Genomic DNA, 72,089 nt, shown 5'->3' on the forward strand with positions numbered 1-72,089 from the left:
AATGCTCGCATTACCAAATATAAAAAAAATAAAGAAGCAGAGATCACTTTCAATCAGTTGGTAGCACATCGGAGTCTTAATTGACGTACAAAGAAGTTTGCTTTAGTCGTTCCTTCCGGAGCACCAGCGTAAACCCTTCCAAATTTTTTTTCAATAATCTAAGATGATTAATATCATCATACTACGCTTCAGAATCATAAAGCAGAATTGACTAAACACAGGCAGAATTTAACTGATATTTGACGCTGTTCGGTAAGCTGTAGGGCACATTTTGTTGGAGATAATTAAAACTTCTCTGAGCTTTCGCTAGCTTGGCTTGTACATGAAAACTCCACTTCAAGATACTTGTGATTTCTACGCCCGAATACCTTGTTTTTTCAACTTTTCCTATCAAATTGGATCCAATACTCAAACCACTATTGTTCTTTTCAGATACTTGAAGATATACACATTTGTCAACATTGAAGCCGGATCATTTACGGCAGCCAAAGTAAAAAGCTTGTCGAAGTCTTTCTGGCGTTTGCTAATCATGTATTCTCACGCACATGCCAACTTTGCGTTGTCTGCAAAACAGAAACAACTTGAGCACTCCGTTAAGGACAGCATGTGGTCAATATACACGAGAAAAAGCAACGGTCCTAGGACACTGCTTGAGGAACTCTACTAGTAACCGTAATTTCATCTGATAAAGTCCCATTGACACATATTTGTTGCGATCTATCACCTACGTAGGAAAAATAAGTTTTTAAAAATTGTTATCGAGGCCCTAAAAAGCTAACTTGTCAAGCAAAATAGAAAAATCAACGGTATCAAAAGCTTTAGCAAAGTCCGGGTAGATTAGGATTTGCTCAAGGTTGTCATCAAATTTGGAATACAGCTGGTCCAAGTAAATAATCATTTGAGTTATTGTTGAAAGCTCATTTTGGAGTACATTTTGACGGCAATTCAATTTGTATCGTATTCGCGAGTAAAGAAAATCAAAAAAAAGATTCTCCAACATCAATGATAAATGGGGTATCAATGATATTGGTCTGTAATTTTCAATATTGTTTTGGGACCCTTTTTTGTGAATCGGCTTTAAAAATGCACATTTCCAGAGGTGACGCCATTAATTGCAGGTAAGAATTTTACGGGAAAGAATGAGTGAACTAGGGGCCCAAGAGAAACAGAGCAGTAACTCAGAAAAAAGAGCGAAATTCCATCCGCTACGGTATTTGAGCTTATAGGCAAAATTTCAATTAGTTTGACGCTCAGAAAAACGGTAAAAACTGAATCACAGTGGTGAATATTGGCATGTTGGGTTTCGATGGGAGCTACAGAAAAAGAGGACTGCTTATACACCGAATGGAAGAAAAGATTGAAAATATTGGCTTTTTCCATATCAGATCCAGCACATCAATGCTGGTAAATCGTTTTTTTGGGAAAAGAGCTGCGTACACTTAGAATTTTTAACATATTAAAAGCTTCTTCTGTGCTGAATGTTTTTGTTGACTGAAGAAAAGACACTTTTTCGAGCTCAACAAAATCCTTCACCACTTTTTTCAATTTTTCTAATTTATGCCTCGAACTCAATTGTTTTTCAGCAGTCTCAAGTTTATTAAAAGAGTGCATTGTCAGTGAACTGTAATGAAAAGGAAACGTTTTGAGCTCTTGCGCTTTCGAAAAAGACAAGAAGAAAATAAATAGACCAATGTTTTCAATAAGAACTCACTGGTATTTTGCAGGCTGGATGCTGCCCCAAAGTCTATTAAATCGATCTTGTTTTCTAATATATTTTAGTTGAAGCCATTCGCTGAGAACTTGGAGTAAAACGGAGCCACATAGCACGGTAAATTAACTAATAGTGAGAGAATAGTGACCTATAGGTCTGTAGTTTTCGATATTGCTTTGGGACCCTTTTTTGTGATTCGGCGTTACAAGTGCACATTTCCAGAGGTGACTCGATTTGCAGGTAAGAACTTTACGGGAAACAATGAGTGAAGTAGTGGCCCTAGAAAAACAGAGCAGTACTTCGGAACAAAGAGCGGAATTCCAACCGCTACGGTACTTAAGCTCATAGGCAAAATTTCAAGTAGTTTGACGCTCAGCGAAACGGTAAAAACTGAATCACTGTGGTGAATGTTGGCATGTTGGGTTTCGATGGGAGCTACAGAGAAAGAGGACTGCTTATACACCGAATGGAAGAAAAGATTGAAAATATTGGCTTTTTCCATATCAGATCCAGCACATCAATGCTGGTAAATCGTTTTTTTGGGAAAAGAGCTGCGTACACTTAGAATTTTTAACATATTAAAAGCTTCTTCTGTGCTGAATGTTTTTGTTGACTGAAGAAAAGACACTTTTTCGAGCTCAACAAAATCCTTCACCACTTTTTTCAATTTTTCTAATTTATGCCTCGAACTCAATTGTTTTTCAGCAGTCTCAAGTTTATTAAAAGAGTGCATTGTCAGTGAACTGTAATGAAAAGGAAACGTTTTGAGCTCTTGCGCTTTCGAAAAAGACATGAAGAAAATAAATAGACCAATGTCTTCAATAAGAACTCACTGGTATTTTGCAGGCTGGATTCTGCCCCAAAGTCTATTAAATCAATCTTGTTTTCTAATATATTTTAGTTGAAGCCATTCGCTGAGAACTTGGAGTAAAACGGAGCCACATAGCACGGTAAATTAACTAATAGTGAGAGAATAGTGACCTATAGGTCTGTAGTTTTCGATATTGCTTTGGGACCCTTTTTTGTGATTCGGCGTTACAAGTGCACATTTCCAGAGGTGACTCGATTTGCAGGTAAGAACTTTACGGGAAACAATGAGTGAAGTAGTGGCCCTAGAAAAACAGAGCAGTACTTCGGAACAAAGAGCTGAATTCCAACCGCTACGGTACTTAAGCTCATAGGCAAAATTTCAAGTAGTTTGACGCTCAACGAAACGGTAAAAACCAAAGCACAGAGGTGAATATTGGCATTTTGGGTTTCAATGGGAGCTACAGAAAAAGAGGACTGCTTATAGACCAAATGGAACAAAAGATTGAACATATTGGCTTATCCATATCAAATTCAGCAAGCCAATACTGGTATATCGTTTCTGCTGAATGTTTTTGTTGACTGAAGGAAAGACACTTCATCCAGCTCAACAAAACCCTTCACCTTTTTTTTTTTAAATTTTCTAATTTATGCTTCAAACTCAATTGTCCTTTAGCAGTCTCTAGTTTATTAAAAGAGTGCATCGTCAGGAAACGTTTTGAATTTTTTGCCCATTCGAAAAAGACATGAAGAGATTAAATCTACTAATGTCTTCAATAAGAACTCACTGGTATTTTGCAGGCTGGATGCTGCCCCAAAGTCTATTAAATCGATCTTGTTTTCTAATATATTTTAGTTGAAGCCATTCGCTGAGAACTTGGAGTAAAACGGGGCCACATAGGACGGAAAATTAACTAATAATGAGAGGATAGTGATCTATAACAGACAGATCAATAGTGAACGCGTTGGCGTTTCTTTCCCATTTTACATAAGGCAGATTAAAGTCACCCAGAATCACAATTATTGACTGTTCAGACGATGCAACTGTCTGAACAAACTTATTGTACAGATCGATAATACAATTTTCTGCAGTTGATGCTGTTGTAAAATACTTTGATCCCCTAGGATTAGGTACACGAGAATAAGGCCAAATTGGAGAAAACCGTTACTAAACACGCCACTATCAACAAAATCACCAACTTTCAATTCGAAATTCTGAACAGTTGCAGAAAAAATCATGTACTGCAAGCTAAAAACGTCAATTGTGTTGTCTGCAAAACAGTAACAACTTGAGCATTCCGGTAAGGACATCATGTCGTCAATGTATACGAGAAAAGCAACGGTCCTAGGACACTGCTTTGAGGAACTCCACTAGTAACCGTGATTTCATCTGATAAAATCCCATTGACACCTACTCATTGCAATCTATCACCTAAGTAGGAGAAATAAGTTTTAAAAAATTGTTATCGAGGCCATAAAAAGCTAACTTGTCAGGCAAAATAGAATAATCAACGTCATCAAAAGCTTTATAAACAAGAGACAGTTTGCAAGAGTGTTTGTTATTTTGAGTCCTGAGTATTCTTTAAATTCAATAATTGGTATTTTTTCCCTGCATGTCTTTGAAGAGTGATTGGAACTACTTAAAAAAGTAATAATTTTTCTCAAAATGTGGATAAAATGTTTCAACTCACAGGAAAAGAAACACTGGCTCTGTTTTTTCCAAACCACTTTGTTCAACAACTGGCAAGAATAACCTGCCATATGTCAAAATCACTTTGTTCATAATTTTTGATTGGTTAAAAGGTACCCAAATAAGCTCAATACAATGAAATCAAAAACAAAAATTCTTTACAACTTCCTGATAAAATAAAGAGCATCATGAAGCAAAGGATAACTATCAGAGCTATGATGCTGACTTGAACAAAAAATGGTAATTTAGACTTGGGTACTGTTGATTCTGAAAAATACCGGCGAGGAGGTCTCTCCTTGTTATTGACATCAAAGACTAAATTGCGGACATCAGCACCAGCCTTGCCTCATCTTTTTTGATTCATTTGAAAAAAGATTTAGTAAAAATTAAATTGAACCAGAATAAAAAAAAAGTGTAATGAGATTTTTCATTGTCTCCAATTGGCAATTGTTTCAGGTACCAAAATTCAAACCAACTGAAACCTTTTATTTTTAATTCTCATCTCTTCTTTATAGCAAACATTTGATGAGTCATTTTCTTTAAATGATATTTGAGTGAACACTTTTTAGACTTCTGGATGTTCCAGAACACAGAGTCGAAACTCATCTGGCCTCTCTATTAGTTTGCGCTCACGTTCAGGTGACATTTAATTGAACCTGAATAGAGAATTTTTTTTGTCTGCCCGTTCGTTTCATCGACGGACTCGCTGCCTTTTGGGGTTGGCACTGGCTTGCGGCTGCTTTGTTCAAACATACAGTTGAAATGATTCTGCTGATCACAAGCTTTCTGCTTTTTCTTCACATACAATTGGAAAAGATAGAAGATATCAATCACTGGAAGAATTTACCTGATGCTGTCACGCTCTTCTGGAAACAGTATTATTGTGGGAAAGTAATGTTTCGCTGCTGTGCTGCACAATGGGTTGTAGCGGGACAACACCCATTGTACAACGCTGGGTCTGGTGTTGAATAAATTTGCTCTCTTCTGTTGATCAACTGAATTATTATTCTGTATTGGTACACCAGGATCCTGAACTCTGTGGATATAAACAAGTAAATATCTTTTAACTGTCTGCAGATAGGTGGTCTGTGTTGCCATCTCTCCTGTGTGCATTGGTTGGTGTCCACTGTGAAAAAATTCTGGCTTTAAGTTCTGCACAATGATTCAATACTTTACCGTTTGCCGTAAAATTATTGGTATGAAGACTTCAAAAAGGATTTGTTTCCTCTGGAAATATCTATGAAGTGAGGTTAGAATTTAAATCTTCAGGATTGTAAATTTTGTTCTGCAATAGCTTGCTGCGGAACTTGAATTTTTTTGATATCTTTGGCAAAAAAATTTATCGGAAAATTGAAAACAAAAACTTACACAAAATGTGTTCACGTCAGTGTATAGATTATCGCCGTCGTCCCAATCAAATCCGTGCAGGTTGTTTGTAAGTCAGTAAACAGTTCCTCGATCACGTGAGGCTAAATCAGCAAAACTAACTGGATGTTTGAAACTTATTGTGTCGTACTAACTGGAACACAAATTTAGTTTTTTAATATTGAATCCAATTGACTCTAGATTGAAACCATAGAGAACGAGAAGAATAATCTTTGCGGCTTTGTCTCCAATTTTTATTAGCTTTCCAATTCGCAAAAAAATTTGAATGAAAGAATTTCACCGTTAGAATAAAAAATAATCCAGTCAGATGACCAAACAGACAGTTTTTTACTGCTGAATAACGGAAGGGGTAAACAAACCCAGGTCCTTTGTTTCTACAGTCTTTTATGAATCGAGCTGCCTTGTGTAATACTGCTTGAAGTCGTAAAATTCTGCACTGTTTCGGTAAAGGATCCAGTCTTGAATTATCGATTTGACATTGGGTTATTTGCGTAATATTTCGGTATCGACTTAGGGATCTAAAATTGCGCACGCTGCAACAAAATATAACTAACAATGAGAAATAAGAGAATAGGTAAAACAATCTCTCAGTAAAATATATTTTTTGTGATTGAGCTTAGTCTTTTGTTGCAATTGTACACAACAAAAATTGTATACTGAATTGGCAGGTCTCAAATATTCACCTAATCATTTGCGAATGGTCTCGGATTGTTTTGATTGAACAACCCTGTGTGTCTAAATAATCAATCTTAGTTCTGAAATGTGTTCCACAGACACTCAAAATGAAAGAATTTGTTCTCAACATTTATGAAAGAGTTTATTCTCTACAAACTCATTCATGCGAAATATCATTATCTTTTTTATACCTTCAAAAACATGTTGGTTACCGAATCTTATATATATATATATATATATATATTTTAATTTTTGCTGTATTGATACGAGTGTATATGGATACGAGTGTGCACTTGCTTACAAAATAACATGTGTTCTTAAATTTCTGCTTGCGTGTGGACGTTTTCATTTCGTTTCTTGCAAGCATACATTTATATTTACGTATATATTTATATATATATATATATATATATATATATATATATATATGTATATATATATAAAAATATATATACATATATATATATATATATATATATATATATATATATACAATATATCCTATATATATATATATATATATATATATGTTTTTAAGTTTGTATGAGTTTATGTATGTATGTATGTATGTATGTATGTATGTATGTATGTATGTATATGTATATATGTATGTATGTATATATGTATGTATGTTTATGTGTCATTATCTGTGTGGAGTGCCGACTACATATATAAAGACAGTGAAAAACTGAGAACACGTATTCAGATTAGTTATAACTGACTACATGTAAAACTCTTAGGTAGAGTCGACTACAAGTAGTCAAGTTAAGCATAGTCGACTAGTCTTTTCTGAATAGATATTGAATTTCGATCAAAACTCTTATGTATGAAGAGATATTGGCGACTAAATATATAAAGCTAAGGTACAGCCGATGACATGTTTTGAGCTTAGTTATAGCTGTTTGTATACTCTAGGAATAGTTATAGCCAACTCAATATCTTAAAGGAATTAGCCGATCATCTTAAACGAATGAGTCATATTGTTGTAAGCGAACGTTTTCAAATCTTTTTGGCTACATTCTCAGCTGGAGAGCTTATCACTAATTTCAGTCGTTAAATTTTTCTCATTTTTATTAATATTAATTACAGAGTTCAAATCATTTCGTTTTATAAAAACATTTCCTGGTTAACCAAACTTTATAGTTTCACTTATTTTCAATTGCTTGTAAAAAAATCACGTTGGGTGCTTTCTCAATGAGCTTAATGATTTTTGTTTCAATTATGTTCATTGTTAATTGTATACTAAGCGTGTGGTCCCTGGTTTTCAGACTATTGTTTAACGAATTGTGATTGGTTGACTATTTCAAAAAGAAATTCTGCGCATTTTTTGATAGACTTTAGTTTTGAAAAGCCCAAGACGTTTCTTACAATGAACAAGTTTGAACATGATCTCTTTATTCTCTAGTTACTACATCAATTAATATTTTTTTTCTCATTCAACGCTTTTGTCAACAGGTTACTCAGAATCCTTCTGTTTTGCCAATTTGTCTACCCATATAAATTTATGTGAGTAACATAAATGTCTGCTTTCCGTGTAAAACTCTGGGCGATTATGAATAAAGAGATGTTTGTTTTTGTTTCGTGCGTGTTTGCTGGCATTAGTTAGGGGTTAGGTTGTTGTGTTTTGATGTTGTGTGTCCTGGCGTTTCAGACAGTTTTTCAAACTCAAAAAACATTGTGTTTTTGCTTTCCACGTTTTCACGTCTTTTTCATTTCAAAAAGTAACTGAAATTTTTTTTGACCATATCGACAACTTAATGTCCCGATACAGGATGAAAAAACGGTTTTCGAAAAATAATGTTTCCGGCAAATTATCACCAAGGAAACATATTCCAGAACTTTTCATGTATTAGAAACAAAAATTTTAAAACAATTTTTTAGACCCAATTTTCAAAAGTTTTTAAATCGCTAAATTCCCCTCGGGGCTGACTCGCCTAAAAAAACGTAGCGGACAACGTTTTCACTCACAAAACACGTTTCACTACATTTCACATCTATTAGAGGCAAAAAGAACAATTTTTTTCTACTACGACTTTCATGGAATGGTTGACACCCCTAAGGGGGATAATCAAAAAAATTGTTTTTGAACATTTTCAAACAAGCACATGCCGCAACAAACAATTGTTTGTTAAACAAACTTTGTCCAGATTGTTAACTAATTGGACAAATTACAGTCAACCGAAAGTTAAAATAGATTTTTTCCGAGAAAAAATTGGGAAATGGAGCTTACCAGAACCACAACAGGGGGAAATTATGAATTAAGGTAGATACTGCACAAACTGTCCCCTAGGGTGGACAAATAGGGGGGAATTTACTGAGAACTTTCAGTAGATGTCCCTGTAAGTGTCCCCAAGAGGGGCAATTTCTGCATTCACTATCTTAATTCAATCTCTTCGCCCAATTCAATCGTGAACTACTTCGTTTTTATATAGCTTCGGTAGCTTCTATTTGATATTGTTCTGATTTTGCATTCTCCATAAAGGGGGCAGATTTCAATTTTTTGTGCTCATTTATCTTTTAAATCTAATCTAATTTTAAATCTAATCGAAACTAAGTAGAGGCTACTTGTTTCTCAAGTGTAATCTCTCATGGAATGCTGATCAAGTGTCATCGGAACTCAATTCGGTCTCTGTTTCGACACGAGAACCCTCCTTTCCTATGGCACAATGATATATGGTTTTTGGCGGTGCAGCGAAGTCGGGTGCACTTTTATTTTTTGTCTTTATTTTTGGTTGAGTTGTTTTGTTTCGATCAGCATAGAAATAATTCCGCTGCTGATTTTTAAATTTGCTGCCAAAATTTGAATTCGTTGTTTGGACGTAAACTGGATCTAGTTGCAGGAGATTTCGTTTCTTCAAGATTGGACCACGTTCTTTGCAAATTTTTTCCAGAGGAAATGGAACATCCACGCCTCTCTTGCACTTTTCAAAATTATTCTTCGAAATCTCAATTTGTAAAGCCTTCGGTAGGACTTTGCGCATGATTACACCACGGTCGCTTGATCCAGAGTTTCGCGTCTCGTCAATTTCATCCTCTTAGAACGCCATTGAGAAACGTAAAATCTATGGTTTAGAAAAGCATTTTTTATATGTTTATCCAATTACCATCACCATTTATAAAAATTGGTATATCAATTATGTGTAATAATGCTCTATTAAAATTCTCAATAAAAACTGCTTATGAAACGTTTTAAATTTAGTATAATTCAGTTTCTGGTTCTCTACGTAAAGAGTTAAATTTTTTACATAAAACTCACTACCTCAACAAACTCCTAACTTTTCTAGTGTTTGACCTTCTAGTAAAATTATTTTAAAACCATTAGTTATAGTTATAATAGTTTTATTCAATAAAGGCATAACCCCAGCACATTTGGTAAAAAATATCTTTGACTGTTAAAAACCATATAATTTTTATTAGATTTACATAAAGATGATTTATCAATTAAATCAGCAGACCATATTTCATCTTTGTGAAACTAAATTATTTTTTCTCTGCAAAACTTCGTCTTTTGTTGACAAAATACTTCTTTAGCTAATGTTGTTGTTTCAACAACGAAATTGTGGCGATAACTGAATGCTTTGCTCATCTACCATAATTAAAAACAATAATATCTAGTTGTTCCTGATCTATATTATGCAATGATAATAGTTGTATAGATATTTTTAACATCTCATCATATAGTTCATCAAGTTTTGCTCTTCTTTCTAGTATAGGTAATCCTAATCTCTCTGCTAAATTGTTGGGGTTAATCCGCGAAGCAGTTTCACTGATCCACGCAGTGGCAGCTTTGCTTATTAGTCCACTAGCACTAACTGCATCTAACTTCATGTCAGAATCCTCATTTTATACTGTTGAAGCAAGCCTTGTTGTTTTTTTCTAATAATTTTTGCTCTACTACTTTTAGTATCTATTGGTTTACAATTGATATCCCTGAAATTTTTTTTGTTAATTAATTTTATTAATTTCATCGCCTTTAATATGTCGTTCGGTTACATTCATAGTAGCAATAAACATAGTGAAACATACTTTTTCTTGCCATGACATAGCTTGTTAGCGATACATCTATATCAGTCATCTTAAATCATCTATTTAAAGATTTCTCATTTGGTTCTAACTCCAATGGTGTATTTGTTTGTCTTCCTTTTTCTAATAAAATATCAGACATATCATTGTCAACTGTAATTGTTTGACCTTTGTAACCAATTTCTGTTAAACGTAATTGGATTTCTAAATCTTGTATCTGCGAAGCATTTCTTTGATGGCTTGCAGTAACTCTTTTTGATTAGATATGACTTCAATCAATTAAAATGAATGTTCGTCTTCCTTTTGATTTTTTAAAATTCTTTTTGTTGTCAATGAATCAAATAATTCTTCTATATTACGTTAATATTCTTCTTTTTTTAACATGTAGTCTAACTATTTTTTCTGTTTGCTTTTCTTATGCTGTTTTGTTCTTTAAGTGTTTCTGTTTTACTCATATATTTTATTAGAGAAACACCACAGATTCATGTCATGTTCGTATCACTTATAAGTAGCTAGGAAAAATGTTTTTGAAAGTTGTTGTATCTTTAGACACAATATAAGCTAAATTTTCATACCTGATAACATATCTGCGAAGCAGTTTCACTGATGATAAAAAATTAATATACTTTTCAAATATTCAAGAAATGCACCAATCTCGAGTCATTTTTAATCCGCAATGACATGATAAATTTTTCTGGATAAATATTTAGTTACTGTTTTTTTTTCAGTAGAAGGAAAAAAACCGAAACTGATTTTTAATATTACATGACCTACAATAAAAAAAATAATTTTTTAACATTATTCGTGAGAAACTGAAAATTGAAATTTTCGTCACTTCATGCATTTATATATCTTTTGTATTTGTTATTTTTTATATCACTAGAAAAAAATGTAGGCTAATTTTTGATACTCATTACCTCGAGTCAATAATAAATATTTTTCGATTTATATTAAAAACCGGAAAAATTGGGTAGCAGTTGAGCTTTTTTATCAATTCAAACGTTTAATAATCCTTCTGGATAAATTTCGATTGAGTGCCATTTAAATCATTAGAAAGAGTTAAACATATGCTGAGTTTTGATACCACATGATCTATATACAAAAATAAATAGTTTTTCTAAATGAAAGAAAACTTCGGTTTTTCTCGGTTCTATAAATTCCACTCTATTCCTAATCTTAATAAGTTACCTCTACACCCCTGTGTATAACCCACGCTTACTTGATTCCACGCTAGAAAAATTGCTTTTTAAAATGAATTAAGAATTTTTAATATGCGTTACGCGTTTAAAAAATATAGTCGGAATAGGAATGTTCTAGAGTAATTCGACTTGAACTGGACCTGTAAACAAAGACTAATTATTTAGCTTGGATTCAACATGTTGGACTGATTAATTTAACATATATTTATGCTTTTTATTCGGTGGAATTACATGGTAAAGGCTTCTTTTTGATATATGGGAAAAATGTTAAAACTGTGATTTTAGAATATTTTGTTATTGATATCGAAATTGTTCAAAAATTGATTTTTTTTATTGTCTCTCCTCTCTTACCGCTGCAATGACAATATATATTTTACTTACTTGTATGATTCGTCATTTTTACGTTGCCGGGACTAACATAAATTCTCAGCAGCCCCTGAGATATTCAAAAATGACATCTCTTATTTGACAAAATGCTGCCAAGATTTCTCGCGGCATGTGCTCAAAATACATTTTTGTTTTCAACTTCTTTTTGATTGGTTGAACGATTATTCGCCCTAAATTGAGACAAACAGAACGATCTCTGTCACGAAATCCGGATCAATTTCTGGACATTGTAGCAACTCTGTTAAAGTGATTTAAAAAAATCATCAATTAGCTCGCGCAATTGAAAATTTTGCTCAAAACAAAACCAATAGAGACTGCTATCCTTTAGCTATAACTCACAATTTTTTTCAATATTGCCAAAAGTAATGAAAAAATTATTGGGAAAACAAATTTAACACGAATGAGGTGAAAAAAAACTTTCTGAAGTTGCTAATAATATATCATATAACATTTATCGTGATATAAAATATCGTATATCAGAAGCAGGAAAAAGTAGATCTTGATTAAAGGTAAGGTTTCAGAAGTTGAGCACACAGATCGAATTGACTCATAATCATGCCCACTCATGAACACCTCTGCATTTCGCGCGCATATTTACAGACTCCGACCTCTCACAGGAACATATGATAATCTGAAAAGCCGCGGGATCACATTTGTCTGATCAGAAACAATTTCATGTGGAAAAACGTCTGATCAAAAAACGGATTTTGTTTTTTTTCTCAGTAACAGATTTAAATACAAATATTATCAGACAACATTTCGATATTAAATGGGTATGGTGTGATCATAGAATTCGAGCGTAATTGTGCTTGCGGTCATAAAAAACATATTGAGTTTATTTTTATTATTGAATGTTTGATTGATAACTGGGCTATTTGAGTATGAAGCAATCAAAGTTATCTTAACGAGCAGATATTTCAGTTGTGTTAAGAAAAGAGCAACGAAATAATTTGAATCGAAAAAATCCTTTAAATTTATCGAACCAAATTGAATGAAAACAACAAATGCATTGAAAAAATTCATTTACATTGATTTACATTAATATGTTTTCAAACCAGACATGTTTGCTGAAGAAACAATCTGTTTGATATATTAATGTTCAACAGTTAGTTTTTACTTTGCCCACTTTCTTTTTTCTTCCTGTTTGTGTGGGTGTGTGTGTGTGTGACTGTGTGTATGTGTGTGTATGTGTGTGTTTGTGTGTGTGTTTGTGTGTGTGTGTTTGTGTTTTTGTGTGTGTGTGTTTGTGTGTGTGTGTGTGTGTGTGTGTGTGTGTGTGTGTGTGTGTGTGTGTGTGCGTGAGCGCGTGCGTGCGTGCGTGTGTATGTCTGTATGTGTGTGTGTGTGTGTGTGTGTGTGTGTGTGTGTGTTTGTGTTTGTGTTTGTGTTTTTGTGTTGTGTGTGTGTGTGTGCATGTGTGTGTGTTTGTGAGGTGTGTGTGTGTGTGTGTGTGTGTGTGTGTGAGCGTGCGTGCATGCGTGTGTATGTGTGTATGTGAGTGTGTGTGTGATTGTGTTGATTGTGTGTATGAGAGAGCGTGAGTGCGTTTGTGAGTGTGGATAAATCTAAATCTACTCAATATACTTCGAATTTGAATTTTGTTTCAGAGTTTTTACAATTTGGAGGGTCATTTAGGTTATTCAATTCGGAAACTCGGTTTTGACCATTGGCTGGTGTAGGTCACACTAAAAATTCAGTTCGCCGTTCTCTTTCCAAAAGAACAGCCAATCGACCCCAAAATTTCTCCTCTTTCCACTTAACATATCTTACAACTCGCCGCTTGATTTCCAGAAATTTGTTCTGTGTCGAACCCAGTTTGTCAAACTTATCTCTCTCGAACTGTTCAATTTTTGCCAGTTTTTGTTTGGTAAAGGGAAGCGATTTGAAGTGTATGTCCACAAGGAAGGCTCTGGCTTGATCTCTGGCCGTTTGATTCCATACCAAATCCCAGTTATCCATAACGTAATTCCACATGAAATCTTCGCCCGCATAGTGACCACAATTTGTGAGTCGTCTAGGGTGCCAAATTAAAGGAGCATTTACAAATGGGGGGTATTGGGTCATATTAAAAACTTGTTTAAACTGACTTAAATCATTTGTGAAATACGAAACTGATAATGAGAACATACTGACATTTTGAGCGTCTATGAATTTTGCGAAGACCGTTTCGTTTATTCCAAAATACTTGGCAGCGTAGCAAAGTGTAAGGACATGTAAACTATTATCTGAAGGGAAACTGCGCTCCACATAAGTATCATAGCGGGTTTTGAGCGTTTGCATGAATGAAGATTCTTTTGTTTCAGCCAGCATTTGTTCGTATACAAGAGCAGTAACATCCTGTTTTGGGTAGAATATTTGCCTCTTCGACTCGGAAGGATAGTGGGCCAGAATTCCCTTGCAGTAACTGGAGAAAGCATCCTAAGCATAAATAAATATATCATGGCACAAGCAAAAAAGAGCAGAATACAAAAGTCTGAAACGAAACATTCATAAAGCAGAAAAAAGCTAGTAATATTTTGACTGCGTGGACCTCATCTCATGATTTTGAGGTCCACGCAGTCACATTTTTTCACTAACATTTTAATTGACTGCAGGTGTTCACTCAAAAACTGGGCTCTTCTCTTCTGATTAAAAAAATTGAAATTAATTCTGTGTAATGAATGCATTGCAGAATTATGGCTTTTGGTTTAGTGGTGAACTGTTGGTTCGCACGAAATTTTCATCCAATTTTTTGTTGAAAAAGATTGAGACCAATTTTTAGTCTGTTTAATTTAAAAAATACTGACAGCTGTTAAATAAGTTTTAGCGTTAAAAGATTATTAATATCTCCATCAACTCTAAGATTACTTTTTTTTGAAATCCAATCTTACTAGGATAATGGGAAGAATCATGGGAAAAATCACTAGCCCATAATGGTTATTGTCTAAGTTCTTTTTTACAACTAACTTTCAGTCAGTGAAAAAAATCAAGTCAACTTGAATAAAGACGATATCAGCCGAAGTATGTAGAGACAATTTTAGACACTAGTGAGGTTCGAATAATAAAAGATTTAACAATAAAGAAACTAAAAACAAGAAAGAACGTGTTTGTTGTCTGCTTTGGAGTTGAAAAACAAAATAACATTTAGAGAGTCAAATCAAAGGAAGTTAAAAATTAAAGTAAAATAAACATAACAAAAACACTATTATTATTGCGGCTGAGCTTAACAACTCAGAAATCAAATTGAATAGCGCTTCAAGGTCAGTTCAAGCAGTTCAATTTAGAATACCGTGACAAGCGAAATTTAATGCTACATTCTATTGAAGTCATACGGATTTGGTCATTTTGTTCAACATTTATATTTAGCAACTATTATTGGTACGCAATCGTCATTCATGAAGTCAAACTATAACTCAAACTCGAACTACCTCAACAACCAGCAAAACAATACTACGACCTAACAGTATTGCATCAGATTCTTTGCGATTGGATTGCGAATCAACCTGTTATTGATACAGAATATTCGACAAAACTTCTACATGGTTAACAAATTTCCCATGACATCAAATTTACACTGAAAAAGGGACGTTATGGAAAAGTGTTCACATTCTGTCGACATTATTATCTACAACCAATCAACAGTTGAATTTGACATGTAAATCCACGTGACTAGCAGCATAAAAGGAGCTTGAAAAACTACCAAAAATCAGAAGAAACTCATAAAATTGGTATTATTAAACTGACATACAGTGCGTATTGAAGCACACTTTTTTGAGCGGTAAATTACTTGTTATCGTGTCTTGTTTCTGTAGATCATATTAGTGATTGTACAGTTTTAACTTTACTTTGACTTGTGAAAAGAGAATTAACTTTGACATTCTCAAAACTTTCTTTCTGAGGAACGAAGTTCCTAAGTAAGAGAAACTTTATGCAAAGCATAAAGTCAGTTTTTCTTACTGGCTTAACGAAGCCTACTCTAGTTCAACATTGGTGTTATTGAAACCAATAGAGAGACTTGCTAATTCTGAATTTTGAAAAATATTATTATTAACAGATTTGCAACTGGTAAGATATCCTGTTTTACAACTGCTTACTGCAGCAGGTTGACACTTTGCATAGTTATAGCCAAGCTATAGGGCTACAATTTGTACGAACGGAAATTCCTATATTCGGTTTATAACTTGAGTTATTAACCAAGAACTCAACAAATATTGATTGTTTCAATTTGAATTATTTTGTTATTCTGAGAGAAACAAGTTTGTCAAACAGCAAAGCTAAGCGATTAGTTATCAGGAATAATTGAGCAACAAGTAATCCAACGGTATTCTACAGTATAGCGGATAATACAGTTCACAAAAGTTAACTGCAAAAACATAATATCCGGACAGATTTGAAACCGCTGAAACGAACTGGGCGGTGTAAAGTTTTCCTTGACTTTGATAGGAGAGCAGCCGTTACATTTGGTCCGCCGACCCGGACAGTGGAAGGCAAACTGCTGTCCAATCTGATGAAGAGAGAGCCGAAGGCACCCCTCAACGAGAATCAAACAAATCAACACCAACAGGCCAGTGAGGCGAACAGAAGAGTGCAATTCACAAAACACATTGAAGAATTGACCTCTTTTAAACGGAACAAGCAAAGCAAACAGCAACCAGGCAATTCGAGCACAACCAGCAGAGAGGAGTTTCAATCAACAGCTCACAGGTACGACAAGAGATTCCGAGACTTAGTAGAAGAAGTCAACACTAAAAGAAGTCTTGGCTACAAAATAATTGAAGATTCAGATCGACCCAACAAATTAAAGGTCCTCTATCAACAGACTGTCCACCTCCTAGAGGAAGAAAAACCCAAGCAACTGCAGCGTCAAAACAAGCTTGTGCCCTACCAAGCAAATTTCGTTGAAGAACATCTGAAAGAAGCAAGGAAGTACAAAGCAAGTTTGGACTATCATTGGCTTTCATATATAAGCAAAGGCACGCAACCAGAAATGAATGCAGAGCAAAACAACGCAACCAAAGCTGTGAATGACAGCGAGAGCCACAACAACTACCCAACGGACAGCCCAGTTGCTCAAACAGTGCAAAATGGAGCAACAGCAAGTGGCCAAGAGACGGAGAATGTTTCGGAAACATCTTAAGCAAAGCAAAGGCGCGAGGAAAGGATGAAGAAGTTTGATATCGAGTTCGAAACCAAGATGCGACTTGAACAGGCACGGTTCGAGCGGAGGAGGCTAGAGCTGGAAATGCAAATGAAAGAACTGGAAACCAAGCATCAACTGCTGGAGGAAGAGCGTGAGCTGGAGCGCAAAGTGAAGAGAACGGCATTAGAAAACGATGATGCTCGTTCCCAATCAACTGGTGCTCGAGACAAATCACCTTTCAACTGGACCCCCAAGAAGAGAGATGTCTCTGACTGGGCCAGCAGAATCGACAACCTTCTAACACCAGATCGATCAACAGCTCGCTTCGAAGTAACCCCTGAAGTGAACAGGCAAAGTCACTTCTCACGATATCGCAGTTCACGAGACCGATCCTCAAGTGTTGAAGACCTAGACGTTTCCCCCAGAGCTGGTCTAATACTATACAAAACTGGCTATTCAGGTAGTAGTAGCCTACCAAAGCTGAAGTTGAACAACTTCGACGGGAACCCTCTCGAATGGCCGGAGTGGTCTAGTATGTTCATTGCTACAGTGGATCAACGACCAATACCAGACTCAGAGAAGATGAGCCATCTGAAGACTCTACTGACAGGCAAGGCAAGGTCAGCAATCTCTGGAATGGGCTATTCTGGACAGTTCTATGGTGCTGCATGGAGAAATCTGTAGAGGAAATTTGGAAGGCCTCATGTGATCATTGATGCACAACTGGAGAGTCTTCGCAAAGCAAGTCAGGTGAAACCACACGACTCGACAGGTCTGATCAGTTTCTCAGTTATTGTTTCGAACTTTGTGAATGTGCTCAAAGAGTACAAGCAGATTGGTGATCTGCAATCAAGCTCGACATTGTATATGGCAGTAGATAAACTACCCCAAGTTCTCAAAGAGAAGTGGTGGTTCTATGTTGATGATAAAGATGAAGATTGGCCTGATCTGATTATGTTTGAAAAGTTGCTATCTAGGATAGCATTCGTGCACGAAGGGTTTTCAGCTTTCAAGGGAGAGCGAAGAGAAGAAGACCGAAGAAGCACAAATAGAGACAAACGGTTCTCGAAAACGTCGAACTTCAGTGCAAGTTCCAACGTGAAAGAAACGAAGCAAACGCAAAGTGATCACTGTCCACTAGCTGATGGCACTCATAAAATATGGAACTGTCCACTATTCAGAAACATGAGTGTGAATGATCGGTACGCAGCAGTGAGGAAGCAACGCTTATGTTACGGATGTCTAGGCAAAGGGCATGCAATCAAAGATTGTAAAGTCAATGCGTGCGGCATCAATGGATGCAACAAGAAGCACAACCGATTGCTGAACTCAGAAAACCAAATGGACGAGGGCAATCACGCAGTCAACGTAAGCGCAGCAACAATAAACCAGAGTAACGAAGTTACTAGCTTTCTTCAGATAGTTCCTGTCTCAATACAGAGCCGTGGCAACAGGCTGAACACATATGCTTTCCTCGATAGTGGATCAATGGTTTCATTCATCGATCAAAGTGTGCAAGAGAAGTTACGAGCCCAAGGCACCGATGTGACGCTCAACATAGCTGGCATACACGGAACGAAGGATCTGAAGACAGAAAAGGTTCCTCTAAAAATAAAAGGAGTACATTCAAAGGTGCATTCAATCGAAGCGTTTGCACACCCGTCAATCTCTTCGGGAAACACAAACTACAACTACAACAATCTGAAGCAAAGCTTCAACCACTTGAATGTTTTACCCAACAAAAGCTTCAACTTGGTGGAAGTTGGCATCATCCTTGGTCAAGATGCTTATGAGCTACAATGACCATTGGACTACAAGATAGGAACACGAAGTGAACCTTTCGCCGTTCTAACAGAGCTAGGATGGGTAGTCAGTGGACCCATGACGGGCAAAAGAAGACAAAATGTTTGTCATTTCGCCATCACGGAAGATGTGAAAGTGGCTGAGAATATCCAATCCTGGTGGGACATAGAAACCTATGCTTCCAAAATCAACGTCGTCAGTCAGTCAAAGAAGGAACTGCAGGCACAGAAGATGCTAGAGAGTACGACGAAGTTCACAGGCGAGCGGTACGAAGTGGGAATGCTGTGGAGTGAACCAGAGCCAAACCTACCGAACAACTACAGCTCAGCCCTGGGTCAGCTTTACTCACTGGAGCGAAGATTCCAAAGGGACCCAAACTTGAAGAGTTTGTATCAACAGTCAATAGATACAGACGTAGAAAAAGGATTCGTAAAGATATTGGACGAGTCCGAAGTGAAAGGCAACTTCGGGAAAGAATGGTATTTGCCACACCATCCAGTGCTAAACCCGAACAAGCTTGGCAAAGTAAGACGTGTTTGCAATGCTGCCTCAAAGTACAAAGAAGTATGCCTAAATGACAAGCTACTAGCAGGACCTGATCTGCTACATGGGTTGATTGGAACAATATTCAGATTCCGTGAAGGACCAATAGCCCTAACAGCCGACATCGAATCGATGTTTCTACAAGTGCAAGTTCCCGAACAGGATAGAAGTTGCTTGAGGTTTTTATGGCGTCCAAGAACTAACGAACCTGTTCAGATATACGAATATCAGCGTCACGTATTTGGAGCTAAGAGTTCTCCAACTTGCGCGAACTATGCTCTCAAGCGAGTGGGACTGGACAACGAAAAAGAGTATCCAATAGCAACCAAGGCAATACAAAACAACTTCTACATGGATGATTTCATCAAATCAGTAGAAACCCCGGAAGAAGCAATTGAAGTCTTCAATCAACTACAACCTTTTCTCTCACAACATGGATTAGAATTGAAGAAGTGGATAAGCAACAGCGATGCAGTCATCGAAGCAATCCCAGAGGACTTGAAGTCAATCAGCAACACGAAGCAAGTCGAAGTGGAACCCAGCACGGAGGGATCTTCAGTGCTAGGACTACAATGGACCGTTACTGATGACAGCCTTCAAGTGTGTAGAGGTACCAACAAGGAAGTGGAAACCCCTATAACCCAGAGGAAGATTCTGTCACCGGTATCTTCAGTATTCGACCCGATCGGATTGTTTGCTCCGTTCAGTGTTAATATGAGACGACTTCTGAAAGGCATCTGGACTAAAAATGGACAACATTGGGACAACGAAGTGGAGCCTAGTGAAGAAGAAGAATTCCTGAGATGGAAAGAACCACTTCCAATAGTGGCTGAAACCAGCATCGATAGAAGATACTTCAACAGAGAGAGGGATAAAACCGAACTTCATGTGTTTGCTGACGCATCTGAAGACACGATGTGTGCAGTGGCCTATCTACGTTCACAACCAAAAGAATACTCAGCTGACTTAGCATTTGTTATTGGAAAATGCAGAGTAGCACCGATGAGGCATCTTTCAATACCGCGATTGGAATTGCAAGCGGCAGTCATGGCAGTGAGGTTGAAAGAACAGATAGTTAAGGAACATGAAATGAAGATAAATAGTTGCAGTTTTTGGTCAGACTCAACTACGGTATTGCAGTGGATACACAGTTCCCATCGTAAACAACAAGTGTTTGTGGCCAATCGAGTGGCTGAGATACTAGATACAACTGATGTTTCACAGTGGAAACATGTGAGCGGTATCAACAACCCAGCGGACATTGGCACCAGAGCAATCAACATTGAGGAACTCAAGAGAAGTGAGTGGCTAACTGGACCGGCCTGGTTGAAACAACCAGAAAGCGAATGGCCACAGCAAGTGAACCTCATGTTTGCCTCAGATGAAGAGAATATACCCTCGTCAGTCTTCATGATACAGGCTGAAGAGAAGAAAGCTGTCATCCAGTGGGAACGATTCAGTAACTTCAACAGACTAGTAAATACAGTGGCATACGTACAGCGAGCATTGAACAAACACAAACCAGCAACACTCGTAGTCAGCATTGAAGAAAGAGAAAAAGCAAAAGCAACAATCTTCAAGTTACTACAGCAAGAACAGTTTGGTGAAGAGATGAAATCTCTCAAAGCTGAAAAGGAAATTCCAAAAGGCAGCAAAATTCTACAATTCTCACCCTTCATAGATAAAGAAGGACTTATTCAATCCAAAGGCAGAATAGGCAAAAGTCAATTGGACTTCAAGGCAAAGCATCCAATTTTGCTACATTGGAAACATCATGTGGTTGAATTATTCTTGCGAAACGAGCACAAGGACAATCACCACGAGGGCACTGAGCATGTAAGAATCATTGTTCAGCAGAAGATGTGGATTCTAGGCATACGGAACGCCTTAAGATCAATCAAGAATAAGTGCGTTACCTGCAGAAAGGGCAGAGCACAAACGATAGCACCAGTAATGGCAGATCTACCGGAAGAGCGGTTAGATGCTTCAACAGCCTTTAAAAACGTTGGAGTTGACTACTTTGGCCCTTTCATTGTGAAGATTGGGCGAAGGAACGAAAAGCGATGGTGTTGTCTCTTTACTTGTCTAACTATGAGAGCGGTGCATATAGAAGTGGTACCCAAGTTGGACACAGATAGTTGTCTCAATGCAATAATGAGATTTATTGCGCGAAGAGGCAAACCGAGTACAATCGTCAGTGACAACGGGACAAACTTTGTTGGAGCTGAAAGAGAGTTTGCAGAGTACGTTGCGGCATGGAACAAAGAAGGGATCGAAGAACATCTAGTTCAACGAGGAATCAGATGGAAGTTCAACCCACCCGCAGCACCTCACTCTGGAGGAGTATGGGAGCGGTTGGTGAGAAGTTGCAAGAAGGCAATGTATGCAGTGTTGGGGAACAGATCAGTCACCGAGGACGTTCTTTCAACAACGATGTGTATTGTTGAACAGACTTTGAACTCAAGACCTTTGACTCCAGTCAGTTCAGATGTTAATGACTTGGAGGCATTGACCCCCAATCACTTCTACTTGGCAACAAGAACGTTTGCTTACCCTACCTACCATGCGCGGAAGAATTTGTTGATCATCGAAAGCTCTTTCGACAAACTCATGCATATGCAAATCTCATATGGGACAGATTTCGTAAAGAATATCTGCCAACTCTGAATAATCGGCAAAAATGGCGATCTACGGCGAATGAAACCCTTAAAGAAGGCGATCTCGTTTGGTTGATCGAAGACAGCGATAAGCGTGGATATTACATCTTAGGTCTAGTTACGGAGACCATCGATGGGTCTGATGGTGTGATTGGATCAGCGATAGTTCGAACGAACGACGGAGTGTACAAGAGACCAGTAGTGAAGCTCGCCCCAGTACTACCTGGAAAAGATGTTTTCGCGATGGAAAACAGGGCCGGCGATATTGCGGCTGAGCTTAACAACTCAGAAATCAAATTGAATAGCGCTTCAAGGTCAGTTCAAGCAGTTCAATTTAGAATAACGTGACAAGCGAAATTTAATTCTACATTCTATTGAAGTCATACGGATTTGGTCATTTTGTTCAACATTTATATTTAGCAACTATTATTAGTACGCAATCGTCATTCATGAAGTCAAACTATAACTCAAACTCGAACTACCTCAACAACCAGCAAAACAATACTACGACTTAACAGTATTGCATCAGATTCTTTGCGATTGGATTGCGAATCAACCTGTTATTGATACAGAATATTCGACAAAACTTCTACATGGTTAACAATTTTCCCATGACATCAAATTTACACTGAAAAAGTGACGTTATGGAAAAGTGTTCACATTCTGTTGACATTATTATCTACAACCAATCAACAGTTGAATTTGACATGTAAATCCACGTGACTAGCAGCATAAAAGGAGCTTGAAAAACTACCAAAAATCAGAATAAACTCATAAAATTGGTCTTATTAAACTGACATACAGTGCGTATTGAAGCACACTTTCTTGAGCGGTAAATTACTTGTCATCGTGTCTTGTTTCTGTAGATCATATTAGTGATTGTACAGTTTTAACTTTACTTTGACTTGTGAAAAGAGAATTAACTTTGATATTCTCAAAACTTTCTTTCTGAGGAACGAAGTTCCTAAGTAAGAGAAACTTTATGCAAAGCATAAAGTCAGTTTCTCTTACTGGCTTAACGAAGCCTACTATAGTTCAACATTGGTGTTATTGAAACCAATAGAGAGAATTGCTAATTCTGAATTTTGAAAAATATTATTATTAACAGATTTGCAACTGGTAAGATATCCTGTTTTACAACTGCTTACTGCAGCAGGTTGACACTTTGCATAGTTATAGCCAAGCTATAGGGCTACAATTTGTACGAACGGAAATTCCTATTTTCGGTTTATAACTTGAGTTATTAACCAAGAACTCAACAAATATTGATTGTTTCAATTTGAATTATTTTGTTATTCTGAGAGAAACAAGTTTGTCATACAGCAAAGCTGAGCGATTAGTTATCAGGAGTAATTGAGCAACAAGTAATGCAACGGTATTCTACAGTATAGCGGATAATACAGTTCACAAAAATTAACTGCAAAAACATAATATCCGGACAGATTTGAAACCGCTGAAACGAACTGGGCGGTGTAAAGTTTTCCTTGACTTTGATAGGAGAGCAGCCGTTACAATTATTCTTTTAAAAAAGATATTTTTGTTTTCGATGTATTTTTCGGATTGATTATTTTGCAACATCTTGTTAATTTTCTGACTCAACTACGTATTTCAAAAACTGGCACTCTTCGCAGCGTTATTTTCATTCATTTTTAGTCATTTTGTGTGTGAAATTTGTGTTTATTTTTTGTTTTTAAAGGGTTCAAAATGTGATGAAGTTTAGCAACAAATAAAAAAAACTATTAAATAATCAAAAATGAGATTATTAATATTGCTTTTTTTGCTTCAAGAAAAATATTTTCGAGTAAAGGAAAAATTTGATGAATCAAATAGTCACAAGTTTGATAGCAAAGTTGAATACTGTACAATATGAATTAATTTTGCTTAAAAGCTATTTGTTTTATAAATTGATTACGGTTGAAAGCTATCTGTTTTAAGTTTTCAGCTCCACAATGATTAACATATTTGTATTGTTTCTCCGTATTTTAAGTAATCAGCTGTTAATTACAAATTAAACGTGTTTTTAGAAAAAAAAATGTTTTTTGAAAACTCAAAAACTGATTACCCGGGTACAGGTGTCAACGCAATTCAACGCAAAACTATGCAAGCTAAGCGTTGAATGCGGAAACTTTTGTAAGATAAGCGGTGAATGCGGTGAAATTACATAAATCAGGCGATGAATGTGGTGAAAACATTACGGTAAAATTACATAATTTCACCAATGAATTCAGCGGTGAAATTACCTAAATTCACAGCTTCGAAAAAAGGTGTCAAAATTATGCAAGATGAGCGGTGAATGCGATGAAATTACATAAATTCACAGCTTAACTTAGTGGTGAACTTATAGAAGTGCACCGCTTAGAAAACACTTCGAATTGTCTTTTGTTCAACGAGGTGAAGTTACATTTATTAAAAGACGCAAGAAAAATTACCCACGAATAATCATACATCTTTTTGAAACTTTTTTTGAGCGGTGGATTTATGTAGTTTCATCACTAGAGTTAGCGGTGAACTTACAAAAAATCTCCACACTTCACCGCATTTCTCCGCTAAAATTTGTAATTTCACCGATAATCTTACAAAAGTTCAACGCGTAAACAAATATGCAGGATTGTAGTGAGAAGTTGCGCAGTGGAAAAAGAAGTGGCTGACATGGAAGAAGGAGGTGAGAGGTTTGAGTCAGTGCAAGGACGGTTACTTGTAGTAGGCGGTGAAATGTGGTGAATTTTTGTAGGTTCACCGCTTACTCTAGCGGTGAACTTACATAGTTTCACTGCATTCACTGCAATATTTATCTTTATTGAATATTGTTTAAAATAAAGTATCGATTCCCACAATCAGATTGACATCGTAAAGTCGCGAAGTTAAAACTGTAATTGCTGTTATTTTTGTAAGGACAAAAATCAAAGCTTTCATTAACAATATTTGTTGTTTTCTGCTTCAAAAAATGAGCACAAAGGTTTTTGATTCCTTTACGGAGGAAGATGTTATAACTAATCACGGAAAAAAATGTATTCTCCAGAAAGTGTGTCAAAATTTCGCATATAGCTGGATAATTTAATCAGTCTCCAAATGCTCAAGATGTAATCTGTATTTAAAAAAAAGTTATAATTTTTTTCTACCTATAAATGATAAGAACCAAAAAACTAATTTTCAAACGTTTTTTGAGTCAAAAATGTCTACGTAGTGTTATAAAGGGCTCGAACCCTCGGTTGCTAAAAAAGATAAATTCTAATAGCCAATGAAAATTTACAGCCTTTATTTCAGGCGGCAGAAAACTACAGCAATAAGGTTGATTTTTGTTTTTTGAAAGGTGATCAATTTGGTACATTTTGGTACATCGCTAACCAGAAAAAAAGACTGAGCAGTTACAAATGACAACTTCTGATGGTTTTCCCAATTCTATTTTCTTCTACCAAAAATATTTGCTTGTTTCGCAACAAATTTTAGTAAAGTTAATTTTTTAACCTTCACCTACTTTATCGAAATATCACTTGAGCAATTTTGATTTTTTTTCAAAGAAATTGAATACGAAGTTTTCTTTGTAGATTATTTGCTCTGTAGATTTTTTCAAAATCAATCAAAATTTTCTCAGAATTACAATAAATTCTGAATCCCAAAAGTTGCAGGAGTGAAGTTGTTAAAACAAATTTTAGCAGCTAAGTAATTTTTGCAAAGCTTGTTAAAATCAAAAAGAAGCCCGGGAACATTTTTAGACCAGGAACGGCGAACTGTTTTAAGACTGAATTTGAGGGAAACTTTGTAGCGGATTTAAATATAGGGGCTAGTGGTAAACAAGCTTGTGGTTTTTCTTTCCGTATAATTTGAAGGAGCTGTGACTGTAGATTTCCTCATGGAGAATTTTAAACCTCATAAAGTTACACGAATTAATAGTTAGCAAATTCTCTCGATTAATGACAATTATCAAGCAAGATTTTTTCTTGCAAAATGATTGCAAGATCATTGTACAATGAAAACGGTGGTCATCTTGTCAGACACTTGCACGTTTCGAACTAAAGAAACGTTTCTCAGCACGTTTCTCAGAAAAAAGTAATATTTTCTGCGCACCAAATCATGTCATAATTTTGGTACGTAGTTTTTTTTAGTTGGAGTAAACTTGAACACATAAATTATGCCTGCTGTTACCTGTATCGGACTGTCGGTCCCATAGATATTGATTCGATCTCTCAAAACTGAAAGAACACTAGTCCAAAAAACAGAATCCGTTTCATTAACAACTGCAAATGGGGTGATCCGCAGGGGAATCTTCATAGAAATGGTGGACGCGAAAGCCAGTGCCCAAGCATCGTCCACCAAATCCGCCTTCTGCATTGCGGAGAAAACGGAAGAATTCCGCTCAATGGCGGAAATCAGATTTCGCCACGTTATATAATCGTAGTTGACCCTGGAAAAAATTAGTATGTTATGATATTATGGAAGCCTTTACAGTCTCTCGGTGGCCGGTGAGTTTTTACTGGCTTTTAATTTTCTTTCAAATTTTCTCTAGTTCACAGGTGTTGTTTATAACCTCTTAATTACAAAAGTTTGTCTTGTTTTATAGCAAGTTTCCATTTAGAAAGATAACGCTTGCGCCCTTGGGGGCGAGGAGGGGGGGGGGGGGGGAAGGGGGGGTGGAGGCGGGGTGAGCGGGAGGTTTACCACTAAGCTGGTGGTCGAGGAATATTACATCTCAACTTAAGGGCGCAAAACGTCGGTTTTCAAAACGACGAAAACGGACGCTTCTTATGTTTAAAAACGTCAAAAACCGGTCGATTCGACGGCAAAAAACGTACAGGGTCTTGATCGGTTTCGGAGTAAAACAGACTGTTTCTTTTGTTTGAAAATCAAAAAAATCTCGGCACGGGTTATTACTGATTGATCATAAACGATGTTGCGTTCTCTAACCTGTAGTAACTCCTTGAGTTTGTCTGGACCATAACCCAATCTCCGAGAGTCTCTTTGTCCAGAGTGATGTTATGTTCCCTTTCGGTGATCCAAACTGGCTTAAGTAGTCGACCTTTGCTGGTCCTGAGATCCAGTTGAAGAATCCACGTAACTGCGTTGGGTGAAAACTGCTCGTATAAATCATTGCCGCTGAAGTCAGTCACGAATTTCTGCTGTTTGAAAGTTATCACACCTAAAAAAGAAATTGTTTCTCATTGTGATCCATTTATTTTGATTTGTCAGTTTGACCAAATGAAAAAAAATCAAAGCTAGTAGTGTTAAATAACTTGAAATTCTGTACAGAACTAGCAAAAATTTCCCGGGCTGCCTAAATCTTTTCAATTTTGGGATCTTTTCCGTTTGCGCTCACTCCCCCCCCCCCCCCCCGTTCCAGAGCACGTGTCATTACACAGTACATCATTATGTAAAAATTTTGCACGTGCGTCGGGGGGGGGGGGGGGTTCAAATAATATGCACCCACTAAACTATATCTCAATTTTGATATATGATCGAGAGGTGTTATTTGTCTAAGGGGGTGTAAAATATTTTAAGAGCGCAGTGCTGCATTTCAACCAATTGCAGACCCATTAAATCTTAAATCGTTTATTGAATAACACTTATTCCGCTTCCGACCCCCGTCCTCAGATGCAAACCTATAAATACGTTTGTCTATCAGACCAACCAGGCGTAAGAGTTGCCCCAGACTAAATTAGAATGACAGGTACGTAATTAAAATAGACAGGTACATGAAGAAGTAGCACACCTGTGTCGTAGTTGACAGACACAGTGACCATAGGATACCCCCACTCCTCAGTCCATGTTCTCATCATGTCCTCAACATGCACATCGTCTTCTTTGCAAGGCTGTTGGCCCCTAATGAATAATTGAACATACGCAAAGTTACATTTTATACGACAAATGATTCCAGGAAATAAAAAAATACATTTTGTGTTTATAATTATTGTAATTGATATATTAAATGTAACTACATGGTTTCTTCCTAAATGGTCATATAATACCCTGCATAAAAAACAAGCGTTTAAATAAACTTTAACTAGGAGCATCATGAAAATACATTTAACGTCTATTTTATTGAACTGAGAGTATTTCAATCACTTCATAGAAGTTAGAAAGATATAAAATCTTAATATTGAACATCATACATTGCTTGGAATCATATATAACGTTGATAGACAGAACACAAATGTAAAAAACTCTCAACAATCTATCCAAATGATCTGATTCTAATAATGTATCAATGCAGTAGAAAAAAAGTAGAATAAATTATGGACTGAAGCCAAGTGTATAGTAAATAATTGTTCGGGTTCAGTTTTTTTAGTATTACCTAGCTAAAACAATGTTGGGGAGCGAGTTATTGTTTTTTCGTTGAAATTGTCAAACATTGTACAAAGAGTTCAATTCAGAAAGAAAGAAAAGCTCTCTTTTAGGTGAAGAGGACTATAAAGTTGTAACAACTTAGAAATTTGTCATTCATTTAGTCGTTGGTCGCTATTTTAAAGGCATCCCGACTAAAAAATGTTTTAGGGACGAAATGTTACTCAATGAACCAAAAATCAAACTGTATAAAAAATGCATACCTGGAATACAACAAATCAAAAGCAGGCTTTAAAACAATTCTTTCGTCAACCTTTTGTAAGATTAAATGTGATTCCGCGTGCTTCAAATATGTTCAGGAACTAAAAATTTGGCAGTTTTCGCTAGCTGAGTTTGATGATTCTTGAAGATTAATCTTTTATTTTTGTTATTTTGTTTGTTAACTGTCAAATTCTATTCTGCTAAATTAAGAGATTTACCTGCTCTCAATGGACGAGCAGCACTAACAAAGCTATTGGTGTCTCAATTGTGGAATATAGCAATGAAAATATTTTTGGAATTGTGCTGGGCTCTCTTTTTTCGCAATTTTTGTTTCTTAAGACAGTAAAGAGTTCAAACTACAACAACAGCAATGAAAATTCCCCTTTACAGGAACAATAAACAAGTATTGTTTTTTCAGTGCAAAATTCAAGACGCTGTGGCTTCCGGACTGAATGTGTTTGGGTAAAATTGATAGTGAAATTTTGAGTTCTACCTGTATTCTACGTAATTTATTTTTTATTTTAGGGCATTTGGCCGTTTTTGAGATTATTTCTTGTTGTAATGTCATTTTATGAGCACAATTACGGCCCTGATATCGCATTGAGGACGTTAAAGGAAGGTGCAAATGAACATATCGTTTGCTTTCTTCGAATAGATTCTGGTTTTAATAAGCCTTGACACAGTGTTCGCGCAATGATCAAACGATTCTTGAGTTTTTTCTGTATATTTCGTTCATTATCATCACCTCATAACATGTTGTGGATAATGTTTGATCTCATTTGCTTCCTGTGGAGGCATGGAAATAAATGATTCCAGTTGATAGTTTCCAGCTCTTTCAAACTAATTGCTTTCAAACAATTTTAACGGTTTTTTAATCTTTGCTCTTTTAATCTTTTTTATTGTCTACTTGTAACCTAGAGTCAATGAAAACAGTTTTGCATTTTTTCCAGTTAATTGCAAGTTAATTTGTTTATATTACTTATGTGTGATGCTACTCTGAATTTGTTATTGAATAATTTTTGTTAAAAACCACGCTGGATTTTGATCGTCATCAACGATTGTTATTATATGTTTTTGAGGTTTGTCTTTTCTTTTAGTTCGGCTAATAACAGCTCTTAGCGGCCCTCTAATGCGTAATTATTGTAATTATTCAATCCGTTTAGTGGGGGTTTGGATTTAAAGCGATTTTTTTATTCATAGAACGATTATTTTCGAACAAAAAGAGAATTTTTGCAAGTTTTCGTCCACTTTTAAAAAAACAAAATAGTTAAAAATGAGGGAGGTTGAGCGGGGTCGGAACACTATTTGCAAATGCATATCGCCAAGCCTTCTTAGTTCCCTTATATCAGCGCCTTTTTAGAGTTATATTTTCCTTATCTAGAGGTCCAGGGTAGCAGAAAGTTTCTCAAAAATTGAAGAGGATGAATTTGAAAGAGACTGCATCAGTATTTGTTGAAGCAATTGGTGAAATTTTGTACTTTATAATCCATTCCCCAGTGAATCGGTCACCTGAGTCAACTTTAACTGTTTTAAATCTTTTAAGACAATTTTTCTTTATAAATAATGACGATTTACACAATTGACATTAGACAATGGACTTTGATATGACGTACGGATTACGGCATGCATTTTCGAAGAGGGTTAAGAGAAACATAAATTTACTTACTCCATGCTTGCAAACGAAGCCCACAAATCGTAATTGGATGCTGTTGAATATGCATACTTGTCCAGGTACGACCTGATACCCTGGATGAAGGGATCAGTTCCTAAATTGTCAGGATGCATCCTGGTTCCAACAGGCAACGAGGAGTGGACAGTTTCCAGATCAGAGAATGTGACTGGGGTGGGGGAGGAGATTGCCTTGGCACTCGTAACCATAGTTTCGTGGATCATCTCTATTAGGAAGCAGGATTTTCCATAAGAGCTGCATCATATGCGTATGTTTGTTTGTTTCCATATCACCGCCCCTCTTAAAACCCTCGTCCATATTTGCTTAATTTCCCATTTTCTTCAAATTAGCCTAGCTGTGAGGTCTGTCTCGTGAAAATACAGTGTTTGACAAAAGCTGAGCATGACAAGATCGTTCCCCGACGATAGTTGGACAAAAAAGACTTTGGATTAACCCATATCCCTTTAATCCTTTAGGTTGACTTGACGTTTATTTTGAGCAAGAATACAAGTCCTCGACTTAGGATTGAACAAAAAAGCACGATGAACAAAAACTTTGAGTAGTGTTTTGATTATTGGCGGTTCTTCAGAATGGTTCAACTATTCTTATTGGATGTCATTTATTTTCAGATGATTGCTTAAGACTTCCAGTTGTGAAGTAGTTTTTTTTGAAGTTTACAGTTCAGCAAAAGATCCTCCAAATATTTTTCAACAATTTCTGAAATTGACAAAGTAACCCGAAAAAGAATTTCAAGACATATAACATCAAACTGCTGTTTGGAGCTCAAAGCGCTAACTTTCCTATTTATTTGCACTGATTGAGAATTCGGCAAACTAAATGAAAGGAAATGCTTTGTTTATTTTGTTCCAGTACTCGGCTAACGCAGCAGAATCAAGTAAGCAAAAACAATTAAATTTCATCAAAAATCCAGTTATCCTCATTTCTTTCCTAATCAGTATTACTTTTTGGATACTCAACTGCAGAGATTCCTAGTTTTAGCAGGAAAAAAAGACTATTGTTAAATTTCGCACAAAGTTTGATTTTTTGCAAACTTTTGAATTAACTTATATTTTGCAGCAAAGTGTGTTCCAAAGTTTATTTAAAATGCTCATCACAAGAAGGAAAATGATATTTAGTGACTATTATTGCTCCTTGTGTTGAGAAATCAATTTGTTTCCCATTGCATTGTTAATAATACACTCAAGTTGTTCAAGCAATTGAAAATGTCTGTCATGAAAATTTTAAAATTATTGATTTAAGTTTGACAAGTTTGAAATAAAAACTTGAATTTCATTTAAGTCAGTGGAACGATAACATACCAAAATTGAGAATCATTTGATTGCCTGTAATAAAATTTTAAAGATTTTGGTTGGTTAAAATTCAATCATTTTCAAATATTAGTTTAGTTAGAGTTAGAGTAATGATTTACTGAAATAATCAGCGATTGAAGGTATCCTTCATAAGAATTTTTCAAATTCTTGACTTCAATTTAAAATTTAACATCAGTAAGATACAGAACATGATTCCTTAAGTATTTTTGAATGTGACTGAAAACTGCAAATTGCTGATTTCAATTTTGAAAAAACAAGGCGGCTCGGTAATGTGCGATCGCACATAAGGTTCCGACCCCGCTCATCCACAATTTTGGCATAATTGTCTACCAAATGAGGAACAGATAGAAAAACACAAAAAGTTCAAGTATTTTTCAAAAAAAAAATTGGTGTATGAACGAAAAGATAGCCTCCAAAGCAAAAAAGTCAGTGAGGTAAAAAGTGATGCATTAGATTCATGAGATATGCCGATATTAAGAAAGCGAGCGAACACGAACGGCAAAATCAAACAACAACAACAAACATTAATCACATCAAAAAATTTATGTCCGTTTTAAAAAATAAAACTTAATAAAAAAGTCAAAACAGCGTCAGATAACACTGAAAATAAACGAAATAAATTGTAATTCACCAGAAAAAAAATGGTTATTCACCAGTTCATAATAAAGCTTGGTAACAATTTGACAATAAAGAACAGAAACTTTAAAGTTAGAAAATTCGCTGAATTTTTAGAAAAAACAACTAATTTCAAAGTAATGAAAACCATCAGGAATCAACTAAAATTTCCCATAGGTTTAGAGTTACCAATACTTCTATAGAAGGGAATTAAGTACTCTTGGTATTCAATTTTTTATGCAATTACAAAAAAAAACAGCAAATAGACAACAAAATAAAAATCAATTAAAACTTGTCAGAAAATGCTTTGGAAGCCATAAAGCCATACTTTTGCCCCCAAAGTATGTTCGATTGCACCTTCGTCAAACACCGATAATGTATTATGTGGCCGCTCATTAATTAAAATAAGCAACAATTAGACAAAAAGGAAAAAAAGAATGCAAACTTATGTAATACTTGTTTTTTTTTTTACTTTTTTTTGTGAAAAACCCGTGTCGAAGCCAGTAAAATCATTACGAATTCTTTAGAAACATTAGATTTTGTGACAACAATCGCTTTGACACCTTCCCCTGACGAAAATAATGTCATCTTTGACCTTTAATTAACGAGACCAGGTAACAAACAGACAATAAAAGGAACAAAATTGCGAAGTTGAAATAATTTTTTTTTTTCATTTTGGAAAACAATTGTTTTCAAAGTCATGAAAGCCATTATCTATCTTCTAATATCAGAACATCGGCTCATCTACTCTTTCAGGAAAAGCCAATCAAATCGGTCATTGTACAGGAAAATAAATACGACTAAAAAACAAAGTAAAACGACAGTTAAAGACAAATTTAAAAATTTCAATTAAATTCTTCGAGAAAGTATTGTCGAAGCGGTAAAGAACCACAATCTATATCTTTAAGAATTTAAATAGTATCAATTTTGAGTTATTTTGAACAAGAAAAATGTGATATATGGATAAACAAAAACGTGATAATTTGACAAAATTTGAAAACTTGAAAAATGGCCAAATGCCCTAAGAAAATAAAAAAATTGTTAAATCTAGTAGTATTAAAGCCAGAACACAATACCTTAAGGCGTAAAACCGGAATAAAGACTAAATTTTATTTCAGCAGAAAGAAAAAGCACTCTTTGATTGCTGACCATAAGCTACAAGTTGACCAAAATAAGAGAAAAATGGAGGCAAAGTTTAATAAGCTATTTTATATTTAAAAATCAAATATTTTAAAAAGTCAAAACGACCATAAGCTTTTAAGCAATCAACTAGATAAACTAATTGCAAGCTATTTAGGAAGCCAATAAGACCAATCACTAGTGAGCTTTGATTTGAAATGTTCTGCTATTTAATTAGTATAAAATGATCGAATTTTTTTAAATAAAAAACCGACTGATGACAATCCGAATTATTTTTGGATAGTAACGGTCCAAGATTGGTACAGAATCAGCTAATGTTGATTGTGCATCAAGAGTGTTTAATTGTTGGAATGTCATTGATAAAGATATTTTGTTTGTTAAAAATCATAAGTAAATGCTGCGTTTTTGATAATCAACGAATAAAGTTAGCAAAAAACGGCAAAGTTTTATTTACAGAGCACCCTCAACGGAAGTTAAAGTGGAAATAGCCCCCTTTTAATTCTACAAAGATTGTGTTTGTGGTGTTTGGATGTGCTCTTCCTGCAAATTTAATCAGAAGGGACTAAAGAAACTTATTTCGTGCTGTTTTTGATGAAAAAGTCTGAATTTTGTGAAATTTTTAGCCGGAATTTGTGACAAAAAATTCAATGAAAATAGCCGACAATGTATTTTGTCTTTAAACATAAAATCAACAACATTTTCTTGAAAAATTTTATTAAATTTTATCAAAATTGGCGAAATTTTAGTCAAAAATGCCGAAAAAAGGTGAATGAAATCAACGGAATTCACTCTATTTTCTCGAAAGTTTAAACCCCGATATCTCCCTGTCAAAAACGAAAATCAAAAAAATCTTTTTAATTCCACATTCTACGCTGGACAAGCTTTCTAATGATACCAGTCTCATTTCTCTACGATGAATATATCGATCGGCCAAAATTGACTGAACAAAAAAAAAAAAAACCCAGTTGAGTATATAGTTCCTCCCCCCCCCTCAAGAGGGGTCGGAACAATAATGAGAAAATTCGCTTTCTATAAACATATATAAAATTAAAAACAACTATCAAGCATTATCAAGAAATCATCTCAATAAGAAAAAGAACTGATTGAATTTAATAGATCGATAATGTCTGTTATGACAACTAGTCTCCATTGCGCTAGCAATGAATTCAGTAGGAAATGTTCTGTATTGTCAAAGTAATAAGAACTGTCATTGCAGGTTCTTAAAACGTTGATATCATTTTAATCAAAAGTTAAACTGCAATTAGTAATTAAAAAAAAACAAAGCAAAAGAAGATGACAAGCTGAGAAACGATTGCGGATGAATTTGTAATCAAAGAAAAAAACCTCAGAATGAAAAATTCTCCTAATTAAAGAAACGTTTTTGTTTTCTAATTGAAATGGTTTTGAGGAATCACAATTAAGAATAACTAACTCAGTATTTTCATTAGGTTGTATCAATTTTTCAAGAATTGATATAATAAATAATATAAGTAAGGTAGGAGACATGAGATTTTCTGTAATTTTGCTTGTTTAGTTTCTGTTTGTCGATTTGTCTAACCATAACCAAAAAAAACCAAAACAAGCAAATGAATAACAAATATTCTATTCCTACAAAGGTATTAGCCTGGTTCTCTGTAAAAATCAGATACTGTCAAATTTTTATAAAACAAATTATAGATCGATCAAAAATGACTGTTTTCATCAGACGTATCGTGTGCTGATCCATATGACGTCGCAAGCCACAACGGTGATTGGACAAAAGATCAAAAGAGCAAACAGAAAATCGAAAACGGAAAAATTGGAGCACAAGATCCAAAATTAATCTCTTTTCTCAATGCCTGATTTTGAGCTTTTTTTGCGAGCTGGAATAAAAATTATCACACCTCGCCATGCCTTAGCGGCCCGTTGGACTTGATATCACTCTATTGCAACCGAAAAAAGTATCAGTCCCGAACGTTTGTGCTGTAACATAAGTGAGCGCTTATATCTGTTTGGCCAATTCGCAACTTTGATTAATTTCATCTTTGATCTTTTGTCCCAATTTTTGCTTTTGATCTTTTGTCCTTTCGATCTATTTTCCGATCACCGGCCGAAACAGTCTCTGATCAGAGCATAAATTAAATACTTAAAATATCTTAAAGATACAAAATTTTGTCCCGAGCAGAGACATGGTTGCTAGTTGGCATTAATTATTCTTTTAAACCTATAATTCAAAATTCAAAGGATTTTGATGCAATTAATTACTACTTAGGTTTTATTTGATTTCTTCCCGTTTAGCATGCTGTTAAAATGTATCGCAGAAAACATTGAAAGCATCCTCCAAGCCACCATTAATCAGAGCCTAAGCCTCCGGAAAAAATTAATATATATTTATACACCAAAAAGGAATATTAATAGAAAAAATGCAACTGGCGGAATTCCAGGTGGGGGTATATATTGAATTAAATTAAACCGTCAGGACACTAGATATAGTCGAAGCTAATCGTTTTCATAAGTCCAGTCGAACTCTTTCCATAAAAAAAGTGAGTCAAACTAAATATTGTTCCGCAAACATCAAAGTTCGATCTCGTGACCTTCGCCGCTGCAATTTTTGGAATACGTGCGACAGTGCGGGAAAGGTACTCATGACCGTGAACACCGATCCCCGATTCCCTATTACATTCCGCTTGATTTTAGATTATCTGACGCTACGCATATTGTTGACCGTGATAGCATTCATGTTTATTATTGCTCAGATGGGGAGGCCATTCCCTACTAGGTATGTACGGGGGAGGCCGTTGATGGAAAAGATCCAAAACCTACACATAGCGTTCGATCATTTCAAGATAATTTGATCATAATATCCTGATAATCCTTCACACCCAAAAACTGTGATCTATAATTATCTTTACTTTGAAACAGAATTAGTAGCTATTAAGTTGAGTTATTATCTGACCGTTTATAAGGTCATTTGGTTAGATCAATGGGAGCACACACCCGTTTACTTGTTCACATTATGAAATCGTAAAAGCAAAATTCTCTCATCTTTTTGTTCACTATTGAAATTGCGACAAATCCACAAATCATTTCTTAAAACCAATATAAGTGTCTGGTCTTTAATAACTAATAATTCAGTAGTAAAATATGGTACAGTTTCGCAAGACATGAAATTAGTTGGAGTAAATAATTTGAATTTCATTCAAGTCAATGGAACATGAAAATATCAAAATTATGAATCCTAGAATGTGATTGGCTAAATTAAAATAGTAATTTTTGATTGGCTAAAATCCAAACAGTATCAATTTTTGGTTATCGAATAGGCCTTGTTTAGAATATGCTAAAACATTAATGTTAATCTTGACAAGATTTTGCCATGTTACATGGCTATAAAACGCCAAGATATGAACCAACCTGAAAATCTTTGAATAGGTATCAAGAAACAAAATTTTGGGAAGATAACCAAGAAAGATTAACCATCATTAGAGTAAGCATATATAATTATAAATTCTAGTGAAAAAATTATACGCTGAGGGGGGCGGTGAAAGCTAACAACATTTTGTCAAAGTTGGCCACGATGTCCGATTCTGTTTTGATGAATCTAAAACAAAAAAATCCGTCTTAAGAACAAGAAAGTATGATAATGATAAATAGATCTAAAATAGAATGGAAATTTGTTTTTGCAACTCGTATAGTATAAATTACGCAGCATAAAATGAAAATTACTCGACAAGTCATCAAAAAATCCCAGGGGTCCTAGTCAAGTGATGGCCAGTTTCAACAGTATGGATAGTGGTGTAAAATAGGTGGCTTATCATAGCATGGCTAAATAGTAGGGAAACCTCAAATCAAAACGTAGTTTTATGTTTTATGAAGTATGATTTATGTTTTAAGCAACAAATTGACTAACAAAAAAAATTAAATCAAATAGGGAAAAAGTTTATCTTTCGTAATCTTTTATTTGCATACAAAGCTTTTATTTGCAATTTTCTATTTAGAACAAAGTTCTTTTAAGATCAGTTTTGTTTTGATTGATTTGTAAGTCAACAGATTACTAAACTTAAAAACCACAATTTTCAAGATGTGATATTTGATCGCTTAATACTCAAGCATAAAATTTAAGATACTTAAAATATTTGAAATATCTTTAATCAATAACTAAAGTTTTGAGTAATTCCAAGCTTAAAAAAACAGTTTTCCCGCCTTGTCACAAGGTTTGCACAATGAAAAATTTAAAAATATTTTATTTAAATGACAAATATTTTATTAAATCTAACAAATAATGCACTTTAATTTACCTTTTTTGTCGTTTCAAGTAATATTTGTTGAATTTCGCTGAGTTAATGCATCAATTGAAAAAAAACTACAAACAAATTGTTTAGCTTTTACAAAAAATCGATTAAATCTTATCTAGCTTCTGCATATATATTGAATCTTTACGGAACATCTTCAGTTTTTTCATTTTGGTTATCCGTTCATACCTTATTTACCAGGAGAAATATCTCCATCATCAAAACAAACAAATGTGAAACTGTTTAATAGTATTTCTATATTGATGAGATTTAGTCTTAATATTTTGAATTTTTTGATCATTGCTTGTTGAAATGGTTCTCTTGATCATCATTTTTTATTCATTGAGATTGCAGTATCGCTATCTGTTTCATTGTGGAGAAAATAATTACCATGACACCTTGAAAGCAACAAATTGGGCGCCATGTTTGTGAAAATAACTGGTTGTTTTCTTTTTCGCCTCAATTTGTTTCTGTGAAAGAAGAGATAATGTTCGCAGTTTTAAACGGATGATTTATTTAATAGCATTTAATCTTTCCAGCAACTCATTCAACATAGCAAACAAATTCGAATTGAAAATGTTTTTGAAGTTCAAAGACCATGAGAGCACAATTTTCTGCTTTTGAAGCCTGCAATTCTTAAGAACATAGCTGGCAGATTGCCAGAAAATAGCCGCAATAGCTGTGTAGATCTGCAGTCTCATAAAAAACAGTATAAAAGACAGACCAAAAAAATAAGTCTTTCCATTGAAGGCTGAGATGTTATATTCTGTATACGAATTGTATAAGTTTTTGCTGCCTCTGTTTGCTGGTCTCAAATAACCTTCATTTAGAGTGACACATATTCACTTGACTTTGTCTCTTTGAATTAATGTAAATAAACGCCATTTTCAAAATAAGGAAGTAATTTTTGAGAGCGATATAAGTCACGTGTGGTCAAAAACTTAATCACGCGAATGAACAAAAAACTCGCTCAACTAAGGGCGAAAAAATGACGTCATGCAGGCACTTTCCATGAAATTGCATGAAAGAACGAACAAAAGGCAGATTTGAAGTGGTTGTGACGTCATTTGGTCGTAACAGAAATCTTGACGACGAAATATAAAATCATATCAAGACAAGTCCTGATGTACAGTTCAAAGAATTTTCGTCGACTAAACAAAAAATTAGACCTAGAACGGACTATGAGTGAATTGGGAAAACCGTTTAAAAAAATCACATCGAAGAAACAAAACAAAAAAGAAAATCAATGTCAAAATGCCGCTAGCGAGAACAAAAAACCACCAGCGAGAAATGTAAATTTGATTCTAACAAAAAACTAGGCCTCGAATGAACTATGAATGGATTGGAAAAACCATTTAGAAAAAAATCCAATCCAAAAAATTAAAAAAACTGTAAAAACCAAAGTGAAATTGTCGCATGTGAAGAAAAAACCATTAGCGAGAAAGCGAATTTTTGTTCAAACATCGTTTTCTCACTCTACTTTTAATTTAGAGCAAAAAATTTCAAGCCGCAAAACTACTCCGGCCGCAAAATGTTTAAAATACATTAAGAATTTAAGAGTTTGAGTTTGAGAATGGAGTTTGTGTTAAAATGATGGCTGTTTTCTCGTGTTGAAAAATGTTTCCCCCAGGCATCTGGTGTACTCAACCATTTCAAGTACCGTGAAGGACTTCTATGGGCTGAAAATGATATCTGCTTTTATTAGGTTGTGTTTTCTTGGCTAGCCTCGTAGATTATTTGGAGTAGGCATTTTATTCTTTCGTCAGGTAAGTACGCTGTTATGTATAAGAAAACTAATAATAAAGAGTAATCAAATATAAAACGCAAAAAAGATTTAGAAAAAGGAAAAAGGAAAAGGAAGTAGTTTTGATCAGACCCAAAACAGCCAAAGGGTGGTGTATATAACTGTTTATAACTTGCGTACAATTGCTAAATAATAATCAATCTTCTAGTTATAACAATGGGCCACAAAAATAAAATCCGTTATTTCAGTGCGGCTTACCTTGATACAGATTTTGAAGAATTGAGGGAATCCGTGTCCATGATATCCCGCCTTGCAGTTCCTAACAGTTCAGTCAAGTGTCTGGAGGTGTAGAGACTTCCGTCAACACTCAGATTGAATATTGGGGGAGTTCCGGGGGATGGTGGTTGCTGAATGATGACTTGGGTAGCCAGGTTGGAGAGGTAGGACGCCAGGCCCTCCTTCAGCCATAGATCTGTCCACCAGGCTGGTGTGACCAAATTGCCAAACCACTGAAAAACCGGAATCAAAAATTATGAAATTCAAGGGGGGATTTTAATGTTGAAGTTATGAAATGAGTTTTTAAGGCTAACGGAATCCGTTTTAGTTGGGGTTCGAAAAATCAACATCCTGTGGCAAAAGGTAATCTTTTACTCAAAACACACCTTGAGGCTTTTGTGGACAATAGTGACAAAAGCATCAATTAGCCTAAAATTCATTTCTCGAAATTCTGGTTAATTATTGAGGAGACGATTCAGAAACGAATTTCATCAAGAATTTGTGATAAAATTCAGTTCTCAATTTTGCTGTTTAATCCGCAATTTGTGAAGCGAGGGCATTTTAAGAAATTGTTTGCACATTCGGTTTTTAAAGTTTATGACTAATTGACGCTAAAGTGTGTGAAATTTACCTGGTGAGCAATTTCGTGGGCCAGAATCTGAGACATTAGAACCGGGTCAAACATTTTTGGCATTATCAGTTTGCTAGAGAAGGAAATAATTCCCCAATTTTCCATAGCGTAGGCAGGTATCCTAGATGCAAAGAAGTCACACTTAGGAAGTGGAAAGGGAACTTGGAACCACTTTTCCATCAGAGTGAATATTTCCACGCTCAATTCCAGCGATTTCTGGGCATTTTCGCCCATCCAGGGTTCAACGTGATAGGTTAACGGGACTATTCTTCCGTCAATGCTAGTGTAGTTTGACCTGGTCATGGATTTAAGTTTCATTTCCCCTGTAGATTAAAAACTTACGAAAATTTTTCATCCCTGTATTGGTTAACATGTTTTTTTCAGATCTTATCAATCTAGTTGGAATATTATGACGTTATTGTATATTAATTGTAATCTCCAGGCCTATTGGCTGAAGATTTTTTTCAATAAAAATACACATCAGTGTCTAAAAATGGTGATTAAACTTGTTCACGCAGGCAATAAAAACAAAATGTTTCTTTCACTTGTTGAGGAAAGGAAACAGCTCCGACCTTATTTCTGTCATATTGAACATGGCAAATGCTACCAAATAAGTGGACATCTTTGGCGTGGTTTGGAATTCACTTTTCGACCATGGCTCCGAGGACTCGCTTTTGTCGACTTTCGAACCCTCAGGTAATTGGGTCTTCGTAGCGAGGGGCATGTTTGAATATACGTTGTACTGTGAAGGGTGTGTTAGGGTTATTTTGAAAGAGGCTTTGAATGAAGGTTCGTCGAAACATGGGAATACATATCGAGCGTATGTGGGTTCGTGATGAGTGTTCGCTGTAAGTCTTGAAGTGGGATGAACTCCTAAGAAGACCATTTTGTAAGTTAAACTTTCTTCAGTAATCGCAATTTAGTATGTGACAAATTACAGCTTGCTTCAAATATATACTGGACATGAAAAGTAAGTTAGCACCCCATAGTCATACTAAGTAAAAATTCAATTCTGGACGTAATATAATTCTATCTTGCGATCAAATTTCGGACAGAAACAATTAAACCATTGATCCCCTTGGCTAGTGGTCTTGCCTACCTATGAAATTCGAAGCTTCATTCTTAAAAAAGTTTTCTCGAAATGTGATATGTTTTCACGTTTGTTCAACTATGATTCAGTTTGCATTTGCATTAAAAAATAAAGAGAAAAGATGCGACTATAATGTAACTTCATGTCAACTTTATTTTTTGTTAGCCTTGGATAAAACTCTTTAACTTTACATTAAATTATCTGGTAAGTTACCGCTATATTTTATCTGAGTTTCATAAGTAGGTAAGACCGCTAGCCAAGAGAATCAATGGTGGACACATTCTTCTGAAATTTGATTGCAAGATGGAGTAATAAGGCCTCAAAAATTGCATCTTTGCTCCAGAAGGAACGAGGGGGTACTAACCTACTTTTGATAGTCAGTTTAGTTCTCGGGTTGATGACCATGCAAAATTCTTCGCAATCATACAAATTTTTATATGCTTTTTATATATACAGTAGCTGCACAAGCTTAACCAAACCGTTTGTATGATTTCCTGGTAATCATACACCGGAGTGCCAAAAAGATACGCAACCCTAAAAAAATTATTCAAAGGTGCCAGAAATATCAAAGAACAATATTTTTAGTTCGAATGAGTTCGATAGTAACAATTCATTGCGACTTTAGCTCTCTAAAGATCTGATGGAAGGTTTGTATAGTTGTATGTGAGTCAAAATTTCAACTGTTTTTCCACCAAACTTGAAAGAAAACTGTCTTTTAAATTGTCTTTAACTGTCTATATGCACTGAATTTGTTACATTTTGGGCAACGGTGCACTCTTGTATGCAGACGGTGCACTAGATCTCTTGATTTAAAACTGAGTTGGTGTTGTTTTCAGGCAGCAAAATAGAAAATTTCGAATTGCACAATCGTGGCAACGTTTACAGAACAAAGCAGTTTAAATACCTTCTCTCGGTAAACGCTGGAATAAAACTAATATCTCGTTAAATTGTTAATATCTCACTCTTTATTCACGCCTTACTGCAAACCAAAAATCATAGAGAGCGCAGATTGTGCTGTACGTAGATTCTTGGTACTGTAGTGTAGAAGGATCATTCATTTTTTAAAAGATGATCAAACAACCATAAATTTTTGGCCTATCATCCCTGAAGGAATTGAGGAACCTTTTCTGTTTTTGCCCCCATTACATAGTAAATCATTTTTTAAAAGTATGGCAAGTGCCTCTGGGGGTGGAACTAATATGCATCCACTGAGCTGGTGAGGGGGGGGGGGGGCACAAACGGTAAATATCCGGAATGAGTTATGATTTTGAGTCTTACGTGACCATATACCCAGTGCCAAATTTAATGAGCCATCAGAAAAACGGATTGTTTTTAATCTCTTCCTTGTAATCCTTTTTTGAAAAGATTTTTAACGCTGCACATGATTAAAAAACTACATGTGATTAGCGATGACATTTTTTCTTCAAGCTTTCAATGAGTTTAGAGTACTATTAACCCAGATCATGAAAGCGATTGTTCGGACTATCTTTGTCAAAATAACCTATGCAATCCATGACTGCTCTTTGGAACCGAACGCAATATTCTGAAGTTTTACCCTGAATTCTCAAAACGTTTAATAGAGCTAATAATTTGAAATTAAAGCAAAAAGTGTTGTGTATCAAAAATTGAGCGCTAAGTATATGATAAAACAAAATTTGCCAGCCAAAACGAATTTAGTGCTTGACACGATGACACGAAGGGGCTAAGATTTATGTTCTGATTAGTTTAGAGTGCCAAACGGGCAAAATACAACAAGTTTTATCCCAGTATGTGAGAGTTACAGAGATTTTTGATCTCCCTTAATGTTATCTCAATGATTTAAAAAAATTGAATTCATTGAACTGTAGGGTGAATAGTCGTTACCCATTTTAGCCACCCACGAAATTATAGCGCCATTATGAATGTTCAGTTTTGACAGTTTCTATATGATTTGTTTTGAAAGTTGCGTTAAGTTCGGTTTTGTCCTTTTCGAAAGATTAGGTATCTTTGGCTTAGAAACGGTGTACACGCTTAGAGATTAAAATTACATTAGGTCCTACCATGTGAAAAATAGAAGCCCTGATATGAGTTCTGCCGAGCGGTACTGACTCTGAACACAATATGCAGTCGGAATGTTTCTCCTCTAGTCACATATCTCCCAGTCTCAATTTTCACCCTCGTTTCCTCCTCCAAGTGTTTCCAGCTGCTAACCTCAAGTGCTACACGTGGTTCAAACCCAAGTCGAGCATTGAACAGAAGTGTGTTTCAACTTCAAAGTCTTGTCAAGAAATGCAGCGTGTCTTTTTTGACAAAAATTTGCAATCCGTAGTGAAATTGTTTAAACCCCAGTGAAGGAATTGTTTCACAAAATGCTCCGCTAATGTTCACCTAATGCAAGATCTTACTTTTGCTGAAAAAAAAAACACATTAGATGCATTACCCGAGTTCAAGCCTTGACTAGAGAAAAATAGTTGCTGACCAATATTAGCGATCAAGAAACCGCTCTTGGCCAATATCTGGGTGGGGAAAACTTTGCTCCGCACTTAATGCATCCTATACTTTGACTGGGATTAAAAATACTGTCCTCGAGTGTCCTCTACACTTCGGATTGATCTGAAAGTAACTCTCTGGATTTTTTTCTTTTCAGAAAATTGCATAATTCGATCACATGTTCCCGACCAAAATGAAACGTTTTTTTAACCGCCATGAAGTTCCCTCAAGTAAAGTTTCCAAAATAATCGAAAAAAGTTTGAATACGGAGGAACAATCGAAATATCCGTCCTGTTGGTACCAATTGATTGGGTTAACGGGTATTAAATCTGCCGTTTGCATTATAATTCCTTATAAAAAGAAATATGAAAACGAGTGAGCTTGTCTATTTTTGATTTAAGAAAAAAAAATTATTAAATTCATTTCCTAAACTTATTAGGATATTTAAAATTGCCATAGTAAAAAGTGATATGATGAAAATACAAAACAGTACTAATTAAGCTACCAAAAAAACTCAAAAAATCTCCTTTTCGGCCGTAGAACCCATCAAAACGCAAACATCAATTGAAAATCAAAAAAGCAGGTTGCTCGACTTGGATTACCTGTTGACGATGAAACGTTTTCAATCTGCAACAACTTTATATCCATTCCGATTCCGGCATTGAGGTAGAAACACTTAGTCCGGTTAAGAACTTTTATTGAGATATCAACTGTTCCGTTCGAATTAAGCGAGGGGGGTGATGCTGATAAATTAGCCAAAATGTGTAAATCATAATGTGTTGGAATTACGTAACCGGGCAATCTTTTCAGCTCGGTTTGTTTTTCGCTCCCTGTGGATACCCCGCCGGCTAAACAGTAAACTTGAAGTATATTAAGAATGTAAAGGAAAAACAGGCAAAAAATAAGGCTAGCATAATTCATTTCAAAAGTTATAATAACCAGGTTATCAATAGTAAATAACTAGTAAAAAGGGCATTGATATTACGGCGCCAAGAATTTACAAACTGATTAATGAAGATTGTTCTGCAGATTTCACTTTCGTGTCACGTGAAATAAGTTATTACGAGGTTATAACTAGGTTAGTTATGAGTTGAAATAAGTTGAAAAGCATTGTCAGTCATTGATAATAAGGAGAGCGTCAGTATAGTCGCCTCTCACTAGACTGAGCTAGATTACAAAGACTCTCTGCTTCATTTGAGTTAAGCTCCAAAAGTCAATAACGTGACAGAATACAATCAAACTTCAAACACCACATTTTGCTACACACACCAAGTGTGTGGAAATCTCACGCTTTCTCATTCAATTCTGACGACTAGATTGAAAGGTGATAAAAAGACACCGATCAAATTGGGTTGACGATCAGCCTTGAAAGAGCCCATTTAGAGATTAACATCAGAGGCTAGATAGATTTACTACCGGATTTGTAAGTGTTCCTTTCGCAATCGCTTGTCAATCAGGTTCTGACTTTAAAAGCATTGGTTGATAATCTTGCTCTTAGCTTTTACTTTTCAAAACAATTTTCTTAGTAAAAATGGATCAAATTAAAATGAAGAGACTGATTACGAAAGCGCGTGTGTTAGTCTTTTTGTGGTACTGGTTTAACAACTTTCGGTGAAAACACTGAGAATAGAATAAAACAATTCTCAAAGGAAGAAAAATACCAGGAAAAGATATTTTACCAAGAATTTTTGAACCGCAAAACTTGTAACCGTTGTTGATAGATAGGCGAGAAAAAAATCTGAAAGGCTACTCCAAACCGATTTGTACAACCCATGCCAGCTTTGATCAGACTCACTTGTTTCGAGCAAAGGGTTTGAACTGGGACCCTTCCATCAAGTCTGGCAGAACTACTTACGGCCGACTAATCAGGAACCCATCCATTTAAGATGGATGTCGACTGTCTGGCTGGCCGCAGTGCACTAAGTCTTGATAAGCAACGCAAATAAAATCTTTGAGTTAATCACATTTCAGATAATTCTTACAATGCAACTGAAAAATAGCGAAAATCGATGGTTGACAATAAAAGCCTTCATTCAATTTAATTAGTATTAGATGGTATATACACATTTTTGTTCCGACCATCTTGAGGGGGGAGGAACTATATACTCAACTGGGTTTTTTTTTGTTCCGTGAATTTTCGCCGCTCGATATATTCATCGTAGAGAGTTGAGACTGGTATCATTAGAAAGCTCGTCCAGCGTAGAATATGGAATTAAAATTTTTTTTAATTTTCGTTTTCTACAGGGAGTTATCGAGGTTTAAACTTCTGAGAAAAGAAGAGTGAATTCACGTTGTTTTTATTCACATTTTGCGGAATTTTTGCCTAAATTTTCGTCAATTTTGGTAAAATTTGTTATAATTTTTAAGAATAGTGTCGTTGATTTCATTTTTGAAGACGAACAAGCATTGTTGATTGTTTTGATTTAATTTTTTTGGTCAAAAAATCTGGATAAACATGTCAAAATTTAGCCTCCTTCATCAAAAACAGCACGAAATAAGCTACTTTAGTCCACTTTGATTAAATTTGCCGACAGTACACCCCCAAACAACACTCATACAATCTTTGTAGACTCAGAGGGGGGCTATTTCTACTTCAGAGTCCGCTGAGAGTGCACTGTAGTTAAAACTTTGCCGTTTTTGCTAACTTTACTCGCTGATTATCAAAAATGCAGAATTTATTTTGAGTTCTCAACTAACAAATTATCTATATCTTTTGTTCCTAACGGACAATAAATATCAGCAGGGCTAGTTTTGGGTCATTCTTGGACTGTTACAGTCCAAAAGAAATCGGGTTGTAATCAGTCGGTCTTTTTTTTTTTAAAAAAAAAAGACTTTTTTTTTAATAATAAAGAACAGAACATATCAAATCAGCGCTCAGGAGTGATAGGTCCAACCAATTCGCTTGCTAAGCACCTCCAAGCTAATGCATTTGGTTTTTTAATTGAAAGTTTATGGTCGTTTCTTTTTTTAAAAATAATTGACTTTTCAATAAGTAATGGCTTAATTAAGTTTTCCTCTATTTTTTTCTTAATTTGCTCAACTTCCAGCTTAGTGTCAGCAATGAAAGACTGCTTCTTCTTTCTACTGAGTTAACATTTATTCTCGGTTGCAGTTTTAAGCCTGAAGTTATTGTTTTCTGGCTTTGATACTACAAGATTTCAGATTTTTGTTTGTTTTGATATTTGCCAGTTTTTCCCGTTTTCTAATTTTGTCACATTATCACATTATTGACAGTTCCATGTCACCTTATTAGCATTGAGAATAAAACACAATTAAAGATATTAAAATCTTGAAAGATATACATCATCGTTTTAACGGCCTCGACGCCTCTTTCTTGAAGAAATCAATTGAATTTTTTAATTTTGTCTCTAACTGTCATTTATACTTTGTCGTTTCGGTCGTATGAAATTTCCTGTAGAGTGATAGCTTTCATTGACTTTTCATGGAAGAATAGAAGAATCGATATTCTGATATTAGTTGATAGCTGATGGCTTTCATGACTTTGAAAACAATCGTTTTCCAAAATTAAAAAGAAAACTTTAATTTCGCAGTTTTGTTCTTTTTATGTTTCTTTTTGTTACCTAATCTCGTTAGTTAATTACTGGTCAAAAATGACATTATGGGTGTCAAGGGAACTAAACGGATTGGTGTCCCAAAATCTTTTTTTAAAGAATTTGTTATGACCTTACTGGCTTCGACACCGGTTTTTCACAAAAGAAGGTAAATTAATTTGATTTTGTCATAATTGACGTTCTTTTTGTAGATGCAAGAAATATTCTGGATAAATACAGGTCTTGAGGGCTTTCTTTTTATGAATAAACAACCCTAATTAAATAGCTGTTTTTGTAATTAATGCCTTTCATGACATTGAATGTAATTTTGTTTCGAAAAAGAAATTAAAAGTATTACATACTTTAGCACTTCGCTTTTTGGTCTACTTGTTACCTAGTCTTACAATTGAATGGCCACGTACTACATTATAGTTGTTTGAAGAAGGCACAATCAAATATATTTTGACTGCCAAAATCTGGCTTCACGGTTTTGACAGCGTTTTCTGGCAAGTTTCAATTGAAATTTTGTTTTTCTTTGTTGTTCTTTTTAGCCGCTTTAAAAAATGAACAAGGACAGGTCCTAATGCCCTTCTATAGGAGCAGTGTTAATCGTAAATTTGTGGTAATACTAATTGATTCCTGATGGTATTTATTACTTTGAAGTTAACTGTTTCAAAAAAATAAGTTATTTTTTTTTACTTTACTGTTTTTGTTCTTTTTTGTATAATTGTTACCAAACTTTTTTATGGACTGGTCGCATATGTTTACTGGTGATTTATATGTAATTTTTGTTTAGTTTTAATTTTATCTGACGGTATGTTGACTTTCTATTAAATTTAGTTTTTAAGAGGGACATAAATTTTTTGATGTAACTAATGTTTGTTGTTGTTTGATTTTGCTGTTCGTCTTGACTCGCTTTCTTAATATTGACATATAACAGCAATCTAATGCATCAATTTTTACTCCACTGAGTTATTTGCTTTGGAGTCTATCTTATCGTTCATACAGAATTTTTTGAAAAAGACTTGGGCTTTTTTGGGATTCGCAAAAAATAATTTTTGGGTTTTTCTATCTGTTCCTCATTTGGTAGATAATTATGCCAAAATTGTGGATGGGCGGTGTCGGAACCTTATGTGCCATCGCACATTACCGAGCCGCCTTGTTTCTTTTAAAATAGAATTCCGAACAAGTGATCTTTTTGAAAATCGCCATGCATTTCCACACAATTATCTCCGGAATCAAAGTAATCGAAAAAGAATAATCAAGCAACCAGCAAAAATTGTTTATGATAAAGGCACTAAACACGCCTATATTAAAAAAACAGAGTTGAGTGAGACATAAAAAATTTGATAGATGACCTTATTGAACTTTGTCCACGGTGTGCTGGTGGATGCGAATTCTTAAAAATGAATCAATCAACTGATAAGTTCCTGCATGTGAACTACAGCGCTTGTAAGTTCCTCCGAGTGAAGCATATGTCCGAAACGAAACTTATAAGATACGCCTTCAACTGTTGCACTTAAAATTAGGAATAAAAGAAAAAATGAGAAAATTAGAAAAAATTTTGTGGTGAACGCTGTTATGTCTGTTAAAAAAATGTTATTTAAAGTAACTTGCATTACGTGGCCATTCTCCGAAAAATAAAATATACATCTTCAATCTTGTAGGTTTTTTTTCACAACAAATGTAAGCATGTGTGGAAACAAGTATCACTATGCTAATTTAATTCAAAGTTGCTTAAATGTAACCTGTCACACGAAAATAGTATCCAATTACCGAAATGAAAATCTTAATTGGTTATTATATTCAGAGGTCCCTCTCTAATTATGGATTAAGAAAAAAAGTATTGATATTCAAATTACCTATCGCAGTATTTTCAATTAAGTCTTGGAATTTCGTCTCAAGTAATTACTAATAAAATTCCGGGAATAAAGTTTTAGGCTAATTGCATGCTCAAAATGATTTTGTTGCCACAAAACGAATAAAAATATATTAAAAATAGTCCATTTGGTTAATGGCCGCAAAATGTGACTCAGGTTCTTCTGATCAGAGCTGATAATGTTCGGGATGGTGTAATCAGAACTGGTTTTGGTCGCGCACCTCAACCCGGGAGAACATGCTCATATTTTGCTGTCAAACAATTAATTCATTGCATTTTATGCAAAATCTGTTCGTTTACACGCAATATTCAGTAGCCATTTATTGCCAACAGCAACAAAAAAATATAGAAAACATCAAGTCATCATGGTGTCGCCAAAACTCAAAAATCAATTAAACACCTTTTGGATGCAATGCTTGAAACAAATTTTTGACGTGAGTTTTCTTTGTATTTTTTTTTTGATTGATCTCACTTAACTGACTTTTAATTTGGTCTGCAAAAAATGAAGCACTTTCTAAATGCAGGGCGTCCATGACAAAGACACCAAGATACCCTATTTCATTATTAATGTTGAAGGAATCAAGCTATTAGTTTTAAATAAAATTTTAATTCGTTTCTGTGTTTAACTGATTTGGCTAGTAATGATCAAAACTCTATGAAAAGATCCAGAGGAGATCCAAGTAGAAGACCCAAATTACATGGATGAGCACGTACCTAAAATCGATACAAACGCTTTGCAACGGTTCGTTCTCGGTATTTGATGGATTGAACCGTTACGTTGATCACTTTTTCATTAGTTAAGCCACGGTTTTATGACAGACTAATTTAGTCGAAAAAAATCTTTTCATTCGTCAATACAGGGTCTTTTCATGAGTCAATGTATCAAACAAAATGACTATTTTGGGTCAGTAAAGGGTCTTTTCATACGCAGTTTATCAAATAAAATTCTCGAGATTTTTTTATATGCTCAACATAGGGTCTTCTAACGTGTCTTTAGCGGACTACATTCTAAGTTGATTGAGCCCACAAAATTCAATATACCGTAAAAAAAATTTTCAAGTCAAGTAAGACAAAATTTGACTTTAGTCCCCATCTTAACGATTTGGTAAAAGTGTACGCCAGTAGAAATCTCCTGTTATCAAACTGCTAGTATTGGCAAAAAAAGCTACACGCCAAAATTATACAGATAAAACGGGTACATTAAAAGTGTTATTATATGTCAAACATTTGAGCCGAAAAAAAATATTGGTCAAATGATTCCCAGATTTTAATAAATGAAAGAATTCAGGGAATAACTCCAAGTTCTAGATGTTGTAGCTTTAAAAACAGAAAAAACCAACATATGAAAAACCAATTGTTTTAAGTGTTCAACTGGTGTTATTTAACATTTGTAATATGCACATTTGATTCTCTTGTTTTGTGTTTTTCTTTTGACAGTCTCGAACATGTTTTTATCTTTTGACATTCTCGAACATCATTCTTTCGAACATCAGATGGTTTGGCATGAAGAAGTAGTGTTTATGTGTGTGCTAGCAAAAAGTTCAAAATGCATCATTGAATTATTTTGACCAATGCCTAATTGCATAAACAATTAAACTTACTTAATTTGTTTCATGTGCTTAAAATTACTAACTTTGCTGAATTTTAACTAGATGTATGCATTATGTTACCAGTACTACATTTTGTCAGGAGAATGTATTGAAAAATGTTATGTTTTTCACAGCCATTCAGTACTATCAGATTTAAGACGTATGTGGACAACAATGACATTAAGAGAACACAAAAAAATTGCCCCTGAAAATAATAATATCTGTCACATTTGTCCCCGATGCTTGCGTTTGAGCAAGCGTGGACAAAATTTCATCACTGTGTCCAATGTTATGTCATTTATACTAAAATGAGACAGTAAGTATTCGGTGATTTTACAGAATTAACCCTAGCAAACCAGTGGACTAAGAACAACTTGTGTATTAAGATGAGAAAAAGAAATTTTGTTTCCAGCTATCTCTTGACATGAAATGACTGCAAATAATTACTAACTAATTTTGAGCAAAAAAATTGACGCTAATTGATGTGCTTTGAGGAAAAACAAAACCCCAAGTTTGCATGTGATGATTCGTCATCTGCGACTTTTTGTGCTACAAATCTTGTTTATATCCCATTGTTGTCTACAATTAAGGTATCGATTTTTGATGATCAAAAACAACAGTTGTTACGAATAGTGAAATTTTGTGGCACAGTTTTCTCACTGTTCTGAACAAAATGACAGAAGAGCCTCAAAAATACAATAAGTTCACTGGTTTATAAATATGCTGTAAAAAGTAACAATGTTTTGTGTATCAAATTCGAAACCATGTGGAAAATTCCCATTAAGGATAAAAATTATGGAGAATGTTTAAAATTTTTTAAAAAAAGACAAAAAAATTCAAATCATTGCGACACACTTGTCATTCTGAAATAATTCTAATTAAAAAACTTTTTCATAATTTTATATATTTTGAAATAATTGAAAAAAAAATTCAAATCATTTCAACAAAATTGTTTGAATGTAAAGGATCTCGTGCCGTTCTATTGAAATTTGATAAACAGTTTTGAAGAATGAAGAAAAGGAAAAAAGTATTCCGCAATTTTGAGACTGCGTTTTCGAGCACAGAATTTTTGAAACGCCTTAATTTTATTGCACTGAAACAACATCCATTTGCTGTTTTAATAATTGAGAAAAACGGTTATATTTCCATATTGGCTGATCTTGGAACGACTGTCTGTCTTTTACAGAATTAGAAAATTCCTGTGATCTCAGATTTGATGAAAATTTTTGGCTGGAGATGAAACCTTTTATTGGAAATGACGAATCTCTTATACAATTGCGCATAATTTTCAATTTAGCTGTTCTTATTTTCTCATTTCCGTGTATAATCAATTCGTCAAGGCTAATTATGAGCTGTTTTATTTCAGAAATTTTCAAATCGTGCCGCAAATTCTTGCTAATTTATAAAACCTGTTATAAAAATCTTTTTTGTTTGGTTAAGGAACGAGAAACGTAAAACTTTTGGGTCTTTCCCATTATACAACCCCCCCCCCCCCCCCCACAAATGCCGAATTTAAGCCATAATGGAATGGAGTGGGGGTAGGAGGCTATAACGGGAAAGACTCCAATCAGTCTTGGTACTTCTCTCAACTTGTGAACTGAACACTCTGACCCTTAACTATTCATTTTTAGAACAACAGGCAAAAAGTGAACTGGAAATTTCTCTTAGACTGAACTCTTCACACTGAAATTAATAATAATAATAAATTGTTTCCATCAGTCAATAAGTAGCTTTTCACAATTACTTGTACAAATACAATCACATATTTGACTGTGGGAGAGCACTATTGGGCCGATGGCCCGTTCTCAAGTGTCTCGTTTTAAATAGATTAAATAGATTAACAACAGCTGATGCCAAAGCAGATGAAATATATTTTTTAAACTCATGGGGCGGAGAAAGTGCATAGAAGTATTATCGTTTTTGGTACCATATTTCAAACATCCTTTTGTAAATATCAAATAGAGCCATTTGTTCTTTGTCGAGCGAGACAGCTGATGCGAATAGAAAATTGTGCTCTAAAATGTTATGAATTGGGGGGTAAAAATAGTTGTACTAAAATGGTAACATTTCTTTTGAGTTAATTTTCTTTGATGCCTGATTTTCAAAGGATGAGTTCCGCTGATTCTATTCAAAAATTTCAAGTGGTAAATTTTTTTGTGTAAATTTGAAAAAGCTTTGTTCACTGCATTAAGAGACGTCAGAGGATGTTTTGAAAACACTAACATTCTTTTATTACTCATCTTTTAAAAATCATTTAACAAGAATTATTTTAGGAAACCTGACACTTGATGAATTGTAACTTTCATGATAGCGTAAGTTGTATAAGACCACTTGATAGACTGCATGTCAAGATAGAGTTTTCGTGTATTTTCCCGTTGTAACCAAGGAGTTATACCCTCAAATTATTTATATTAGCATTGATTATATGCCAACTAAACTTGCGGCTATAAGGTAAAACGCTCAAAACTTTGGGAAATTATTTTTATTCCCCAATGGCCTCCAAAAATTGTATAAATAAGATTGTTTTTTGTCAAGTAACACCAATGTCTTTTGTTGGAAATGTCAATTCAAATTTTTACTCAAAACATGATAAAAGTCTTACCATTTGCAACATATTAAACAAATTTATATTCACCAATAAACATTTCGCAGGTATAATCATCATTCAACTAAATTTATGGCAGTCCAATTCAGTTTAAAAAGCTGAGAATTGAAAATTTAATGTGTGTTGGTGGCATAAAATTTGTTTGACCTGAGAGACAAAACTACTTTTCAAAAGAATTCATAAGATACTAAAGTTAAATAAACAAATGAAAATGAATGTTAAATAAAAATGTTAGTTAGCTGTTATAGTTACCAGGGTCGAGAAAAAAATCGGAAAAATATGTAAGATAAGCGGCGAAAAGTTAGTTTTTTCTTCGCAAATTTCGTACCTAAAAACAAATCGACTGTAGGATAAAATTGCTCCTTAATTCTGAGGGCAAAACTTTCATAACAAACTTCAAAAATTTGAAAGTCTTGATTTTGATATCACAAAAATTATGTAGAGAAAATCTTTATAATGATGGAAATCTTATGATGAGATTTTCAGGCCGCTTGTTAATAATTATTGTAGTTTATAGTTGAAAAAGACTGCTTATATAACAGTTAACAATTAAACAATGGAACAAAAATCGAGTTAACTTGCATTGTTTAATATTGAAAACGTTGCGATCACTGATTTTCATATCATTTCATGTTTATTTGAAACAATAGTGATTGTCGCCTAGCTTTTAAATATATCCATATAACAACAGGTTAAGTTCTATTTGCACTCATGATGCAATTAAACAGGCACTGATGATGTTTTTCCACAAATCAACGAATAGTTTTCGAAGTAGAAGGTAAAGTGAACAGAAAAACGGAATATCTACGATAAAGGAAAACACAGATGGGCTTTCTAGCGATACCAGTCTCAACTCTCTACGATGAATATATCGACCGCCCAAAACCGACTGAACAAAAAAACCCATTTGATTTTATAGTCCCCCACAAGTGGATTGAAACAAAAAAAACTTAATTTTAAAATAATTTAGTTTTAAAATGACCTATATTCAGGGCACAATTTGTTGCCAAACTGGTGATGTGAGTCTAATTGAAGCCAACAAACCTGATAAGTCCAAAATTTCTGCAAATTCAGAAATTTCTTTATCGGCTCCGGTTAAGAATGCGCAATTATGGAAATCACAACAGAACAAAAATTCTGGAAGCAATATTCGCAACAGTGATTTCCGATTGTTTCGATTGAACTCTAAGTTATGAAACGGCAGCATTTCAATGCATAATTTTTCGGTTGTCTGCTCGGGATACATCCAGCTAAGTAAGTTATGCATTGAAATCTTGACGTTTCACGACTCATAATTCGATAAAAACAATCGGAAATCATTGTTACTGATCATCCTTCCTTTTTGGTTGTGATTTTTTTCTGTTGTGATTTTCATAATTGCACATGCAATTGGAGCCGTTAAAAAGTTCTGAGCTTGCCGAAATTTTGGCCTTATCAGGTTTGTTGGCTTCAATTAGACTCACATCATCAATTTGGCAACAAGTTTCTGCCCTGATTTTTGTTCATTTTAAAATTAATTTTTTATTGATCCTATCCACTTGTGGGGGGGGGGGGAGGAAGAAAAATTCAAATGGTTTATTGTTCGGTCAATTTTGGCCGGTCGATATATTCATCGTAGAGAGTTAGAAAACCGGCTAGTTACTGGTATTGTTAGAAAACCCATCAAGCTTAGAATACGGAATTTAAAAGATTTTTTGATTTACGTTATTTACACGCAGTTATGGGGCTTTTAAATTGTGGAAAGTAGCATTTTCTGTATTTGTTGAGCAATTAATATTTTTTGTAATTGTCGACCAAGTTTTTGTCAATTTTGCTCAAAAACTAATAAAAAATTTTAACCACAGTAATGTTGGTATTACTTTTAAGGATAGAGGAGGTTTGTCGATCGGTTTTATCCGAGTTTTCTTGGTTTATCATGTTTTTTAAAATGGTTTATATTTTTTTGAGTTTCAGATTTTTTTCAAGTCAAAATGGCTGAAATTACGCTTTTGTCTCCCACCTGCTTAAATAAATTGAAAATGCCGGAAGTAGTGACCTAATTTATGCTGTATCAGTTTCTGTAATCTCCAATAAAAGCTAGTTGTACATTGGCTTCAGTAGGATTCTACTGAAATTAGCATCTTGACGGTTTTTTAAAAAGTTAGCTCTGAAAATTAATTATGCAAAATGCATCATTTGTTTTTGGTTTTTTGAAATTTTTCAATTGCTAATTGATCTATTTTGTAAACTTTTTGATTAAGTAATTTGGACATGACACAAAATCAGTGCCAGGTTTTGACTCATCTTTGATTCTTACAATCAATAAATATTCAGATTAATTTGCGGCGCGGTCGATTTCAAAACAGTTTTGCATTTTTTTAGGTTGATTACTGAAGAAATAAAAAGCAAATGAAGGCCCAAATAATGAGAGATCATATTAAAAAAAACAGAAAGAGAACAATAGAATATCCTTTAAATCATCAGAGCAAAGCTTGTTTTTTTTATTGCTTTTGTCATTTGTTTTCGTAAACTTTAATTGATTGGTTTTGTTTAGACTTCATTTGTCACTTTTTTTTCAGCTTCCAGACTTTGTCATAGTGATTGTACACAAAACTGAGTTTCTTAAGAGCAATAGGTGAAGGTATAAAACCTTTTCAGTTGTTATCTAATGCCTCTTGTGACTTTGAATGTTTTTGTTTTGAGAGAATGTCAGTAAAATTTTGTATGCTACAATTTGTTTGTTTTATTTCTGTCAACAGGTAGCTTAGTGGCGCATATATATATATATATATATATATATAAATATCATATATGCATATATATATATATATATATATATATATATATATATATATGTATATATATATATATACATATATATATATATATATATATATATATATATATGTATATATATACGTACATATATATATATATATATATATATATATATATAAAAATTATTATATTTATATACATGTATATATGTAGTAATATATTTATATATATATATATATGTATATATATATATTTATATGTTTCTATATATATATATATATATATATATATATATATATATATATATATATGTATACCCAAATGCATCTATATATGGGGCAAAAACTATTCGAAGTGAATGAATAAACCTTATATAATAGTTTTATAATTAACGAGTGGTTTCCTGGCTCTCTTACTAAGAAATTATTTAAAAGTTTTGTGATTTTTTCAAATTTGTTCCCTTTTAATATTATCAGATTTAAGACAGCTCAACTCGTTATGCAAAGAAAGCAGAAATTTTTTAATGACTTCAATTAATAGCCATAGTATTAACTGCTGCGAAATGGTTAGTGTTTCGTTAATGTTTTGTGTTTGCCACTATTTGTCGCTCTTTTTGTTCACATACGGCATAATGCTGTCTATCAATGGCCCTGATAGCTCCTATGCATGTTAAAATTATTCTACTTGATGACTTCAGTTTGGGGCTAGCGTTTTGAATGACTCTCCATTAAACTTTTAAAGAGAAAATAAATATTTTTCCTACCAATTTTCGTTCTCATTGTCGTCAGCAAGTAAGTCAAAACCACTATTGAAAAGATTAATGAGTATTCAGTTGCCCAAAACATTGTTTTCGCTGTTTTTTATATTTTGGCTGATGTCTGTAGATCATAAAAATTTGTTCTCATAAAACAATTGTGATTTTTCCATACTGCTAAATAATTGTGGTTGTTATCGTTGTATTTTTCACAAAGACCCTTTACAAAAAAGAAGAAAGACTTTACTTTAAAATCAAATAATGCCCAATGGAAAAATTATTTTTATATCAATTTAAAGCTTTTAATTGTTTTCAAAGTGTCATTTTTTTAATAACTTCAACATTGTGGTTGCAAAAAATTGTTTGTGAAATTCTAAGTTCGGATTGGATTTTTGTCGTTCTATGAATTTTTCTTACTAAGAACAAGCAAAACTAGATTTCTGATCAGTCGCAGTTTAATCTATTCTTGATTTGAGTTGAAAATTAATAGTTTGTTTAAATTCTTGAATATAACTCTTTTAAAAAAACAGTGAATTGTTCTAGCTTTGTCACTTGAATTTTTTTTGTCAATTTTGTAGATTTGTTTTTTTAATGATAGGTCGCATTTTCTTAATGAATCAAAATCCAACTTTTATAGTGGTTTTTTTTCAACTGATTGTTTTTAAGATTTAGTACTACACCTTTTCATGAGCAAAGTGTGGCTCCAGATAATTGCCAATTTCTGAGTTTTCGTTTCGTTGCCACATTATCACACAAATGGGTTGGTCCAATTGGCGTTTTGGCGTTGAAAAACTCCAAAATTAAAGTTTTTTGTTGTTGTTTACGAATAGCGTATTGTTTTTGCGGTTGCGGTACCACTTTCTTGTTAAATTAAGTTAATTTTTTGGTTTTAGTCGTTCTCTTTGTAATCTTTTGACTTTTTATGGATAATGACAAGTTTAAACTGCTTCAGTGAGTAACAAGGTGACCTTCTTAATGAGCTGATTTGATAAGTATTGTTTTGGTCAATTTGATTTTTGTTGTTTTTAAAATAGAAACTGTTGTGGTTAACAACCTTTTGACCTTCATATTGCGAGAGCTTCAAAACTTCAATTCAAGATGACTTCTTCAATAAACGCAACAATAAATTACCACGTGATTTGAACTAAGAAATCATAATTTCATCTGATTTTATCAACAACACTTGTTTCCTTTTGAGCTTGAGTTCTTCTTAAGCATAAAGCATTTAAGTCTTTAAAGCGTTTAAAGCAAGTCTAATCAACAAAAATTTAATGGCAACGCAACATTTAATGGTCCGCCGAAAAATAGGTTAAGGATAAAATAGTCGAAGCATTAAGCACCCAAAGCATTCACTCTCTCAAAAATTTGTTGATAACCTTAAAAGGGGAAACTTAAAGGGAAAATGAAAAGCGGACCCCCCACTAGATACCATCATTCCCCTACATGTTATTCAAGTTGATTAACTTGTATAACTAGGTTGATTAACCTAACCAAGAGACCCGGTAGAGGATATCTAGTGGGGTAACTGTATACTCAAGATTCTGCATACTTTTTTTGAAAAACTTCAGGGGAAGTCAATCTCTTTCTCTAGTTCTCATCGAGAACACGGTTTTTGTTAGCTTACTTTGCCCCCTGAAGTACTAAGACTAAGTTCGCGCGTAAAAATTGGCCGCACTTTTGCGGGGGGGATAGATACAACCCTATATTTACAACTTTCACGCTGTTTTAACTTGTTTCTGAGCTTTTAGCCACAAAAGATTTACAACAACAGATAAAGACAAAGAATAAAGCCAAAGAATACAACTAAAGAACAGCATCAAGAACAAAGCAAGGAACAGTGAGACAACAGCATATCAGAAACATGCCAGAAAATCTAGAACTTCTTCGAAAGTCGCTTGGGGCTCACAGAGGAGTTGCAACGAAACTCTACGATGAAGCAGACGGCATAATGAACAAACCGTTCACACTTATCAATGAAGACGAACTTATTCGACTGCAGCAGATAGTTGAATTGTTGAAGAAGAAGCAAGCCTTCCTATCTGAGCAGAACCAAAAGATTCAGTCTCTTTTTGATGATCCTGACAACTTGGACGATGAAATTGTTGAGAAAGAGGAGTATGATGACAAGATATTCCAAAACATCGACTATGTTCATCGGTTTGTTCAGCGAAAGACAAGACTCTCGTCACAAGAGAGCTCATTTGCAGCCGGATGCACCACGATTTCGAGGAATATACAGAACATCAATCTACCAAAGCTCAACTTGCCCAGTTTTTCCGGTAACTACTTGGACTGGATCTCCTTTTATGATCGCTTCAAGGGAGCAGTAATAGATAACGATCAGTTGACAAACAGTTTGAGATTACAGTACCTGAAGTCAGCATTGAAGGGAGAAGCTTCGAAGATGTTAACTTCAATCACAGTCACCGACGACAACTTCGATGTTGCAATGGAAATTTTGCAGAACCGATACGACAACAGGAGATTGATACTTCGAGCCCACATCCATGGAATTGTCTCATATCGACCAGTTTCACACGAAAACACACGGGAATTGCGAAAACTTGTCGACACAATGGAGGAGCACAGACTTTCTCTTCGGAACATGGGACAACCAGTTGAGCATCAGGACCCCTTTTTTGTCTACTTGATTGCAGAAAAACTGCCCACCGAAACACGAAAGTTCTGGGAGCTTTCTTCAAAGGGGAAAAAACTACAGACCTATCAGGAACTAAAGACATTCCTGGAGGAACGTGTTCAGGCGTTGGAGTCAGCAGCACCAAGCAACAGTTCATCAAATACCGAAAAACGGTCGCATACGCAACAAAATCATCCACAGAGACAACTTCACACTCATGTTACGACAACGAATCAGCAATGCGAATGTTGTGAAGAGGAACACAGAATTTTCAAATGTGGTAAGTTCAAAGGTTTAGGTGTCCAGGAGCGAGCCCAGCTGATCAAAGTCAAAGGACTTTGTTTCAATTGTCTAAGACCAGGACACCGAGCAGAGAGTTGCGATGGTTCTTCGTGCCGCCAATGTGGACGAAAGCATCACACGTTGTTGCATCGAGAAGATGCGCATCAAGTAAATCAATTGAAAAACTCGTTTGGAAACAGCCGCAAAGCCAACGCAAGAGATCAGGAGAAGGTTTCATCTGGAGCCTCCAGCGGTAATGCAGAACAAATAACTATCGATCAAAAGATAACAGCAGCCCTCACCCATGAAGACAAGACACAGGAAATTTTTCTTCAGACAGCAATTGTTCCTGTTAATGTTCAAGGAGAAATAGTATATCTGCGAGCAATTCTGGACTCTGCATCTCAGAATAATCTTGTAACTGAAGCTGCAGTACAAGGACTTCAGCTAAAGAGAAAGAGGAACAATACTCGTGTTTTTGGACTCGGAGGAAATGAAGTCTCAACTAATCGCGGATTTGTTGACCTTTGCCTTCAACCAAAAAACAAAGCACCAATTTTCATTGACGCGTCAGTTTTAACGAAAATGACAAACGATTTACCTTCTCGGTACATCAACACAGACAATTGGGAGACAGTAAAGGAACTACAGTTGGCTGATCCCGACTTTAACAAGCCCGCCCAAGTTGATCTAATCATTGGAGCTGGACACTAAGAGGACTTGATGGTTGGGAACAACAGACTGAAAGAACCAAACATCCCCATTACTTATCGGCTCTCAGTATTCGGTTGGTTAGTAATTGGACGCGAAAACGTGCAAACTTCCAATTCTTCCAGTTTGCAAACCTACTTTGTGTCATCATTTGAAGACAGTTTGCAGCGTTTTTGGGAAATCGAGGAAGTGCCTGCAACTAAACATCTGACCAACGAAGAAAGAAGATGTGAAGAACACTTCAAGTCAACCACACGAAGAAGCCCTGAAGGAAGGTTCATCGTAAAACTGCCGTTTAAGAACGAAACTGGAGAACTGGGGGATTCCCAGCAGCAAGCACAACGAAGACTTAGAAGTCTCCTTCATAGACTTCAAAAACAGCCTGATCTTTACAGAAGATACAACGAGTTCATCAATGAGTTCATTAAACTAGGACACATGGAAGAAGTACCAGCAAAAGAAAATGCTACTGCCAATAGAGAAAAGCTATTATCTCAGCCATCACTGTGTGTTCAAGGACTCAAGTACAACTACGAAGCTGCGTGTAATCTTTGATGGTTCAGCAAAGACTACCAGTGGAATTTCTTTGAACGATAGACTGATGGTGGGACCCAAGATCCAGAAAGATATATTCAGCATCCTGATCCGTTTCCGTATGTATCCTGTAGACCTTTCAGCAGACATTGCAAAAATGTACAGACAAGTGCAACTGGATACCGAAGATAAGGACTATCATTGACTACTTTGGAAGGAACCGAACTCAACAGATAAAAAGACATTTAGGATGACACGTGTCACGTACGGAATAGCATCATCAGCGTTCCATTCTATTCGCCCATTACAAGTTTTAGCGGAAGATGTTACGGACAAAAATGTACAGCTAGGAATCACGACAGACATGTACGTCGACGACTTGTTGACAGGAGCACCCGATCTGGAAAGCGCAATGAAACTGCGGGACTCAATCATAGCAGTTCTTTCAAAGGCAGGGTTTGAGATTCGCAAGTAGACTTCAAGTAACCCAGAACTTGTTGAAAAGCTACCTGCAAACTTTCGAGAAACTACCGACGAGATGACGATTAAAAGCGACGACTACAGTATAAAAACTTTAGGCGTCAAGTGGAACCCAAATCCAGACCACTTCAGTTTCATAGCAAAATTAGACAAAAAGACACCATCTACAAAACGCGAAATACTGTCAGAAGTTACACGGCTCTTTGATCCGTTGGGATGGCTTTCACCTACAACAATTCAGTTCAAATCTTTTGTTCAAGTGCTTTGGATGGACCGACTTGGATGGGACGAAGCTTTGTCGAAATGCCTTCAGCAACAGTACAGCCGACTCAGAGTTCAACTGAAGGAATTGGAAACTATTACACTGCCCAGAAAGGTAGTTTCAATCTCGCCAGCATCATCGGACATTGAACTTCATGTCTTCTGTGATGCATCAACTACAGCCTACGCCGCAGTTGTGTATATACGACAATCTTTCGACGGAACAGTTCACACAAGGATGTTGACAGCAAAGACCAGAGTTGCACCAATAAGGAGTTTGTGCGTTCCCCGGTTGGAACTTTGTGCAGCACTTCTTGGAGCAAATTTGGTGGAAGCGATATCATTATCTTTGAACGATCAACGTTTCCCGACACCAAAAGTGTACGCTTGGACAGATTCAACGGTAACACTGGCTTGGCTGCAAGACTTTCCAAGAAAGTGGAAGACATTCGTTGCCAACCGTGTTGCAGAAATTCAGAGCCTCATTCCATCCAGCAATTGGAATTTCGTGCCGACGGAGGAGAATCCTGCCGATTGCGCATCACGAGGAATCTCAGCCGCAAACCTAGCCAAACACAGCTTTTGGTGGAATGGACCCAGCTGGCTAGAAAAAAGCGAAGATTATTGGCCGAAAGCAGAATCAATTGAAGAACATCAGCATGCAGTGAACAACGAAGTGCAAGGATAAAAACACTGAAGCAAACAACAATGGCTGTTACTCAGGAGAACAACTCAATAGTTCAGCTAATTCATCGAACATCCTCATTTGGAAAACTGGTTCGAATTTTTTGTTATGTCAAGAAATTCATTCAGAAGGCAAAACAACAAAGCCAGAAAACCATTGCCAGCAGAACAGATCCAACAAAATCCGATAGCAAATGCTACTCACAGAAGAGGAACCTATCATCAAAAAGATGTCAACAGAAAAAGTCGGAAGCTGCAATAGCATCTGAATTTCAGTCACTTCAACTCTGCTCTTCAGATCTTTACCTTGGACGGATTGCCATATACAGCCTGATTCAAAAACTTTACTTGCAAGAGTTTGATGCCATTGTTAGTCAATCATCTTCATCAATGACAGAAGGGAAAGGTAACAACATTCCGGAGAATGTGTATTGTCATAAACCTCTTGGTAAGGTTGAGGTAGGTAAAGTTGGTGAGGTTGAGGTAGGTAAGGTTGAGGTTGGTAAGGTTAAGGTAGGTAAGGTTGGTCAAGGTGAGGTAAGTAAGGATGCTCAGGTAGGTAAGGGTGGTAGGGTTGAGGTAGGCAAGATTGGTAAGGTTCAGGTAGGTAAGCTTTGTACAGCTCAATTAGGTATTTCAGATAAACCAACAAGATTCAAAGATTTGCAGCAACAAGTAGGTACAAGTGAAGAAGAATTGATCAACAGTACCACAAAAAGAAGGATAAAGATTTTGCCAAAAAGAGGACGACTTTTCAAACTTTCTCCCTTCTACCACCCAGACAATAAAGTTGTTCGCGTGGGCGGACGACTAGCAAATTCGCCATACAACATAGACAAGAAGTTTCCTATCCTCATTTCCAAAGATTCTCCAATCACAGTGCTCCTGATTCGGGAAGCTCATGCAAGGAACTTACATGGAGGCCCACAGTTAACATTGTTTTGTCTTCGACAAACAATTTGGATACCCGGAGGACTATCAGCTGTTAAAAAATTATTTACAACTGCAAGCCCTGCATTTGCCACGACGCCAGGATTCTTCCGCCTCAAATGGGAGATCTGCCAACAGAACGTGTTGTTTCCTCATTTGCTTTCACCCACACTGGTTTGGACTACTGTGGACCTTTCAGCATAAAAGACAGCAGCGGAAAATTGCAGAAAACGTATGTTGCCCTCTTTGTATGTTTCAGCACAAAGGCCGTCCATATGGAAACAGTGACAACGTTGACCAAGGAGGACTGTCTGCACGCCATAAAACGTTTTACAGCACGACGTGGACTGCCCGAAAATATTTATAGTGACAACTCAAGGACTTTCATTGGAACTCGGGGAGAAATTGAATTTCGTAAATTATTAATGGACAGAGAATTCAAGGAACTGGTAGATGGCTTCACTACAGGACATCAGATAAACTGGTTGACAATTCCTCCACGGACGCCTCATTTTGGAGGTCTCTGGGAAGCTGCAATAAAATCCATGAAGAGACATTTTTACAGGACTGTGGGGACAACAAAGATGTCTTTTGAGAATTTCACAACCCTGATCACTCAAATTGAGGCCATCCTCAATTCTCGCCCACTTACAGCCCCCTCTAGCGATGCCAATGACCCCTCAGAACTAACACGTGCTCATTTTCTTATTGGACGCCCACTGACAGCTTTGCCGGAGCCGTCTCAAGAAGACAACCGGACACTAAACAGAAGGTTCAAAAGCATCAAGAACATTGTCAGACAATTTTGGAAAAAGTGGTCCGTGGACTACTTGACAACACTTCAACATCGACCAAAATGGCAGGATAACAAACAACAGCACGCCGTCAATGACATTGTTATCATCAAGGAAGACAACACGCCTCCAATGCTATGGCCACTGGCAGGGATTACAAAAATATTCGACGGAAATGACAAGATAGTATGAGTAGTCCAAGTTAGAACGCAAACAGGACTCTACATACGACCAGTAAGCAGACTGGTTCCATTGGAGAAGGAGAGACCAGAATCTCAGTTACCCAAATGGAAGGCAGCGGATGACTCAATGGATGAGGATTGACAAGTCAGCAGCACAACCCAATTCAATACAACAAGACCGGAAGATAAGCGTTCCTTAGACAATGAGCAATCATTATTCAAGTCAATATCATCAGCATTCAATATTTGCAATATTTTGAAGTCTGTCAAGCTAATTGTGAATCATTCACCTTCATGACATCAACGACAATGACGACCACAATGATGATGGTGTTGGTAATGACCACGAGGATGATGATGACGACAACGACAAAGACGACAACGATGACGACTACGACGACGAAGATGACAACAAGGCAAACAACAATCAATTTTCAGAAAACAATTTCCTCGTCAAAAATTTTCTGTGAAATGTCTTGTGTCAGAAGGTCTCAAAGGACTTCAATATTACTTTTCAATTGAACTCGTTCAAGGAGGCCGGGTTATGTTGTGGTTAACAACCTTTTGACCTTCATTTTGCAAGAGCTTCAAAACTTCAATTCAAAATGACTTCTTCAACAAACGCAACAATAAATTACCACGTGATTTGAACTAAGAAATCATAATTTCATCTGATTTTAACAACAACACTTGTTTCCTTTTGAGCTTGAGTTCTTCTTAAGCATAAAGCATTTAAGTCTTTAAAGCGTTTAAAGCAAGTCTAATCGACAAAAATAAGTGTTGCAACGCGACAGAAACATATTTTTGAATTTATCTTTTTCTTCTTCTTGGTCGGCCTGTTATCGAGTCCCGTTATTGACAGGTCTCATATCTTATCTAATGAAGATTTAATGACGTACAAGTTAATTTCTCCAGTTCAAATCTTATATAATTTGTTTTTCATTTTCATTATGTGTTTTTCATATATAGAAATCGAGTGTTGGTCGTAATTAATGTTTGCTATTATTTGCTTTTCATGTTTGTCTTGTCCAGTACTCCGCTAATGGCGAGTCTCGTCGGCCCTCTAAACCAGCATCATTGTTTCCAGTTAGTTGTTTGTTGCACGATATGGGATTTTCTATCTCTTCCTATTTCGCTAGACAATTAAATCAAAACGCGGATGAGCGGGGTCGGAGCATTCTGTGTGGACGCACATTACCGAGCCTCCTTGTTAATCGAATCTTTGTTTCATGGGCGGCTGCAATTGATGTTTCCTCATTATAAATTTCGGCTGTCACCGCAAGTGACGATCGTGTATTCACACAGTCAAATATCCCAACTTTGTCGGTTAGGGCACCTACCATTTATTAAGTCGTTGTCAGCAAAAAAATTTGACAGGTTAGTGTCATATCGCCCCTTCATCGCACTAAATTTTTCCGTAAATACTTTTGCGACCGTTTTAAAAAAGTTACCTTGAGTCATCTGATTCTAAACTGCGCATCGCTTATATGTCAATGTCTGTTTTTGATTCGCTTGCGTTGACCACGAGACCATTTTTTTGAAGTTGCTATTCGGTCAGTTACAATTTCACTCTATTTTTGGTTACAATAGAGATTAGAGATTAGTCGTCAATAATTTCAAGGTCATGCGGTTGTCGGCCGAGGTCAATTCCGCAATTTAATGAATTGGTTAAGAAATAATTCGTTTGTGACTTCTAAGGACAACATCGTGACAATACAATGCAGTGATGAACTCCAAATTCCACCTCAAAGATGTCACCATCAGTTCCATTGAATCTTGAATTACATTTAACACCACATAAGCTCTGCTGGCCAATTTTTATACTTTTCACAGACAAATGGAAATGTTTGCATAAATTGGTACAAGCAGACCTACTCAAGATAATTAAATAATGATAACCAATCCCAACGAAAATAATGCTATCAATTATAGTCTATAAAGCAAATGTAAATTTATTGCTCTTCGCAATCTCTGTTTCTACAAATTCACATTTTTATTTTCTCAAAATTTTGTCAAATGAACTCCTACGTTGACTAAGTGTCTTCTTTTTAAACAGACTGAGGAATAGAAAATTACGCGTTATTTCATACAATTTTTCGTCCTAATTTAGTCGTATAAGGGGGACAATATCTGCAACTATAATAAATTCAATTTTTTTTTCGACTTTCGACTAGAAGGTATGTTTTGCAAGTTTTAACTAAAACATGTAGAGCACCCTGTTTGAGTTCAACATCCTAGCAAAGCTTTTAATCTGGTCAATTGAGGTAGCATTTTCCAATGTGCAAATTTTTAACATCTTCAAAATCCTCAAAACCTTGTCAGAATTTAGGAGACCTGTATTGAACTTTCAATCTTTTGAGGCTAATTTATGTTATAGATTACATGTGAAGAACAACATGTCCCTCTTCAATTTGCAGACGGCTGCCTTTCCCTTATATTTTATCATATGCGAGAAATAGCATTCTAGTCTATCGATTCAACTTTCTAAAAACAAGCCTCGACTCAGCACACAGTTTTAATTTTTTTCTTTTTCTCTGTCAACTCCTTCTCCATGGTACCTGTTTGTTCAAACCTATTGCTTTTAACCTCACAAGATGCTTTTTACCAGGCTCTTGCAATATTCTTGTTTTAGCTTTTTTGTCCTAAAATTCTGCTGGAATTTGTAAATACTTAAAATTGCTTAACTCATCCAATGAGACGGGAGTCTTTTCTTAAGCAATGTCATCCAACAGGAGGGGACTTGTGCTCACTCAAGTTCAATAACGCGAGGAAATTTAAAAAACGAGAGTTAAAAGGCTGAGATAGAGAGGAAGAAACATCAAAGATGGGAGAAAACATTAAGTTCCTTTACACTATTTTTATTCTTACCTAACCAAAGTGGGGAGCTTAAAATACATCTGCGCCGCCAATTATTCAAATGCGAGTGGAATGAGAAAGACCATTAATTTTATGAGAACAGTGCGGATAGCGTAGTGGCCATAGTTCTGCCAATGAAAATGTTTTCGTTCTCAGATATATCGAAATAAAAAGCAAAAAGCAATTGATCGAGAATTCTGATGATAAAGATTGGAGAGTTCTGACTAGTTTAATGACTAGTTGCCTGTCTGAAAAATGGTCTCTGAAGCAATGTTTCAACAAAAATGAACTGAAAGAATTTAGTTTTGACGATGAGTTCCCGCAGGTTCAATAAAAAGCCCTTCGAAACTAGTCTTGATAATTGTTCAACTGTAATGGTAACTTGCAAAGGTACCCTAATGAGTTGCCAGACTCATGTGTGAAACGGCAGACAAATGAATTCATCTTCACCAGTTAATTTGGAAAATGTTTGGGCAAAGAAGTTGCTTTGCTGAAAACATGGGAAGAAAGAGGAAACGAAAAGCCTATTCAAAAGAAAATTCTAGCAGTTTTAGCAGACATAACAGTTTTTGAGAGAAAAATGTTCAGTGGAAAGAATGTATTCATGCAAAATTGGCCTCAATATAACAGCGTTACACTGTTTCTCAAGTAGTCTTCGAAATCAGAAACAGTGTTTCCATATAACGGGAATAATTCCCACTGAAAGAGTATTGCATGTAGCCCTTGCTTGTATTTATTTATTTTTTCCTCCTCAGTTACTGCTTCGATCTACGAACGTACGCACCTTTTTTGCTGATGACTCGCAAATGTGTTTGTCATTGAGCACAACCTCAGCGATCACCTATCTTTTATACATGAAGCTCTATTGAACATGCGTAATTGATATTATTCGTAATTCCTCAAAAATAGTTCGTCCAAAACAGAATAGAGTTGCTAACCGAGAAATTTCCTTTTTGAATTAGTTAAAAACATTGGGTTTCCACATCGACACGAACTTCGATATGAAACATCAAAATAACACAGTTTGTTCTGTTTGCTATCACCACATACATGCGACGAATACTTTCATTGACGCCGTTTTTTAGATAAAACCACTATGGTTAAAGTCCTTCAATGTCTGATTCCGTCCCTCCTAGATTACAGCGAAGTGCTGTACACGAAATTACCGCAAAATCTGTTTCAAAAATTAAAAAGTTTAAAACTGCACCATTGCCCGTTTAAGTTGACCTTTTAAGCGGATAGAACACCTCACGCTTATCCTCGAAAAATTTAAACTGGCTGCCGGCGAAACTCAGCCTTCTCTTTAAATTGCTGGTCATTACGTTCCGGTGTCTCCATGAAAAGGAGTCTCCTAAATACTTGATGGTCTAAATAAAAAGAAAATTACTAAAGTGAAATTGTAGAGAATTTTCACATTTCTTCAATCTCGAAACACGCTGAAAAAAAATTATAGGGATCACTTTCACTTTCATGTGCAGCACGGGCAACTTGGAACAAACTACCACTCGCTTTTCAAATATTTGGTACATTGCAAGAGTTCAAATCAAAACAGATAACCTACCTCTACCAAATAGCTTGTAACTGTCACTACTTCATGACGCACCGCCAAGAGTTTGTTTAGATTTTTTTGTGTTAAATCTCATCATTGATTCTGTGATATATCGAGAAGTAGCGAACTTAGCAACTTAAGTTAAAACTTCGATATATAAAGAAAACTTTCTTACCTGATGTTTGGTGAAGTGAAATTGAATAATGGCTTCTAATTTGAACCGAATCGTCGATTCAAATTTGTTCATACCACAAGTTTATCAATGTACATAAACCATAAATTTGTGAGATAGATTCGACATTCCCACCACCAAACACGATCAGTAACCAACTCTCCGACTCTCCCAGTAGATAGCAATGACATTTTCTCAGGTAGGGAGAACAATGTGTTAAGTGCAAAAAACTGGACTAGTACTTGCCATATACGGCAAGGGGAAAAACTTGTTCACAACTAAGGTGTAAATTAACACATATCAGTTTATCTATATCTAGACGGATCTGTAAATTTTCATACTGATACGAATTATAAATACCTGTTAAATTTTGTACATTTAGGCCATTTTGAATTCAATTATTAAAATAATAAAACTTTAAGACAATTTGAGAGCAAGACAATGGTGTCCAGACCACCAAACGACTGACAAACTTTGGTTCTGCATAATGCTGAATTCTGTACTGCGTGGATCATGTCTTTTGTGGCGAAATGTCGCGCAGAGAAGAAAGAACATAAAGTCAACAACGACGGTACGATCGTGGACCTACAGGTAACAAATCTTTTTCTTAGTATATGCGGCCAGGACGCACTTCTTAAACTTAGGAGCCTTATGAGCCCTAAAAAATTGTTAGACACTCCTTTTAAAGAGATCGGACTAGCTATTCAAAACTATATTTTACCTAAGGAGAGAGAGTAGTAACGGCAGAAAGGGCTAAATTTCTGTCCGTTGTCCAAGGCGTTGGAGAATCTGACGACAATTTTCTAGCGCGCCTCAGAGAAGAAGCACGTTATTGTGACTTCGAAAAACTTAAAACAGTAACCAACCCTGAGGAAGAGTTGGTGAAAATAAAATTTATCTCAGGTTTGAGAGACCCTGAGGCGAATTAAGACTATTAGACGGCATTAAAACTAAGCCAACGATGTCTCTGTCTGAAATGACAGAAAGCTTACAGTTCAGAAGTCAATCAATGGCTTTTGCGAGTTCCTCAACCGGTAATAGACTATTTGTAATAAAAGAAGAAGTGGGATACAACTTCAAAAATACCCTCAGAAAACCTAGTGAAAAGTTCACTGGTAATAAAGGCAATGGTAACTTGTGTAATAGATGTGGAGGTAAGCCACACTAGCAAGCCGTGTCAGGCCTTGAACAGGAAATGTAACACCTGTGAAAAGTTGGGGCACTTTTCAAAAATGTGCAGAAGTAAAACCCAGCCTAAGTCAGGTAAGTCTGACCAGCACAACAACTTCTGCGAGGAAGAGGTTAAGTTGCCTGGTCAAACATCATCCGGAATGGAGATGGGAATGTACTATACACGGGAAAACGTGTTTAACTTGTCAGTGACATGGGAGTACATTACAGTAAAAGACCATAAAATAAAAATGCAAGTTGATACCGGTGCTGATAGCACCGTGATATCATCCTTAATCTGGACTGAGCTCGGTAAACCTCAGTTAAATGGGAAAGTCAGACGTCTTGAGGCCTATGATGGTCATCAACTGAGGTTTCTGGGATCACTAACATGTGATGTTGAGTGGAACGGAAGCAAGTATAGGCAACAACAACTAGCAGTTGTGCAATTCGACAAAAAATTTGGGCTACTTGGGAGAGACATACTACCCCAAGAAGGCATCAATGCAGTGAGTGATGAAAGACTACCTGCAGTCAAAGGATACAAAGCGCATGTGAAACTCATACCGGGATCACAGCCAATGTTCTGCAATGCCAGAAAGATACCTCTACCTCTCCAAGACAGCGTCAAAGAGAAGCTTGAGACAATGGTACGACAGGGCATCCTGGAGCCAGTACAAACTGGTGGGGTCACAAATGCATCACCAGTAGTGTGGCAGCGGAAGAAAAATGGAGCTCTGAGACTATGCGTGGACCTCAAAGTTCACATCAATGGCAAAGTTATGGACGAGGACTATCCAATCCCAGACATGGAGACCATTTTCCATAATCTCCATGGGGCCTCTTACTTTGGAAAAATTGACTTATTAGATGCATACTATCAAAATGAGCTGGACGAGGATGCAAAAGAAATATGCACAATCAACACATCGTAAGGATTGTTCAAGATGTGCAGGCTTTCTCAGGGCCTAAAGAACTCTTCATCAATCTTCCAGAATTGCATTGAGTCAACTCTCAAAGGAATCAGGGGTGTGGTCATATTCCAAGACGGCGTTCTGGTATATGGAACAACAAAGGATCAATACGAGAAACGAATACTTGCAGTCAAGAGTCGGCTACGTGAAAAAAATTTCACCATCAATGAGAAGAAATCCAACTCAAAACCAGTTTCAAGCGTAAGTTTTCTTGGTTACTCAGTTTCCAAAGAAGGAATAGCACCCGATCCTAAACATGTTGAGAAAATCAAAAATGCAAAACCGCCATCAAATATGAAACAACTCGAGTCCTTTGTCGGCTTAGCAATTTTTTATGGGCGAATGATACCGGATTTTGCAACCAAAATGCTAACCCTAAACGAAATTCGAAAAAAAGAATTCAGGTGGGACATGGAAGAGCAAAATCCTTTTGAAAACATCAAAAACGAGTTATATGCTAACCCTCTAGTACAGACTTACAGCTTGACGAAGGAAGCAACCGTGACAACAGACGCCTCAGAGAAAGCTATAGGCCGGGTACTCTCACAAGAAGGACATCCTGTGATCTACGTATCGAGGAAGTTGTCACAAGCCGAACAAAATTACTCCAATTTTGAGCGAGAGGCACTTTCAATTGTCTTTGTGGTCACAAGATTGAAACCATTCCTACTCGGAAGAAGGTTCACTCTACAGACTGACCACAAACCTCTCAAATATCTCTTCATCCAGACGAAGAAATTCCGAAAGCAGCATCAGCAAGAATTACACGATGGGCGATAGCGCTGATGGGATTTGACTTCGAATTGAAGTATACACCCGGCCAACAAAATCCCCACGCTGATGCTCTGAGCAGGCTGGTTTTTGATGGTGACGATGATAATGATCGAGTCTGCTTTGCTCTTGACAATATCTACTTCGTCCAATCCGACCTGGTGACACAGTCAGACATCAAAACTGAGCTGTTATC

At 35.6% G+C, this 72,089-nt stretch overlaps 3 protein-coding genes across 4 annotated transcripts; 2 read left to right on the plus strand and 1 right to left on the minus strand.

The window, feature by feature from the left end:
• Window positions 1-12,705: 12,705 nt before the first annotated feature.
• Window positions 12,706-44,921, minus strand: LOC142351600 (glutamyl aminopeptidase-like). 2 transcript variants are annotated; one of them, XM_075403737.1, is made up of 11 exons: window positions 44,373-44,921; window positions 43,341-43,499; window positions 40,784-41,084; window positions 40,212-40,506; window positions 39,563-39,813; window positions 36,825-36,869; window positions 30,204-30,461; window positions 27,705-27,814; window positions 26,903-27,134; window positions 26,144-26,402; window positions 12,706-14,296 (listed from the first exon to the last, which is right to left on the minus strand). In XM_075403737.1, exons 1-11 carry the CDS (start codon window positions 44,689-44,691, stop codon window positions 13,559-13,561), a joined length of 2,967 nt encoding a protein of 988 aa, XP_075259852.1. In that variant the 5' UTR covers window positions 44,692-44,921; the 3' UTR covers window positions 12,706-13,558. The 2 variants fall into 2 exon arrangements, with proteins under 2 accessions (XP_075259852.1, XP_075259851.1); XM_075403736.1 differs by having other exon boundaries at window positions 36,822-36,869.
• A 13,845-nt stretch (window positions 44,922-58,766) lies between these two features.
• Window positions 58,767-60,539, plus strand: LOC142351691 (uncharacterized). The gene has a single exon (XM_075403832.1). It carries the CDS (start codon window positions 58,767-58,769, stop codon window positions 60,537-60,539), a length of 1,773 nt encoding a protein of 590 aa, XP_075259947.1.
• Window positions 60,540-61,608: 1,069 nt separating this feature from the next.
• On the plus strand, window positions 61,609-62,499 carry LOC142351692 (uncharacterized). Its single transcript, XM_075403833.1, has one exon. It carries the CDS (start codon window positions 61,609-61,611, stop codon window positions 62,497-62,499), a length of 891 nt encoding a protein of 296 aa, XP_075259948.1.
• Window positions 62,500-72,089: the final 9,590 nt, after the last annotated feature.

The sequence above is a fragment of the Convolutriloba macropyga genome, chromosome 13, assembly GCF_964194025.1.
Source record: "Convolutriloba macropyga chromosome 13, txConMacr16.3, whole genome shotgun sequence".
In the NCBI taxonomy this organism is placed as follows: Eukaryota; Metazoa; Xenacoelomorpha; order Acoela; family Convolutidae; genus Convolutriloba; species Convolutriloba macropyga.

Bases quoted from the DNA above. Each gene is read 5' to 3' on its own strand.
- LOC142351600 (XM_075403736.1), bottom strand. From the start codon at position 44,691: ATGAATTATGCTAGCCTTATTTTTTGCCTGTTTTTCCTTTACATTCTT. The intron at 30,462-36,821 runs GTTAGCTTTCAC...CATATGATGCAG, and splicing joins GCCAACTTTGACAAAATGTT to CTCTTATGGAAAATCCTGCT. The intron at 27,815-30,203 runs GTAAGTAAATTT...ATTATTCATTAG, and splicing joins GCTTCGTTTGCAAGCATGGA to GGGCCAACAGCCTTGCAAAG.
- LOC142351691 (XM_075403832.1), top strand. From the start codon at position 58,767: ATGCCAGAAAATCTAGAACTTCTTCGAAAGTCGCTTGGGGCTCACAGA.
- LOC142351692 (XM_075403833.1), top strand. From the start codon at position 61,609: ATGACGATTAAAAGCGACGACTACAGTATAAAAACTTTAGGCGTCAAG.